The following is a 72,089-nucleotide window of genomic DNA, read 5'->3' on the forward strand; positions in this document are numbered from 1 at the left end:
TAACTTTCCCCTTGGCCTGGCCTTGACCTCTCCAACCTTTTTGCCGACCGCTCTCCTCACTGATCACTCTGCTCCAGTCACAACTGTGTGTCTCTTCCTCCACCTTCCCTCATGAAGGCTTTTGTCCTTTTTGTCCCCATCCCAGAAATGAACTCCCCCCAGATGGTTAACTTCCCCATCTCATTCAAGCCTTTGTCCATCTTTCACATTTTCCATAACCTGTCCTAATCATCTTATTTGGAATTAGAACCCACACTTCCGACTTCCTATGCTCTCATGCCTTCACCCTTCTCTGCTTTTCCCCCTACAGGATTTGCTGTAATATAACACACTCTATAATTTACTTTTTATTGCTTGTATTTTTTTATGACTGTCCTCCACCATTACATTTTAAGCTTCGGGAGAACAAGAATCTTCTCTTTTGTTCACTGATGAATCACAACGAAAACCTTAGCAATACCAGCCACATAGTTGGCATCAATTAATATTTGCTAATTGAATCTATGTATTTAAGCAAAAGATACTTACCTAAGGATGTCTGGCACATCTTTGTTTTAATAGGAAAAAAAAAATGGACAATATCCATACTGTGATGGTTAAAGAAGGTTTTATTCATTATTTTGTTATATGTTTGTTAGAAGATAGCATGAAAAAGCGCCCCAGATGGACAAATACACTTTAAAAATAAAACTTAATATAGAATCCCATTAACACATTAAAATTATATATGTAACAGATGTCAAATACGTGTATGAAAATATTGTCCTCTACATCATATGTCAACAGGGAAATGCAAATTAAAACAACAATGAGATATCACTACCAACCAAGTAGAATGGGTGAGGATGGAGAGCAACGGGAATTTTCACACATTGCCAGTGGGAATGCAAAATGATACACCGACTTACACAACTAAACATACTCTTACCATATGATCCAGCAATCACACTTCTTGGTATTTACCCAAAGGAGTTGAAAATGTATGTCTATACAAAAACTGGCACAGAAACATCTATAGCCGCTTTATTCATAATTGTCAAAAATTTGGAAACAAACAAAAAGTCCTTCAGTAGGTAGATGGGTAAATCAACTGTGGTACATCCAGACAATGGAATATTATTTAGTGCTAAAATGGCGATGTGCCACCAAGCCATGAAACATCAGAGAGGAAACTTGAATTCATGCTACTAAGTGAAAGAAGCCAGTCTGAAAGGCTATGTACCCTATGATTCCAACTCTATGACATTCTGGAAAAGGCCAAACTATGGAGACAGTAAAATGATTAATGGTTGGCAGGCGTTAGTAAGAGAGGAGAGTGAACAGAGCAAAGAGGATGTTGACAGTAGTGAAATTATTCTGTGTAATAAAAACATCTGTGGGAGATTTCATTATATATTTGTCCAAACCCATAGAATGTGCAATGCCAAGAGGGAACCCTAGTGTAAACCCTAATGTAAACTATGAAGCTTGGGTTATAATGATGTTTCAATATAGGTTTATCAACTGAAATAATTGTAGCATGGTGGAGAAGGTTGACAATGTTGATAACGAAGGGACTGTATGTGTGGGAGTAGGAAGTATTATACAGGAACTCTTGATTCTTTCTGCTCAATCTTGCTGTGAAACTAAAACTGCTCAAAAATACGGTCTATTAAAATTATCTATGTATATATCTATTATATATATATTTGGAAAGAAACATCAAAACTATTTGTAGTAATGAGTACATTTAGGCGGAACAGGAAGTTTGATGAGATAGATAAGGGTAAATGTGGAATTTTTAATTGATTTTTAAATTGTTTGAATTCTTAAGACGATATTCATTTATAGTGTTCATAAATTTTTAAAAAACATACAATGAGGGAAAAGGAAAAATAACGTAGGAAAAGCACAATGAAATCAAGAGTAAAATTAATATACAAAACACATGTATCCTATTCTCTACATTTTCTGTGAGTCATAAATTGGACTCTGATCTTTTCTACCAACAATGACCAATGAAATCATGGTATCAACATGATGAACAACAAACAAATTATTCAAGAGATACACACCATTTCTGGCATCAGTACCTGAAGGAAAAAAAAATCTAATCTGAGTCTCTACTGAATGATGTGTGAGTAGCAACTTCAATACTGTCTTTATAGCAACTTCAATGCATGTCATTGAGCTTTTTCTTTTTAAATGTCTCGTGTAGACTGCCAAAGTGCAGCTTGATAATACCAATCTTGGTCTTGAGGGCTTGTGAGAAACTGGCAATGGGCCACAAAACAATGTGAAACACGGCTGTGCTATATAGACTTGCTTATTCTAGAAGCTCTATTTAGCATGTCCTAAGCTAAAACATTGTTTGTTTGTTTTATTCTGCAAAGTCGATTCCTTGGTCAAATATTTCCAAATATTTATATCAAACCAAGTCAGATATATTTCTTTGCCTGTGGGACTTCTTATAGCCTTTAATATGCAAATATGCATGGTAAATCTTTAAGAGTGAGATAGAAAACATTGTGTTTGTCAAGCAAAATTAAGGCTGGGACCCTATTCTGGAATGAATGTCTCCAGGGCTTTGAAGCCATAGAGAGCACGGTCTGGTAAGTAACAGGAATAGATGGCCCCTGCTTTCAGGTGAGTCTCTACAAATAGGTTTTGTTGTCAATTCTTGGTTTTCTTTCAAGGGTGATATTGATAGGCTTTCTCTTGATCCCATATTTGATTTGTGGCTGTAGGATTATATTTTTTAATTTTTACTGAATCTGACTCTCTTTTTTTTGCAAGTTTTTCCACCACTGTGGAAATCTGTCAATAACAGTTTTCATTCCTTCTTACTTAATAATGACAGTGCCCAGCACAGTGTTTACTAAATATTTGTTAAAAGAAAAAAAACTAAAAAATGAAATATGTTCCCAGGAAGCTACAACTTCATGGAACAGTATAGATAGTTCTAAGGTATTTTCCAGATTCCAAGGTTGCATTAAAAAATCAAATGACACTTTTGTTACTATAATTATATAACTCCAATGTGTCAGTGATCATGCTTCTCAGAAACTATAATTTCATAGCTATAACTATCTTTAATAAGGGTTGGAAAACAAATTAATAGAGGTAGTTTATTTAATAAAAGTTTTTTTAACGTGAGACCTGAAAAAATTAAAATATTTCTTCACAAGGAAAAATGTTGAAAAAGGAGTTCAATTCTTACTTTACAAAGGAGAAAACTAAAAGCCAGTGGGGTGAATGAGATTTGTCTAATATCACACACACCCTTTAGAGCAGAGTGAGTAGCAAAACTCACTTGGTTTTTTCTTTTCTAGACTCCCTCCTTTGCAAGTTTCACTGCAACATTTCTCTTTCTCCTTGTCTTATCATCTTTCTTTCATTTACATAGCATATGACATTCTCTTGTGTGTATCCAGCACTCTTGCCATCTCAGGACCGAGAGGCACCAGTGAATGGCAGTTGGGTGAGACGCATTTCCCCTCGTTTGTTGAAGAGAAGCACTGCTTCCGACTGAGCTGATTCACAGTGACGGGGCGGACTGGCTCAAAACTGGTAGGAAAACTTTGCAACAGCTCTGGGCCAAACCGAGTCCACAGGCCATATGTCTGGCTCCTCTGTCATAAACAGACCAAGTGCGTCCACTCCCCGGTGTAATGTCACTGGGACCTTATTTGCAAACATATAAACGAATGACATTCAATTATGTTCAGAGGCAACGTTGTCAAAGCCACCAAGGAAACGATTGACTGCTCTGGCACAGTATGTGATTCAGAGTGCATTAACAAGTTTTCATTGCTTAGTTGTTCAATGTGCTTCTGAAGAGGTTCTTTTGCAGTCTGTTGCAGAAGCATGATACAGACATTCGTATAACGTACATAGACATGATTCAATTGAAGCCTACTACAGAATTAGTTCAGGTGAAAACAATTTATTTATGATAAAATCAGCCAATTTGTTTGTAATTACTGGCCAATTAAAAGGAGAAAGTCAAAGTTTCTACAACTAGAAGAATCAAGTTCTGTGTTATTATCAACAGATATTAGCAGAAAATTGATGAAAGGTTTTAAATGTGTGACTTCTTGAGATTACGTTTTTGCTAAGTAATGTTACATTTTTCATGGTAGGAAAGAAAGCTCTCTGATTTAAATAAAATATGGGTACAAAGCAAGCAAAAGATGGTGCTTTAACTTTATAAGAACCCACATCATAACACCCTTATAATGTTCTTGAAATAAATGTAAAAGCTAAGAGGGTTCATTCCCAGGTTTTCTCATGGACACTGTTACCAGTGCTAATAGACAGTACCCCCAAAAATTGAATCAGGGAGATAAACGATAACTTCACATAATACATAACAACAACAGCAGCAGCAATAATAATAACAATAATAGTTCTTTGCGTTGCATTGTGTTTTGCAATATGCATAAATGTTAATTATGCTCTTTAATTTGAGCATATTAAATGAAATATGAATGGAGTGAACAGCTTCAAAGGGATTATCATCATTATTATGAGCATTTATGTCATTCTCACTTCGAAGATTACAAAACTGAGATTCAAACATGTTAAATGACTTATCCAGGGTTACAGCTGAAAAGTATAAGAATCAAAAGTAGATATGGGTGTGTCTTCTGAATTCTAGGGGAGAATGTTTTTTCACATATGATTCTGTCTCACCTGTGTAGATTACATGGAATTATTTTATAGTTGCAACTACTGTTGATGTCAGAAAAGAGAAGAGATCAGGAGGACAGGTGAAGGAGATTAATCAAAGAAGTCTTGAGGTCAGGAACAGGGCTCATGCCTATAATCCCAGAACTTTGGGAAGCCAAGGTGAGAGGATTGCCTGAGCGCACGGGTTCGAGACCAGCCTGGGCAACTTGGCGAGACCTCATCTCTACAATAAATGAAGAAAAATTAGCTGGACTTGGTGGCGTGCTCCTGTAGTTCCAGCTACTTGGAAGGCTGAGTCAGAAGGATCACCTGAGCCCAGCAGGTTGAGGCTGCGGTGGCCGTGAGTGTGCCACTGCACTCCAGTGTGGGTGACAGAGAGACTCCAACTCAAAAAAAAAAAAAAAAAAAAGAAAAGAAAAGAAAAAAGAAACAAACAAACAAAACAAAACAAAGAAGTCTTAAACCTTAAAAGATGGGTAATGTTTGATCCAGGCATGTCCAACCCGTGGCCCACAGGCTGCATGAAGCCCAGGACAGCTAGTAATATGGCCCCACAAAATCTATTAACAACATGTGTTTTTTTTAGTGTTTATTTTCTTTGTGACCCCACACGAAGTGCTGTTTTTGAAGTTCACCATCATGCCTTATTCACATCACTTTTTGGCAGCACATACATTTGTGAGCAGCTGTTTTTAATTGTGAATCATGTGAAGAGCAAAATTCGAACAAACATTTCTGGCGAGCACCTTGAGAACTCACTAAGAATTGTGACCACTTCCATTGAACCAGACATTGATAGATTACAAAAAGGTCAAATTTCCCCCTAGTTTTATATTGTTCTCATTTTTCTAAACATTGTAATAAAAAATACTTTCAAAAGAGAAGTCTTATCATATATATACTCTAACTATATTATATAATTTATGTGCAGGCCAAGACAATTCTTCTTTATTTGATGCAGTTCAGGGAAGCCAAAAGGTTACTTGGTGTAGCCCAGGGGAGCCAAATGTTTGGACATCCCTGGATTAACTGTTCGAAATAAAATGAAAGAAATTCTAAGCAAAGCAGCAGTGCGGATAGTGTTTAAATAATTAAATCCTTGTTGATTGATTTAAAAAATATTTAGCACTATTAGGCACCAACTAATGTTCTAGGTACTTTGATTTGGCATTTAGCCAAAGAGACAAGATCTTCAAGACTTTTAGAACCTATGTTATATGTGAAGTATGACAGACTATAAGTGAATAACAAATTTTAAAAGTTGTGTTAGCTTAAATGAAAATTTTAAAAATAGAGTAAACGGATAGAAGTGGTGAAGGGAAGGAGTATTTTAGATCAAGTGGTCAGGAAAAGCCTTTCTTGGACATGGTCTGTAATCAGTCACCTGAATAATGAGGCGTATTCAGTCAGGTAAATGTCCATGGAAAATATTTTCCAGTGAAGCAAACTGGGGCGAGCCTTGTAGGCCACAATTATAAATATATTTCTAAGTGTGATAAGAAGCCAGTAAGAGGCTCTAATTTACTTTTTGAAGTGATCATTCCTTCCTTCTCTTCACAAGTCCAAGAGGCATCAAGAATGGAATCAGGGAGAGCCGGCAGGATGTTTTGGTGGTTCAGAAGAAGTAGAAGAGGATTATTTTGAGGGGGCAAGGCTGAAGTGAGATATCAAAGCTACATCCTAAATTTTTGTCTAGAGTCCTTGCACAGATTAGACAAAGAAGACCGTGACAGGTCAATGGAGTCACGTCAATGACGTTAGAGATGTTGTGAGGCTGTGCCTGATTGGTAAATCAGCCTGTATGTTTATGAAGTAGGAAACACGAGCTGGATCCCCCAGGCTTGTGTATCTAATGCAACTGGACTCACTTAGAGGGGGCTGTGATGATGGTGTGGAAATGAGAGGAGAAAGATCTGCAACTTGGAACGATGTCCTATCTCTTTGGTGCTCATTTTATTGTCTGTCAAGGAAAAGTTGGGTCAGGTTGATGGAATTGAACTCAGTTTATTCTGAACTCCTTGTAGGGATATGATGATTACTAATGATTCTCCAGAAAATAAATTGCACATATAATCAAAATTTCCATGCAATACTGAGTCTTCCAGAACCCCTTGACCACTAAATACTAGTAAGGATTCCTCCAGTTTGAAATGTAAGGCCTATAATATCGAACTAAACCCCCCATGGTAATGTTCTAACAGAACAATATGTGCCTGTTGCAGTGTGGCAGAGAGTTTTGCTGCAAAATGTGCCAGGGTATGTGGACTGACAAAGACCTCTGGCTAGTAACTGCAACATCAAGAATGTCCATCCTGTTTGTTCACTGCCTAGTGAGAGATTTGAGAATCAGGCACGAGGTTTTCACTGCCTCTGACTGGCCTCTGACTGGAAATGACATGCAAACCTTACTATTTGGATATTATTGACCAGGTTGAATCACCTAGCATGTGGTCCCTAACTGCAAATGGGATAGAAAACAGAGGAGAAGGCTGGACATGGCGACTCACACCTGTAATCTCATTAATTTAGGAGGCTGAGGCGGACAGATAACCTGAGCTCAAGGGTTCAAGACCAGACTAGGATGCATAGCAAAACCTCATTGCTACAAAAAATAAAAAAATTAGCTGGCATGTAGGCACATGCCTGTAGTTCCAGCTACTTGGGATGTTGAGGTGGAAGAATTGCCTGAGTCCAGGAGGTCGAGGCTGGTGTGAACCGTGATCATCATGATCTGCCATTATATCAATGTAATCCAGACTGGGCAACAGAGTGAGACCCCAATACAAAAAAAAAAAGAAAAAGGAAAAGAAAACAGAGGAGATCATATTGATAGGCATTCCCTTATGCTTTCTCCTTATATAGCTATTTCCCTAGCTCAAGCAGAAACTTTGGATAAATAAAAGTAGACTTGTCTAAATAGTGGACTACTGCCTGGTGCAGTGGCTCACGCTTATACTCCCAGCACTTTGTGAGGCCGAGGTGAGGGGATCGCCTGAGTTCACGGGTTCGAGCCCAGCCTGGGCAACTTGGCGAGACTTCAGCTCTACAATTAAAAAAAATAAATAACTGGGCATGGTGGCACGTGCCTATGGTTCCAGCTACTTGGAAGGCTGAGGCGGAAGGATAGCCAAAGCCCAGCAAGTCGAGGCTGCGGTGGTCGTCAATGTGCCACTGCACTCCAACCTGGATGATAGAGTGAGACTCCAACTCAAAAAAAATAAAAAACAAAAAATTAATAGTGAAATACTATGCAGTTGTCAAAGGTCTATAAAGATTTCCAAGACAGTGAAAAAAACAAAGTACAAAATAGTGTGGATAGCCTGCTGCCACTTGTGTGAAAAAAAGGGAAAATGAGAATTTATGCTTGCATCTGGATAGACAATCTCCAAAGAATAAATTTTAAAAAGCTAGTAGTAAATTAAAAAAAAAAAAAAAAAAAAGCTAGTAGTGATGGTGATGGGGCTTTTGGATGGGAATAATGAGAGAATGAGAGCAAGGCATTTTACTGCATATCTTCTTAGATTATTTTGATTTTTGAATGATAGGAACATATTGTCAATTCAAAACATTTAAAAATTGATTTTTTATTATTTTATTTTATTTTTTCTTTAAGTTGGGGTCTCACTGCATTGCCCAGGCTGGAATGCAGTGGCACACTCACGACCACCCCAGCGTTGACCTGCTGGGGCCAGCGATCCTTCCACCTCAGCCTTCCAAGGAGCTGGAACTACAGGCATACGCTACTGTGCCCGGCTAATTTTTTTGATTTATTGTAGAGATGAGGTTTCACCAAGTTGCCCGGGCTGGTCTCAAACCCGGGGGCTCAGGCAACCCACTTGCCTCAGCCTTCCAAAGTGCTGGGACTATACAGGTTGAGCCACCGAGCCTGACCAAAAATTTGATTCTAAAAAAGCACGGAAGAATCAAAACACGTTTTCACTCCATGTCTGATCTTCTTTATTCTCAGTAACGGATGGCATCAAGACATCGGTGGCTAATTCCAGAGATCCCACTATCAAAGAATGACAGAATCCAATGCGATAGGATGGTCATGCATCACCAAACAGCTCAAGCATGACTTCATTATAGTAGAACATGCATTATGTCATGTGTTATTGCTTACTCAACAAACCTAACTCTATCTTATGCATTAACCAAGATAAAGTAGCTAAATATTGCCTGAGATTTTTCTGTCTATAGAGAAAGTTTCTATTCGTCAAGATGGGAAGTAAGAGTAAGTGAGAGATTGGTAGATATTTCTGCTTATCTAATCCCAATGCCAATATAGAAATTATAGTGCATCTTTGCCCATTGTTTGATATGACTTTAATGTTACCAAATGTCTGACCTGGGTGAACAAAAAGTTATCCAAGGGAAAGAAAATCCTCTTGTTAATGTCATTTTATACACCATTCCAACTCAAAATGCGTTAAACTTTATTATGGTAATATCTTTTGTTATTAGTGGTTTATAATTTTCAAAGCAAAAACAATAAAAAATCATCATTCCAAATTAGGAACTAGATAGCTATGGATTCAAATCCTACTTCTACTAGCTATATTTCCATGGGCTTTTTGTTTAATCTTTTGGAGTTCTTCTCCATCTGTAAAGAGACAATAATGAAATACTTTATGTGGTTGTGAAAACTGAGATTAGATGTTCAACACACCTAACCTGACTAACATAATAATAAAGCATGCTCTATAAATGGTTGCTGCTATTAATATTACATATTGGCCAATTAATCACAACAATTGAGTGTAATTTATTTGGATATAGGAGTACAACAGCATTTAGGAATCAGTTAGTATTATTTCTCTTTACCAAAGATATGATGAGATTTGAAGGGCAGATAAGAGGTTCCTTTCATGATTTACCATGCTCTCTGGGATTCTAGGAGGTGTTTCAAGATGTGCAAAGACAGGCTGAAACAGCATGGACGAGAGTCAAAATAAACTCTGACATCTGGATCTACTACTTTCAAAACATAAGTTATTCAGAGTAATTAAGATGTTATTTGGAAATACACCTATTATATAACAAGCACTTGCTAAATGAAAGTTCTTATTAGCATTTCACAGCAAAGTGAGAAGACATATCTCTGAGACCACTAAGTCAAACCATAATTCTAAAAAAAATCATTTAAGAAATGGCTCACATTTGGAGGAAGTTAGTGGGGAATAAAAATGTTTGGATAATTTGCCATTAAAGGTCAATTTTTACCATATTATTAATGTTTAATATTTTGTTTTGTGAAATGTTGCCTCAAAGTTGTAGACTCTATATAATCTTAAACATATTTTTTCTTTATTTTTAAGGCCAGTGTATCTCAAGGAAAACTTAATTTGTATGTTTCCGATTCTTGTATACTTAACTCATCCAAAAGTTATTTTGTAGGAATTCCTTGATGTCCAGAAAAGTTTATCATTTTCTTATAATATATTCAAGATTTTTTCTTTTTGGAAAATGGAAATCATCTTACTTTAAGTAAATAAATTCATACGCCCAATTTGGGGGGGTATAGGAAATCATTCTCTCTCTCTCTCTTTCTCAATTTCTATCAGTATCTTGACTTATAGCAATGACTATTCTTGTTCAGTAAGTGGACAGTTTAGCCTTTCTAAAGTCAGTTCAATTCAGTAAACCTTTTCTGTCACCTCTGATGCATGGCGAATTACGCAAGTTTCTATGGGTGATAGCAGTGAAAACAATATGGAAAAATAATATACAATGCATATCCTCAAGGTGTTTATATTCTACTAGTAGAGATAGATATGTATGAAAGACATTATAATATTTGACTGAATGAAATACTCCGAAAGTGGTAAAAGCAACATTTTATATGAATTGTACAAGAAGAATTATGAATTGAATCTGAGGAACTAAGGAAGGATTTTCACAAAATAGGTGGAATTCAAGCCAGCCTTATTAGAATTTCAAGGACTATTAGAATTTCAATGAGTGAAGAGGTATCCCTGTCTCAACAAAGCCACTTGGGCATTACAAAGTAACTTCATAGCTTCATTGTTTGTGAAACCACAAGTTATGTACTTTGAATGTCAAGCTAGAGGTTGAATTTTATTCTGCAAGTAATAGTCAGGCCATTTGAATGTCCTTGAGGAGAGCAAGTAATGCAAATGCAACTAGGGCTTTAGAAAGATAATACTGGTGGAAGTGTGAAGAATGAACAAGAAAGGAGGGAATCAGAGGGGTTGGAAACCCAGTCTGTGACTACTTCAGTGTAGATAATGATTAATGAAGACATAAACTATGGTAGGAGAAAAGAAAAATTAAAGTTAAGGAACAAAGAAAGGGAGTCAATTATGATTTCTGGATTTTTAGTTAAGTTGTATATTAGAATATAGACCGAGCTGGCTGTAATGAAGAGAGCTAATACTAGAACAGTTCAAACAAGAGAGAGAACTTTTTATTTTTATGTAATGGAGGTGGGGGCATGGCCCAAAGTGAAGTGATTCTACTTCCCAAGGTCATGCATGGTATTGTTGAAGTAATCAAAGCTGTCTTGTAACCACTTTTCATTCCAGGATTTGGAAAGGGGAATGAGAAAGTCAAAAACAAGAAGCTACTTTTCATTTTTTTTTCTTTTAAAGATGTGGGGCACAATTCAGAATTAGGTATATAAGTGGCCACCATACAGGGAAAGTTTGGGCCTCCCTTTGATCCCCACTTCACCTGGTTTGAGGTCAGTTACCCTTATTGATGTTATGTGACCCTTCCCTTCCCCTGGCGATGTCCCTGCTACTGCCAGTCCCTTTCTTATAGTATTATGGTAAATGTTCAGAGTCCACTTATGAGTGAAGAAAGCTTTCTTTTAGAGACGTGACCCTAGAGTTGTGAGCATTGCATCTACTCAGGTTCCAAGAATTGTATAAATCCAAGAGAATTTTTAATTCAGAGACTAAAAACTTGGTCACTCAGAGCATGGAGGCTGTTCCTCGACATTTTGGACTCACACTATTAGTGGTTATTGAAATTAATTTGGGTAATATGAAGAAGTAGGTTAAGATCCCACAGATGGGAGGACGATTTCTGACCAAAGGAATGAGAGGAAAACAGAGGAAGACTCAATGGAGGCAGTTTCTTTTTCTTGTCTTAAAGCTAGTGGACAGGCCTTGGCTTGGAAATTCTGAAGCTGAACACTCTGTCACAAGTTTTTCAGTGCTGACCTGGACCAGCAGAAGCGGGATCCACATGAGTCCTATATATATGTCAGACTAATGTATCACACTTCCCAACACTGATTTTAAAAATTGTGTAAGTATCAGCTTAATGCCTGTTACCTACATGTCTTAAACTCCATGAGGGCAGGGACTTCATCTTTTTTGTTTAACACTAAATTCCCTTTGTCTAGCAAAGTACCTGATAGATTTTAGGAGCTAGATAGACATGCATATTTTAAATTCACATTTTGAAAATTTTCAAACCTACAGAAAATCAGAAACAGTAGTATAATGATTATACATGCTCACTAATTTTTAACTTTTGTGATATCTGCAAATTTTTCTCTCTCTTCATCTTGAACATCCTAAAAATAAGTTGCAATTGTCAGAACACTGCTCTTAAATGATCCAGGAAAGAAGGAAGGAAGAAGAAAAGACAAACTTGTCTGCTATTCTTTTCATTTCTTTACTTTTTAGTTTACCGCATCTTTGTGCTTTGTTATCATTCCCAGAATAACTTAGCCAAAATCATGTGGGAAAGTGTTTCACAAATACCTTTAACAAAATATGTTGAAACTGTTTATGTGATTGTTATTTCTGAACATTCTACAAAAATAAATTCTGTTTCAGAATCATTGAAAAGCTATTTTAAACCAAATGAGTCTTTTTTTAATCAATATTTTTTATTTTGATATTGTGGGGTACAGTTTAGGGTTAGGTATACAAATACGCTTCGTCAGGCACCCTTGTTGATAACACGTGTCTCCCCGTCCCCAGACAGATATTGACTACCATTATTCCCACCTCCTTTCCCCTCCCCCCCCATAGTTTCCCACCACTGTCAGTCCTTTTTTTAAACAGTATTACCGTGGATGTTCAAGGTCCGCTATATGAGTGAGAACTTGTGATACTCAGATCTTTGTTTCTGTAAGAGGTCACTCAGTATTATGGACTCTAGTTCCATCCAGGTTGCTGCAAAGTTCATGATTTTGTTTCTTTTTTATGGCTGCGTAGTATTCCATTGTGTATATGTACCACATTTGTTAAATCCAGTCCTCTTTTGATGGACAGTATGGTTGATTCCAGGTTCTTGCTATTGTGAACAGTGTTGCGATAAACATACGTGTGCAGGTGTCTTTTTTATGGAGTGATTTGAGTTCTTCAGGGTATATTCCCAGTAGGGGGATTGCAGGGTCATATGGGAGGTCAATATTTAGAGTTTTTAGAAATCGCCATACTGTTTTCCACAGAGGTTACACTAGTTTGCACTCCCACCAACAGTGTAGAAGTGTTCCCTTTTCGCCACACCCTCTCCAGCAACTGTTATTTTTTGAGTTATTGATAATTGCCATTCTGACTGGAGTTAGGTGGTATCTCAGTGTGGTTTTGATTTGCATCTCCTTGATGATTAGTGAGGTTGAACATTTCTTCAGGTGTCTGTTGGCTGCTTGGATGTCTTCCTTTAAGAAGTGTCTGTTTATATGTTTTGCCCACTTGATAATGGGGTTGTTTGCTTTTTTGTTTCAGCACGTTTGAGTTCCTTGTAGATCCAAGATGTTAAGCCTTTGTTGGACCTGGAGTTGGCAGGACTTTTTCCCAGTCTGTGGGCTGTCTCCCTGCTCTCTTGATGGTTTCTTTGGGTTTGCAGAAGCTTGTCAGTTTAATGAGGTCCCACTTGTCTATCTTATCTCTTATGGCCTGTGGGTTTTGGGTTTTGTTTAGGAATTGGATGCCAGTTCCAATTTCCATAAGGGTGTGTCCTGCATTTTCTAAGGTTCTTATGGTTTGAGGTTTTACATTTAGGTCTCTGATCCATTTAGAGTTAATTTTTGTGTATGGGGACATATAGGGGTCTTGTTTGGGTCTTCTGCGTGTGGTCAGCCAGTTTTCCCAGCACCATTTACTGAATAGGTTCTCCTCTCCCCTGTGGTAGGTGGTGGAGGCTTTGTCGAAAATGAGTTGGTTGAGAAATTGAGGTTTAGCTTCTGGAATCTCAATTTTATTCCATTGGTCTATATGTCTGTTTTTGTACCAATTCCAAGCTGTTTTGATTATCATAGCTTTATAGTAAAGTTTGAAGTCTGGTAATGTGATACCGCCTGCTTTGTTTTTTTTGCTGAGGATTGTTCTGGCTATTCTTGGTTGTTTGTGTTTCCATATGATTTCCTGTATTGTTTTTTCTAGGTGTGAGAAGAATGTTGCTGGTAATTTGAAGGGTATTGCATTAAATCTGTAGATTGCCTTAGGTAGGATGGACATCTTCACAATGTTGATTCTTCCAATCCATGAGCATGAGTTATTTTTCCACTTGTTTGTGTCATCTGATTTCTTTGAGCAGTGTTTTGTAGTTTTCATTGTAAAGGTTTTTCATATCTCTGGTTAGGAAGATGCCAAGGTATTTCATTTTTTTTTGTGGCTATTGTGAATGGAATTGTGCTTTTTATTTGGGTTTCTGTTTGTTTATTATTGATGTAAAGAAATGCGATTGTCACCCGGGCTCGGTGGCTCAGTCTGTAATCCCGTGCCTTTGGGAGGTTGAAGTGAGTGGATTGCCTGAGCCCGCGGGTTCGAGACCCGCCTGGGCAGCGAGACTTCATCTCTACAATAAATCAAAAAATCAACCGGGCATGGTAGTACGCGCCTGTATTTCCAGCTACTTGGAAGGCTGAGGCGGAAGTATCGCTGGAGCCCAGGAGGTCAAGGCTGCGGTGGCCAGGAGCAGTCACTGCACTCCAGTCTGGGTGACAGAGTGAGACTCCAACTCAAAAAAAAAAAAAAAAAGAAATGCGATTGTCTTTTGTACATTTATTTTATATCCTGAGACTTTGCCAAAGTCCTTTATCAGTGTAAGGAGGTTTTTGACAGATTCTCTTGGGTTTTCAAGGTACACGATCATGTCATCTGTAAAGAGAGATAACTTGACTTCCTCTTTTCCTATTTGGATACCCCTGATTACCTTCTCTTGTCTGATTGCTCTAGCCAGGACTTCCAATACTATATTGAACAGGAGAGTTGAGAGTGGGCATCCTTGTCTGGCTCCAGTTTTCAGGGAAATGGTTCCAATTTTTGTCCATTTAGGAGTATGCTGGCTGTGGGTTTCTCGTAGATGGCTTTTACTATTTTGAGGTATGTTCCCCGTTTGCCTAGATGTTTGAGGGTTTTTATCAAGAAGGGGCCAAATGAGTCTTAAAATTAAATTTTATGTGTTTAAAGGACGCATTTCCCCCAAAAAGTAGTTACTAGCCAAATAAGAAGAGAAAAACAGAAAGTGCCAAAACTTGAATGAAGAAAATTGTGATACAGTAGTTTTTAGTTCGTTTAAGCTTTAGAAATACTCTTACTGGCTATTTTTGTTTTACCACGAGAAAAGTGATTTAAAAATCGAGATACTTGTAAATAAAGGTAAGAAAAAATTCATTTTCAGAAAGTTCGGCATATCCTAGAGGATGTTTTTTTCTGCTAGAGGAATAAGTTGTTGACATTTTGATGACATTCATAGATGGCCCTAGAAGAAGTTGAGCATCAATAAACTCAAGACAATACTATAATTAGACTTTAAGAAGTTGGAAATGGGATTTTTAAAAAATCAAACAATGGGCTTGAAAAAGCAAAAAACTGATTATAGGAAAATCTTTAATTGGCTTCACCAAAATTACAAAGAACAATGTCATTCACAAAGGACCTATGAACTTCCCAGGGAACCAAATCTATTAAATGGCAGAATAGACATAAAAGCTTATGCCTGACTACAAAACAAATATCTTTTTTTACTACCTTAATATACATCCTCTCATACACTAAAGAGGATTCTTAACAAAAGAGGAAACCCTGTGTTGGGGAGACTTATATAGTCTCTCCTCAAATTAGATAGAAACCTTGTATTGTATATGAATATTAAGCATCATAATGTTGGCCAACATATTTGTTCAGATAATTCTATGGTATATGTTTGCCTTACTCCTATACAAGGCTTAAATTTCCATACATGTCTATAGACATATGAATTTCAGATATGTTTTAGCTTTTTAGTTGATCCTTTTATTCTCATAGAAACCTTGCAAAGGAAGTCGTGAAACTCCTGGTATTTCCATTTCAAGGCAAGGTAACTAAGGGATATCAAGATTAAATTATTTATCCAGTGTCATGCAGTTTGTTAGCACTGCTGAGTAGTTATGTACCCTGTCCACTCCCTTATTAAGCATTTTATTACCTAGGGATGCAGAATTTTCAAGATCTTTCTTGCTATTATTAATGCAAAGTTGAAGCTCAGTTGAAACTACAAGTAATTAAGCAGCTCTATTGTCATTAGAGAGTTAATCTAATTTTTAATGTTATAGATCTTGTTGACCTTTTCTATATAAGATCACCTTCACCTAAGATTATTCTTGTCAGACTAGCCCTTGATAGAATTGGGCAGAACCAGGAGTTCTCACTAATCCTAATATGTGAAGAAGATATCGGAAGAGAGTAGAGGTGTGCCCACAATCACTTTGGGTTGTTACAAAGATTCTAACTGTTATCTAGGATGACCCTTTTAACATTTGAAGGTCTCTTTAAAAATCTTATGAAACAAAGGGCCTTGTTCTCATAGAATGAAATAAATTATTCTCATAGAATAAAATAAAACAAAAACAAAGCAAAACTGATACAACCAGTAAATAAAAAGTTAGGACAGGTACAGATGGGATTGCTCATTCACTGTAGGTTAAGAAACCCTGGTCTGGGAATATGGGATTGAATAAATGTACTGACTTTGGAACGTAGTAAGAACTGAAAGACTAATAGATGACAGAGCGTTACAGATGAATTCACAATGAGTCACAAAGGAACAGGAGACCCATGGCAAGGATGCAGAGAGCCTGGGCCAGAAATATGCTATTCCTTCAGTAGCATGGCTTAGATAACAATCTGTATCCCGGGGCTCCCCGTTATCTTTATGGAGACTATGTCTGGACTATTTAATTTACCCAAACATCTGAAGTAATAAGTCAAGAGAAAAGCAATAAAAGAGCATAACACAATACAGAAGTAAATGAAGAAAAATTAAAAGTACTTTAGATTTTTCCAGAATGAAAAAGAAAAATGTTTATAGAGCTCTCTAAATTGTAAAGAAAAGAAAGGTATGCTTTTATCATGGCTAATAGAGCTATTAGAAATAGAGGCTGCTGTATAACTATATTCATTTTTTTAGAATGAGCGTATGTACACACACACACACACACACACACACACACACACACACAAACACACACATGTTTACCATTTATCTATCTTCCTAACTCAATATAAGTTATTTGACAATATCATTGCTGATAGATACAGGTACTGTCTCTCAAGGGAAGTAGTAGAAAATACAGCTCTTTCTGTAGAATAAAAAAATAGATTAGAATTCAGTTAGCAGATTGGTGCATAAAATTTCTGAGTAAATTCCAAGGCAGAAAAACGTGAAGATTGAAAAAAAAGCAAAACAAAACAAGTTACCAAAAAGGTCATGAAATTTCTGATACATGGCTATATAATAGAATATATTTGAATAGAACCAATTGTAAAACCATGCCTAAAATGTTAGCTATTAATTAAATTGGAGTCATAAAATAAAATACTGTTCATTTCAGAGTTTGACCATGGTATCTCTGTAAACATGATTAAAGTTCTAGCCTACTATGAGATGAGAAACAGCCTGCCTAGCGACTATTTTAACTAGTTCCCCTGAGGTACTCAAGCAAAAACTGGATGTATAGAGGTAAGTACTTATTTTTGTTTGTGTTATCATATCAAAGTTTCAGGGTAATTTCTAGCTATTCTCTCCTATCCTTTTGCTTCTTGTTATCATCATCTGAAAGAAATAATGAAATAGGAAGGAAGCAGGGAGGGAGGAAAGAAGGGAAGAAAAAAATAAGGGAAAAAATAAGAAAGAGAGATGAGGATCAAATTGGGCCATTTCAGGCATTCACTGAGGAACTCAAATATGACAATGTGAATCAAAGTCAGATGTTTTTGTTCATCATATATGGGCATATATACTTTATTCTGTAATGCTCACAAATCAAATTCAAAGCAATGATATTGCCTCAACAAACTACCAGTTCATTGAAATGGATGACAGGAAAGAATATTATGCAGGTAGTATTTCTTGACCCAGGATTCAAGGGCAACTTTGAAACTCTATGGCTACTTCATGAAACCATAGATCACCAAGAAGATGTTCTCATAAAGAAAATGTGGCAGGCTAGGTCATTCTCCTCCTTCTTGACTTCCCAGTTAAATAAAATCACACTCATAAAACACAGCACATTTTCATAGGCTGTCCTAGCATGTCCTAGGTTTGAGTTTGAGAAAGAAGAATAAGAATGAATTTCAGGCTAAACTCCAGAGTTAATTATGTATTGATAAAGATGTAGGAGGCAAAAATGATTTGTTTAAAAGATCAGAAACACAAGTAAAGCAGAAGAGGTGGTCGATCTGGAGGATAATGGACACATGACATGAATGAGATGTTTATGTACATAAATTACCTATTTATGCAATTATTTTTACAGATTTTGACTCCATTCTAAGACTCTATTGCCAACTGGTTTTAACATAGTTTTGCAAACCTACAATATCAAGGTGTTTCAACTATACAAATTAACCATTGCAATTACTATGTATAATCTGGAAATACTCTTCCCTCTATCATTTATTCTGAGTCCTGGGTCATTTACAGAGATATTAGTGACACGCTATGAAATATGACATTTATTTTTTGTTTAGTGCTTTCCTGAATTAGAGAGGAGAAAGTCATTGCATTGCTTTGAATTACCTGAGAAATTGCCATAATCTGCCATTTTGCAACGCAAGCCTGAATTTCCCAAGGTACTTCTGATCCCAATGATGAGTTTAAGTGCCAGGATGATATTTTAACCATGTTGAGTCATAGATGTGCATGAAACTCTATTTGTTCAGATTCTAATAGATTTACTTTGAAATATCATTCTATATATTTCAGCATCTAATCATCTACTAAGACATTATAAGAGCAAAACTGAAAAAACATTCTATCCTTTTCGAGATTGAGAGCCTTTTCCCATTTTTTTTTGTATTGTGTTCTTCATGCCTCCTCAAGGTAAATAATGCATGAGAAATCCTGCAGTATCTTGACTAGCATTGTGAAAATACATTAAACATTATTTTTGAAAATGTTTAAACTATGTATAGTTGTGTACAATAATCTTCTTTTTGGAAATAAAGCCTGATATTTATTCATTTTTCCCTGTGATGCCCTAACATACTAATGCTACATAGAGGAATTGACTACTGAATTCCTCCCAAAAGTTACGAAATTCACAATTTTATGAAAAATCAAGAAGCAGACACTCTTTGATTTATATATTTTGCAAATGGTTATTATTTTTTATAAGGGTTTTGGAGTCTTGTGGGTATAGGTTTCACAAATAAGAATAAGTTAGATTTTATTTTTTCATACATTTCATGACAACCCTAAATTAATTCCATCAATGTATAAATAAAATGATTGCATGGATAATACAGTTCCAAAACTTCCAGGGAGCACTTTACTTAAATGTTGCAAGCCTTTTGAAGACAGTTAAAATTGCCTCTACATCAGGTAAGTTTCTTATTTGAAAGAATCCTATAGTCATGGCTTTATTCATCTTAATTTTCTACACAAATCCAGAAAAAATCTCCAATTATATAAATATATTCAATTTATATAATTAGTGATTCTATAATGTGGAAAAAAATTACAATAGTTTACAAGTAAGCTAAAACAGGTCCAATAACAGATGTTATTGAAAAAGACATGAATTGTTTTCTAAAAATGCACCAGATCATCAAGAATACCCAGAACAACTTCCTTTTCACATTTTTTTCCCTTGGGGTAAAGATCCTGTTATGGTTTCACTGCTGTGGACACTCTAATATTATTTCACAGAAATCTTGTAAACAGCACAAAAGAGTAGAGGCAAGGTCATGGTGAAATATATCATGATGGAGCCAAACCAGTAAACTTACCAGCCTCCTGGACTGGGAAAAGTCGATGGATCTTTCTGTGCTTTTGATTCCTCATCTTTCCATGCAGGTAATAGTGCCCACCCCAAGAACTGCTGTATTAATCTACACAAAAGATCCATAGTGTCTGTCCAAAAAAATAAATTGCATAGATTATAACATGACATTATGGCAAACGTAATAGTATATTAGCAAAGCACTGCATCAGTCTTATACTTTATTGCCTTGGGATCTACCAAATAGAGTTTTTAACTTATTGAAGATGCATGTTTGAGTTCTGATGTAGTTAGGATCAACCCACTGAAACTATCGATATTATTTAGGAGTCCGGGGTAAAATAAATTGCCACCGCTGCCAATGTCCCAACCAATTTCTTAGGATGTGTGCAGTTCTGCTGGACAGAATTGAAATTTTTTTTGTGGGGGAACTATCATTTTTGGGGAAACAGACTCATCTTTGAATACACCATATAATCAAAGTCAGATCATAGCCAGGGTCCCATTTTCATAATTTGGCCAATTAGATTAGTAAGAAGTTAACCGATCTCAGTCTCTTTAAATATGAAATGTGAAAGAAATATTTTGATTCACAAGAAATGCACCTATTAGATTTGCTGAATATTCTGGCTTATGCGATTCTTTATAAATAGCTTCACTGACAGTCCCAACAAGAGTCCATTCTGTGTTGACTGCTGTCCTCGTGGCTACTCACGCAGAGATGTACTAGGGACTATTCATCTAAGACCAGTTCCTCCTGGCAGGACACTCAGTCTCACAGGGGGAGGTGAATGAGCATAACATCAACATTAATATAAAATTCAGGGCTATACTTTTATAGGGCAGTGTTTAGATTACACAAGCAGTCATAAAACTCCACTTGGCTTAAGCAGAAGGTTAGTGCACATAAACTTGAAAGGTTTTCTGTGTGCTGTGGGCAGATAAACATCCTAACAGAATATTCCAGAACTTCCTTGGCTGCCCCAGAATGTTTGTGCCCTGTAAGATATGCCCTGTCATTCTTTAATTTGTCAAAGACCGGTGAACTTCAAGGGCAGAAGTTGAATTTGGTAAGTTAAATTTCCACCCTGCACAAATTTCAGTGCTGACTGGGGATGTCGCAGAGATGCCAGACTGGATGGAAAGTCGTGAGTGTCCCTGAGAGAGATCAACACAGAAGAAGGCAAAATTCAGTCTAATGGCTCAGACTAAACAGCTAAACAATGGGCCTGCCAGGAAGAAGCAGCAATGCTTCCAGAAAAAATATGTAGCAGCCCTGGGCTTTCCTGCTGCATGCCACCCTTCTCCACACCCTGGATTCCCTGTCAAGGTGGAGAAGACTGAGCAAGAGAGAAATATTTGAGTCACTAGCACCTCAAAAGTGCTGATGCAGAGGCCTGCCAGAAAGAGCCTGGAGATGGGTGGAGCCTGCGACCTGAAAGGACAGAAAACTACATAAGTAGACATGTCTAAAAGAGGACAGCAGAAGCATAGGCAAGCTCCTGGAACAAGGGAGGCAGACAGGGAACCCCCAGGGCAGGAGCACTGTGCTTCTGTGCTTCTCATGTAACAGCCACCATCCTTCTCTCCCAGCTAATGTTGTGCTCCTGTCAACCTCGGCTCCCACGACGTCTTGGAAATCCACAGTGGGGGAAGAATTGAAGTATGCTCAGGTCTACCAATAACCTATCTACAGGAAAGAAAAATATATATCTAGGGTCACTGAGCCTGTGGCAGCAAGGAAAACAATGGAAGAGTCACGCAGGGCATCTCGGTGATAGGTATGGTAGGGGTTTTGAACAGGACTTCGACTTGTGCTGAATTATTGAAGGAGAAATTAAGGATGTGGAAATAGCTCCAGATATACTGTCCAGAGGAGGAGATGGTTCAATAACCAGGCATCTCAGTCATCTTTGCTCAAGAGGTGAGATCAACGAAGCCAGCTGGGGGTATTAAGAGAGAAAGCAGCCGTCACTCAGAAGCAGCATCAATGTGATTTGGGGTGTGTCCTGTTAGAAACATGTTCTGTTTTCTGTTGGCCTTGTCACCATCCTGTTGGAAATATTGTGGATGCTTGAGCATCGACATCAGAGTCCTGTTATTAAAAGTGCTACTCTTCATGTCTCAAGTGGGAGGTCCTTAGAAAGGACAGGACTCCCTGATACGAAAATGAAAAAAGGGACAGAGGGGAGAAGGAGGTCAGAGTTTCCATATTTTGCTTATTTTTTAAGTGTGTCACACGAATCTGGTTACTGAGGCTAAAAGACACACAGTTTTTGTGTCACCAGTGTCAAAAGGAGAGTTTGGTAGGTGGTAAAGCTAGGGGACACGGTGTCTTTTGGGGAAATATTTCATCAAAGAGGAAACACTTGGAAGAATTAGTAGAAGTTTGATGGGCACCATAAAAGTGAGTTGATTGTTGGCCATGGGTGGGGACAGCATGGAAGAAGAGGAAGAAGTGAGGAGAAAAGAGCTTGTCTGAGGAGAAATGAACGGCTATGATCTTTCAAAGCAACTGAGACCTGAGCACGTTTGGGTTTGGGAGACATTGAATCACAGTGAGGAACAACCTACATGGGTGAAATAAAACATGGCTAGAGTGAGGAGACAGAACCTTAGATGGAGTTAATAAATTATTCTACATGTTTTTTGAGGAGTCACAAATTATTGTTTTGTTCTCAAACTTTCCCCAAAATAGTATTGTAAAAATATGTTCTAAGACAATTGATTTGTATGCAGTTAGCAAAGTATAACAGATTTGAAAAATAAAATCACAAAATCGGTGAGCTTTTAGACTGTGTTTACATAAGACAAGCTCCCTAAGTCACTGCAGAGAATATCTATTTCATTGCTACATAGCCCAGAGAAAGCAAAAGCAAAAAGTTAATTATAGTTTTGTTTGTTTGTTTGTTTTTGAGTTGGAGTCTCTCTCCGTCGCTCAGGCTGGAGTGCAGTGACACACTCACAGCAACCCCAGCATCAACCTGCTGGGCTCTGGCAATCCTTCTGCCTCAGTCTTCCAAGTAGCCGGAACTACAGGTGCATGCTACCAAGCCTGGCTAATTTTTAATTTTATTTTATTGTAGAGACGAGGTCTCACCAAGTTGCCTGGGCTGGTCTTGAACATGCAGGCTCAGGCAATCCACTTGCCTCAGCCTCCCAAATTGCTGGGATGACAGGCTGAGCCACCAGCCTGGCCTATGTTTTATGCCTCGATAGGGCTTGCTGGCTGTCTCTATTACGTATTTATGATTTTCAAAATTCTAAATACAATGCAAAGTAGGTATTGCTGTTATCTTCATTTTACAAATGAAGAAATTGAGGATTATTAGGTATAAGTAGTTTACACATATAGTTGTTTACAGTATAGTTGACCTATAGTAGACTGCATCTTTAATGCACAGTTTGATGTAATTTGACCTATGTTTGTATCTAAGCCATCACTACAGTTATGGTAATAAACATGTCAGTCACTCGCAATAGTTTTCTCATGGCTTCTTGCTATCCTTCTCTCCACTCCTTATTATCGATTGTATATGTCTGCTTTTTTGCATGGGTCTGGTAATTTGGGGGAGGGTGAAAAATATTTGTGAATTTTACCTTGTTGGGGCATGATTTCTTTTTTAGTTCCATAAATATTATTGAGTGCTGGAGTCCAGCTCCAGGAGAGAGTCAGGGCCTGAATGGGGAGAATCAGGAACAGCAAAGAAGAACAACAGGAGTCAACTTCTTGGGTAGAGTTCAGGACTCTGCCAATTTTTATTCAATTCTTGCATGCTTATATAAATTTTTTACTGACCCCTGTACCCACAAAAATGCAACACATGTTACACATTGAATGTTTACATCATGTTTTTTCCTTTTGTTTATGGAGAAGTTGACCTTTACAAATTTCTTTTTGTTCCTGTTACGGGTGCTGTGGCGTTATTTATGTAACAAAACACCAGCTGCCAAGAATTTATCAGCCACAATCTGTGACATCTAGGCCAACTGAATCTCTTCCCTTCGCTATTCTATTTCTTTTCCTTTACTAATCTATTTTCTTAATACACTTTTAGCAGCAATATATTGACTTGTTTTCTCTTTTATATAATCACCCTCATCTTACTATGAATTCTTAATACTCTATATTAATTAATTTTACTATTAATTTAAAAATTTAACTTTCTTAATTTTAATTGCCTTATCTATATTACTTGCTATTTTCTTATCACCTATTTTACATTTTATATTTCTAAACAAAACTTACATCTAAATCTACACTTATATATGAAATTAATCTTACTTCTAACCCTAAATGTATTTAATTTTAAACCTACATTAAGTGTGTATAATTTTAAGTTTACCTTAAAACTTAATTATTTACTCTTCCTTCTATTACTTATATTTAACTAATACCTACATCTATAATAAACATTTATCTTTTAATTATTACTGTTATTTATTTAATTCTAATCCTTACTTTAATTTCAACCCTCTTTCTAATTGTTTTTTAAATCAAAAGGCATGTCTGTGACTTGTTTTTCTCGAAAACACCTGTTTTTGGAGATACTCTGTCTCAGTTTCTCATTTCCTCATCAATCACAACTGTCATTGTTGTTGCTTATAAAGGGTATGAGGAAGTACTTGTTTTTCCTTTTTAGCTAAAGGTTTCAAATTTTCATGGGAAAGGGGGTAGTAAAACATTCCCTTGTCCCTTCGGGGGGAATTTTTGCTGTTGAGCCCTTTTTACATTTCTATACACAGGTTTACTGCGAATTCCACATCCTTGCACATTCTAGCTAATTGTTTTGTTTATCAAGGGAAGTGTTTTTCAAGCCTAAGCACGCATTCCTCTAAGACCAAAAGGAGTCCTTCAATAGGATCCACGGGGCTCTGCCTTCATCTTGGCCGCTTCCCACTGGGACTCTGCTCCCAGTCAGCGTTTTTCCCATTTTCGGGAAAGCTCCATTTTGCCTCTTTAGGGGTTGTGGCTTCCGGCAATTGAGTTTCCTTGTGGGATAGAGTTAAGTTATATGGGTCTTACTTTTAAGCTTTGTTATAGGAGAACAATGTGGCATTTAGTTTAGAATTAATTTTACCCTCTATTTAGAAAAAAGTCTACTGAGCAGTCGACTTGATGTCCTGTGAATCACGAATTTTCCAATCCAGCTGATAGGAACAGCATTAATCCTGTCCTATGAGTGCTAAAGATATTCCCCTTGTCCATTCAAGTCGTTCTTTCTTCAGAATCAGGTAGTTTCTTCATGGGTGCTGAAGGGGAACACTGTCTTTTGGGAAATATTTCATTATGCCAAGATATTCCTATAATGTCCATTACAAATAGTATTTTCTAACGTATTTTGCACCCTTAAAATATTTGTTTGAACTCTGTCTTAGCAGAGCACAAATGAAGAATGGGAGGGGAAACCACATTGTTTCTCGTTACGATCACACTGCCTTCTGCAGTAGAAATCAAATAGTCCATTCTAAACAGCCATCAAAACCCCTGGTGGGTAAGCAACACTTATCGACTGAAGTTAGAGGGTGCCAGTCTAGGTAGAGTAACATTAAGGATAAAGAATCACATCTTGAGCCAGGCTCAGTGGCTCAGCCTGTAATCCTGTGCCTTTGGGAGACTGAGGTGAGTGGATTGCCTGAGCCCGCAGGTTCGAGACCCACCTGGGCAACTTGGTGAGACCTCATCTCTACAATAAATAAACAAAAAAAATTAGCCGGGTGTGGTAGCGTGCGCCTGTAGTTCCAGCTTCTTGGAAGGCTGAGGCGGAAGGATCACTGGAGCCCAGCAGGTCGAGGCTGTGGTGGCCGGGAGTGGCCACTACACTCCAGTCTGGGTGACAGAGTGAGACTCCAACTCAAAAAAAAAAAAATCACATCTTAATATATGATAATTATCCATCCCATGTATGTGGAGAAGGTACAGCCATGTGATTCATTTATTTAGGCCATGTATCAGACGAGAGACATGGGTGTCGATATAGACTACAAACAACTTGTATCTGTAGATTATCTGTAGAAAGGTCTATTAAACAGAAAGTATGTCTTGGGCACACATTCATCTAACTTTCCATTCTATTCAGAAAGCTAGATTTGTCAAAGGTCTGAATGGTAGTGTTGAATTATTGGTATTTTTGGTAAACACCACCATAGCAGGAGAAGGGGGTAACAACAGCTCAGTAATTTTTTTCGAATTTATGGAAAAAAAATATAGAAAAGATATCCATTTTTCTTTTACAAACCTAAAAGCCAGGAAAATGAAACTGTGGGGCCAAGAAAAAATTGCAAACTGCTGCTGAATTACCAAACACCGAATAGCAAATGTTCCAGCCAGGCAATGGACGTACATGAAAATTCAAGTAAAACACTGACGGAACTCATCTAGTTAGTGTTGTAGACTCACAACACTGGCTGGGTTTCAGACAAACATTTACAACACAATGGATAGTCAAGCCTAGATAACACCTCAGTGCAAATAAGTCAGATCCAAATATGCCAGGGAAGGAACTTTTGGTGTTGAGTAGACGGCTCCATTGGACGAGTCCCAACTTGAAATTCCGAGTAAGCTCATGCATTAAGGCTGGGAGGAGGGGTGCACTGAATGTCATGAAGGGGCGGGCTGCGAGGTATCTACCAAGGGCATCATGAGCTGCATGGTTGGTGGTGGCAGAGGCGACTGGACAGAGGTGGGAGACAAGGCAGAGTGGGTCGTTTGAACTTGTCAGGACTGATGCTTCTCCGTGGTGAAGACTTGTGATACTATGAGATGTACCCATGTGCTGCACATGAAGACCCAGGGAATCGTAGTAAGACATTCTGGCTCTAGTCAGTGAAGTTGGTGGTGTGAAGCCAACTGTTTAACTTGCATGTGATAAACCAGGTGATACAGGCCTGCTTGAACTTGGAGAAGGTGTATAAGGGATGGGTCAGGTCACAGGGCAGGGTCTTAATCCTCATGCACATATCTCGTTTAAATACCTTTTGTCATCCATTTCTAAGCTGGACTTGCTCTTGGAGAGCGGGGGCTTCTCTTCTCTCCATCTCCTTCTGCGGCTTCCTCTGCAGCCTCAAGTTCTCTTCCCTCTTGTGACGTTCCTCCTCCAAATATGTGCCACTTTCTCTGAATACTGTAACTGAGCAGCTCTCAGTTGCTTCTGCAACCGCTTCACTTCGTTCTTTAAAAACCTGACATGACGCATCATGTTTTCTGGAGAATCAATCTCCATGGAGATATCTCTCTGTGATGGGGAAGCAGAGTCAGGCTGGTCTAATTTCTCCTGCAGTATCAGCTTTTCAGCTTCAAGCTTATCCATTCTTTTCCAGAGACGATTAACTTGTGCTTCTTGCTCTTGTTTCAATGTATTTTCAAGGTTGGTCTTCTCCCATCACAACCGTTCTAATGTAAGTTGCTTAGAAAGTGCATCGTTCTCCAGTTCTTTCATTTTCTTCATCCGTTTGTTGACCTGAAATTCCTGCTCCTGGGCGAGATGCCATTCTAGCTCAGCTTTCTCATGCTGCAACTGCATCGATTTTCTGGAGAGCTCATTAGTGAGGAACTCTTCTTCCTTCTCGTAATTTACAGCAAGGGTTTCTTTCTCTTTCTGCAAAGTCTGAGTTTTCTTGAACCAAGTGTTACTGATAAATTCTTCTTCCTGCTCAGCCCTGGCTTGGATGGTCACGCTGGCTTTGCGCAGGTCACAGTTCTTCTCCCGCAGCGCCTTGCCCTTGAGTTTATAGGTCTCCAGCTCCTACTTGAGCCCCTTGTTCTCCTGTGGCCTGCATGTGCTCTGAGGGAGGCCTCCAAGTCCCCTGACCTAAGCCCACGGCTGCCGAGCCTCCAAATTTTATATTTTTAAACTCTAAATAATATTGTTCTATGTAATCTAACGTGTATACCTTCAATCTCACTTCCATTCTTCCCCTTACTCACTTCACTAACTTTCTAGCTTCTCCTTAAATAAATCAAGCGTTGTCTTCCTCAAAGCCTTTGCACTTGTCTCTTCCTGCCAGGTACAACTTTCTCAGTCTTCCCACAGATATTCCATAATTCAGTCTCTCCCTTTGTTCAAACCTCTGTCCCCATAATTGTCACCACAGAGAAGACTTATTTTGACCAATATGAGATCAGTGGCACACCCAGGATTCTTCCATCTCTCCTCTCTGGTTTATGTTTCCTTATAATTCGCATCCTCTGTTGACATTATTTTAGAGATATATTTATTCGTTATTATTGTTTCCTCTCTCCTTCATCAGATCGCCCTTCCTGAGGACCAGGACTTTTGTCCATTTATAGTAGGTTAAAAAAAAATCTGCTTAGTACACAGGAGATGTTTGAAAATATTTCTGAAAATCGAATGATTTTTATTTATTAATGTATATCTAGTACTTATCAGAGTGCCCTGCATAATAAGTGTTTGTTCAATGAATGAGAAGTTTCTTAATGTTAACTGGATAAACAGAAACAATTCATTAGGAAATGTAATTTAGCTTTAAAAGACTGCTATTGTTTACAAATGAATTCTAATCAGGTAGGTACTAACAGCTCCTCAGGGAGATAAAAGCTGTCATTTGGAATATTGCTGCTCTTTCTGGGTAAGTTTTTTGTTTTTTCTGATTCTGATAGTCGTGGCTGACAAAAGATACCAATGCCAATCCTAAGACTAGCACTAATAGAGAATATTACTCTTTAGCAATTGTTCAATGTTATCAATACTGGTTTTAATTATTAATGTGGGATTTATAGCTCTCAATTCAGGGCTGTAAGGAAATCTTTCGTTTTGAAATACGTGTGGGAATTTGTAACTCTTGAGTTCCTAGTGTTTCACTGTTTTCCCACATTTAAAAGTTGGCGTCTTGACCAGGCTTTGTGGCTCACTCCTGTAACCCCAGCACTTTAGGGGGCTGAGGTGAGAGGATTGCCTGAGCCCACGAGTTCAAGATCAACCTGGGCAACTTGGCGAGACCTCGTCTCTACAATTAATCAAAAAATTAGCCGGGCTTGGTGACACGCGCCTCTACTTCCAACTACTTGGAAGACTGAGGCAGAAGGATTCTCTGAGCCAGCAGGTCGAGGCTGTGGTGGCTGTGAATGTGCCACTGCACTCCAGCCCGGGCAACACAGTGAGACTCTGATTCAAAAAAAAAAAAAAAGTTGGAGTCTCTTTTCTTTTATCCACAACATAGTCTTTGAGTGCTTGAATTTGATTATGATCGCATATATCACTTTAAAACAAAACAACTACTGTAATTTCTGACTTCATAATTTTCTTTCCAATTCTTCTGTTATCAACTTCGTTTCCATTTTCACCTATCACTCAGACTGGTGGGGTAATCCTCAAGCTATATTTTATGCATTCTGCTTTTCCCCATGCTGTTTATTTTCCACATTGCATGCTAGATTTTCTAGGAAGTAAGTGACTTACTTCCTTCAAAATCCTTAGCAGCTGACTTTCCATTGATTTTAAGATCATCTCCAAATTCTTTGTTGTATTACTATAGCTGCATAACAATATTGTCACAAAGTTGTTGTCTTACAATAACACATATTTCTTATGTCAGTTTCTGTGGGTCAAGAGTTCAGGGGATGGCTTGGCTGTGTATTCTGATTCAGAGTCTCCCAAGGCTGTAGTCAAGGTGTCAGCTGGGGTTTCAAGATCTGCAGCGTGACTGGAAAAGGATCCACTTCCAAGCTCACATGGCTGTCGGCAGCATTCAACTCCTGTGAGCTATTGACTAGAAGCTGTTGTGAGCTCCTGGCTGGTTGTTGATCAAAGGCTTCCTCAATTCCCCATGGACCTTCCCAACATGGCCACTTGCTTCTTCAAAGCCAGCGAGGGAAGACGTCTCCTTGAAAAATGAACTTTCCATCTTGTATAACACAATCACATCAACTGTGCCTCATTCTATTGGTTAGAAGCAAGTTAGACCCAAACTCAAGGGGAGGATATTGCACAAGCACATTAATATCACAAGGCTGTCATAGAGTCTGTCTGCCATACTCATCAAGTCATACAATGCCCTCAAAATATGGTCTCAAACTTCCCTTTTTTTTTCTACCCCAGGATCATATATTTTAGTCACACTAAACTATTTATTTTCCAAAGAATTATACTGAATCACACAAGCATCTGTTTGTTTTTTAATTGCCTCCATTTCTTCTTTCTGTTGCATTTTGGTGGTGCTTGAATTACAATTCCGCACCTTGCCTGGCAAACTTTCACCAAAGCCTTTATGCAAATTTCAACTCTTCTTAGAATTCTTTTGGCCTATCAAGAGGAATTAATAGCTCCTTTTGCATTGTATTCCTAAGCCTTCCACCTTCCTCCTACACCACTGATTTTATTACAGCATTTTATTATGGTGCCTGCCATCTAAGTTTAAGTCCATTAAAAGTAGGTGGTATTCTATCATTCTTGAAACCCCAGCACCTAGCACAAGATCTGACACTAGTAAGGATTTATATATTTGCTAATAAAGCAAACCATTATTACATTAATTTTAAATGTTTGTTGTAGGTGAATTTTTGAACACTGTTGATCAAACTACTAGCAGAACATAATGGTTCATTCTTGAAGAATTATACTTTTGCATTTCAAACACAACATTACCCCTTTCCCAAATTCCAGCAAATTAAATAAAACATTCATACAAATAAATCAAAAGTAGATAAGTACTCAAATAAAGCATAACTTATTTTCCTATCTGACATATTTTTTCTATTTTATTTTATTTTAGATTCAGGGAGTACAAGTGCATGTTTGTTACATGGACATATTGAGTATCGGTGGGGATTGGGCTTAGGTGACCCATTCTTCAGATAGTGAACATTATACTCAATAGTAACTTCTGAATCCTACCCCCTCTCCCTTTCTCCCTTTCTTTAGTGTTCCTGGTGTTTACTGGTTCCATCTTTGTGGCCATTTGCCTCTCCTATATAAGTGAGAAAATGCAGTGTTTGGTCTTATGTTCCTGAGCTAGTTCACTTAGGAAGATGTTCTCCAGTTCCATCCATGTTGCTACAAAGGACTTGATTTCAATCTTTTTTAAGGCTTCAAATCACTCCATATTGTATACATACCACATTTTCTTTATCCAGTCTATCATTGATGACACTTAGGTTGGTTCCATGATTTTGCTATTGTGAATAGGGCTGCAATGAACATACAAGTACAGGTATCTTTTTAATACAATGATATCTTTATTGTTGTTGAGGAGGGTTGGATACTTAGCATTGGGATTGCTGGAGTGAATGGCTATTCTATTTTAAGTTATTTGAGAAATCTCCATATTGTTTTCCAGAGAGGTTGAACTAGAATTCCCTTTTCTCTTCATCTGTGCCAACATCTGCTGCTTTTGACTTTTTAATAATAACCATTCTGCTTGGCATAAGATGGTAGCTCACTGTGGTTTTAATTTGCATTTTTCTGATGATTAGTGATGCCGAGCTTATAAAAACATGCTTGTTGACCACTTGTATGTCTTTTTCTCAGAAGTGTCTATTCATGTTCTTTGCCCACTTTTTGATGGAATTATTTATTTTCTATTTTTCATGTGGGTTTTTTTTTTTCATGTTGACTATTTTCGCGTGTTACTTAGATTCTGGATATTAGTCCTTTGAGGAATAATTCGCAAATATTTTCTCATATTTCATAGGTTTTCTTTTCACTGAGTTGATTATTTCTTTTGCTAAGTAAAAGTTTTTTAGTTTGATTAAGTTGTACTCATCTATTTTTGTTTTTGTCTCATTTGTTTTTGCGGTCTTCATCATAAATTATTTGTATAAGTCAGTGTGCAGAAGAGTTATTCCTAGGTATTTTTCTAGGATTTTTTGAGATCTTACGCTTGTCTTTAATCCAGATTGAGTTAATGTTTGTATATGATGAGAAGAATGAGTCCAACTTCATTCTTTTGCACATGGCACCCAATTTTACCAGCATCATTCATTGAATAGGATGTCCTTTCTCTGCTGCTTGTTCTGGTTAACTTTGTCAAAGATCAGTTGGTTGAAGGTACGTGGTTTTATTTCTGAGTTCTCTATTCTGTTCCACAGATTTATCTGTCTATTCTTATACCAGTACCATGCTATTTTAGTTACCATAGGCTTTCAGTATAATTTGAAGTCAGGCGATGCGATGCCTCCACATAGATCCTAACAACTATGATTTTCATATATATTCTTGTTTTGCAAGTTTCTTTTTACTTAGGATTTCACTGGCTATTTGGGTTCTCTTTTGGTTCCATGAAAACTTTAAGATTATTTTTTCTAGTTCTGTGAAAAATGATGTTGGTATTTTGATAGGATTTGCACTAAATCTGTAGATTGCTTTGGGCAATATGGCTATTTTAATGGTATTGATTCTTCTGATCTATGAGCATGGGATGGTCTTTCATTTGTGTCATCTACAATTTCTTTTATCAGTGTTTTGTAGCTCTCCTTGTACAGACCTTTTGCTTCCTAAGTCAAATGTATTCCTAGGTTTTTGTTTTTGGGGTTTTTTTTAGGCCATTGTAAATGGGATTGAGCTCTTGATTTGGTTCCGGACTTAAGCATTTTTGGTGTATAGAAATGTTACTGATTTTTATTAATTGATTTTGAACCTTAAAACTTAACTAACGTCATTTAGTGGGTCTGAGAATCTCTTGGAGGAGTCTTTAGGCTGTTCTAGATATATAGCAAGTCATCAGCAAAAAGAGGTAGTCTGACTTACTCCTTGTCAATTTGAATGCCTTTTATTTATTTCTCTGCTTGGTTGCTCTTGCTAGGACTTCCAGTACAATGTTGAATAGGAGTGGAGTGGTCTGATCTGACATATTTTTTACATTTCATGTCTACTGAAACATAGCAAGTATGTTTACACTTAAGAAGTTGTGTAGCAATGTTTTCATTTCTATCTGCTAAAAAAATTATAAAAAATAATTTCAATATCATACTACTATTTTTAATATCAAATCAAGTTATCATTTTCCATTTTACTTATTTTAATTATATATAATATATAATAAATATATACTTTATGTATTTGATTTATATATATATAAAATTTCAGAGTTTGGAAAACTTAGGTAGCAGGTCATATCCTTTTAAATTTAATCTCTTCAACTGATGCCTTTATGGACTTGGAGTAGACGAAGCTTTAGGTTTTGTATTTGTCAATGAGTTAGACAATAAGGATTGGTAATATATTTTTCTATTTTTAGAAGAATTAAGAAAGACATCAGGACACTTTTACAGGTAATTGAAATTATTGTTTATTTTTGCTAAAATGTTTCTATTTTCATCTTTGGGAAGGAAGCATTTCGTAATTGGGTTATCCATATTCTGACCTCCTGATCCAGAGGTTCAGGCAATTTGAATTTCTTTCTTTTTTTTTTTTTTTTGAGTTGGAGTCTCACTCCGTTGCTAAGGCTGGATTGCAGTGGCATGCTCATGGCCACCCTAGTGTCGACCTGCTGAGCTTAGGTGATCCTTCCGCCTCAGCCTTCCAAATAGCTGAAACAACAGACGCACACCATCACACCTGGTTAATTTTTGTGATTTCTTGTAGAGACGAGGTCTCACCAAGTTGCCCAGACTGGTCTCGAATACTCGGGCTCAGGCAGTTCTCTTGCCTTGGCCTCCCAAAGTGCTGGAATTATAGGCTGAGCCACCGTGCCCAGCCAGGCAATTTGAATTTCTAACATAAATATCAGTCATAGACTATGGTGTGATATAACCATGCCTTTAACGCCGGTTACAGGGAGTTGATGCTACAGATTCTAACAATTATGATTTTCTTGCCTATACTTGTTTTATAAGTTTCTTTCAAAGTGTTACTTTTCTTTTTTTTTTTTAATCAATGTGCCTACCTACAGCATTGTTCTCCCCGACGCTTCTTAGGTATTTCAAAATATATGCACACAGAGTAAATAGACTTGGCCATTGAAATAAATTTAGCACAATTTTATTAGTAGTAGTAGCAGTAGTGATATGAACATTGAATGAGCTCTTCCTATGTGCCAAACATTGTCTTAAGTTTACTAGGTGTATGAACTCATCCATCCTCAGAAAGAGGATAACATAAATTATAGAGGAGTAATAATCTACCTGACAGATGATATACCTTGTGTGAAGGAAGCCCTGGGGTAGAGAGAGAGTTAGTAATGTCAAACATGGAAACAAGCCCAAAAACACTGGAGTGAAAAGTGTCTTGGGAGAAGTAGATAAAAGTGAAATTAAAAGATAGGTGGAGTTCAGATCTTTTAAAAATCCTGATCCAACTCCTTAACATCTGTAAACATTCTGTGATACTCACTGAGCACGGACAAAGCATTCTTTCATTTTTGTTTCTTACAAATATTGTTTTCACTTTGAATTGTTTGGTTGTTTTTGTAAATTTCCCTCACTAGTTTGACAATTCCTTGAGGATTGGACAACACCTTTCTTTCTTTCTTTTTTTTTAATTCTCCAATATAGGACTTAAAGTCTTTTATCTTATAAGTGTGCAATTAGTGTGAAGGGATTTATATCCACATTACCAAGGATTTAATTTTCTAGATGTATGGTCTTCAGCATAAACAGACTTCCATATTTCCTTCCATGTTTCATTTGACTGTGACTTTCTTACCTCTTTCTTGTATACCTGTTTACTTTTCTCTTCACTATCTGTATCAGCCCACTTCTTGACTTCCCACTTGCATATTAAATCACTTTTTGTACCAAAAATTCTTATAATTTTCCTTAATTTAATAATAAAATTAAGCTTATGAAAATTATTCAGTTCTAGAATGCATTGACATTCGATTCTCCCCCAAAGCAAATCTTGTTGGTTTTCTTCTTAAAATAGCAATGTGTATTTTTCCTTTAAACACGAGAGCACGCTGCAATTCCGTTTGATTTGGTTGCATATTTGCAAAATTAAATGAAAAGCAAATGTAGCTTTGTAAAAATCACCTCGCCCATAAAACAAGATAACGTGAGAAAGGAGGAAACAACAATTTCCTTTACAATTAGAAGCAAACCATCTTAGTAAGGTGAGGAATTCTTTGTACAGCAGAAATGTAGAATCATCAAAGAGTTTTATCTCCCTCTGAATGCTACATCACATCGGCATGTGTAAATGCCAACACACCCGCCTGAACACTGAGAAAAACACAAAGGCTCCATCATTCATGCTTACGCTGGGCTCAATTTTTACCCTGAGGTGCTGTAGGCACTCATGTAGCACTGCATATTTTAAGACATTCAACACCTTGCATGAGTGTTCCTTTGCCAGAGCAGATTATTCAAAATAATAGCCTGGAGTGGTGCCTGTATACTTCAGAGTACTGCCTAACCCATTGTTTATTTCTAAAGGAGAGGCAGGTCCCCAAGAATAGATATCGCCAATCACATTTCAATGTTGTACCAAATCCTCGAAGGAAACCAGAAGGTTGAGAGAAAGTTAAGCATTTTTCTGCGAGAACTGCATTAAGTGTTTTAACCTAGAAAAGAGAAAAAACATAAACAGACAATCTGGGAGTTAGAAAAAGAGCATATTGATACTCCAAGAAATTAGAGGTGGAAAAATATTTCTTCAAACCTAATTTTAGGGTGAGAGAAAATAGCAATGAGAGAGAGAGAGAGAGAGAGGAAGAGAGACTACTTTCCTCCACCAGATTGTTTTGCTTCCGCTTCCACTAAAAGCCATTGTTTACTATTCATAGTTCTTTTCGAAGATCAAGTTTGAGGAACACAGGAGATGATATTTTGGGGGGAGGTGGTGCAGGAATCTGATAGTAATGTTGTGACTGAGCCTGTGTAACTTAGAGAAGAGGCCCGTCCGGCCTCTGAAAATATTAGTCAACTTTAGTAGACTGCAACTTTCTAGTGTCACTGTAAGCCCTGTTTCTCCTTTTCTCCTGGAAATTATCTGAGATCAACAATGAAAAAGAATATGTAGAATTCATTTTTAGAGAGACTGAGAAGTATTGATTTGTTAACTTCAAACTATACGTAGGGGTTCCTAAAAGCAACTGAACAGCTAAAAGTATGAGGGAATATAGGAAGGGGAGAAGTAGTGGCAGAGAGCAGAAGAGCTCGGTGATGACACCTCCCAGAATGTACTGTCAAACGCTGCTTCAAGAGGTCAAGGACTCACCCTGAAAGTCAAGCCGTACACCCTGTTTGCAATAAAGAGTCAGGAAACTAGCGTGAGCAGAGTTTCTAACAAAAGCCTTTCTGGAATTGGTTTAGATCAAAGAAAGAAAAGAAGCAGGAGGCACATAGCAGAGATATATTTGAAGGTAGCCGTCTGTCTCTGTGAGAGTGGTGAAGGAGAGAACCTCTAAGTAAAAAACCCCAGAAGGCTACTGGCCTCCTTTCGTTTCACAAAAATAAACTCCAAATAACCAGTCTAGGAAAATTTAAATCATCTAATAAGAATTAACAAAAACGAATTAAACTGGCTCAAATAGACACAAAGATATGTAAGAAAAATTGTAGAAAACACATCCCAACAAATGGCAGCCATCAGAAATCATACAAAACTACAGACAACCAAGTTTAATAGGGAAGACATCAGAGCATGCTGTCTCAGTAGCCCATTCTTGAGATAACGACAAATTTTCGGTCAATCAAGAGAGTCTATAATTGCAGACACTATGGCAAAGGAGTGGGGAGAACGTGAATATATTTAACTGGAGAAGTAACACCAAAGCAAATTTGGAGATTAAAGTGACAGAATTAATGTAAGTGGGATATGTTCAAAAATAATTATACAGGTTGGGAGAACAATAAAGAAAAATTTGTGGAACGAGAGTGACTTCCCTGATTGTGTCTTGTTTAATAACTGAAATATTAATTCCTTTCATTTTTTTATTCAGATAGAATTTGTATATAGGAAACATACCTTTTTAATGTCCATTTTTGCAAGTTTTGACAAATGTGTGCTGTTGTATAAAGACTGCTACATCAAATTATGGAATAATTCTATTGTTTCTCTCGTACATACACTCAAATACACACACACACACACACACACACACACACACATACACACACACACACCCTTCTTTTCAGTTCATCACTCCCCTCAACTCTAGCCTTGGAAATCACTGATATTTTCTGTCCCCATAGCTCTACCTTTTCTAGAATATCATTAAATATAATCTTGTAGTATTTAGCCATTTGAATCTGATCTACTTCATTGAGCATAATGCATGAGATCCATCCATTTGTTTTGTGTATCAACAACTCATTCTTTTTATTGCTGAATAATATTCTGCTGTGTGATTGTACTTCAATTTGTTTATCCATTCCCCTAATCAAGGGACACTTGAGTTACTTGAGTTGTTTCTAATTTTTAGCAATTAAAGAAAAAGCCAGTAAAAGACATTCATGTACAGGTTTGCCTGTGAACATACATTTTTATTTCACTTAAGTAAATAACAAAAAGTGGAACTGCTGGGTCATATGTCAGTACATTTATATCTTTATTTTTAAAATGCCCTTTTCCCCCCCCCAGAGAGTCAAACTCATTTTGAGTTGCCGCCAGAATATATGAAAGTTCCAAGAACTCTACAGTCTCATGAACTTGGTTTTGTCAGACTTATTGTTTATTCATTTTATTTTAAGTCACTCTAGTAGGTATGTAGAAATCTTCCTTTTTGGTTTTTGTTTGCATTTCTTTATTTTCTAATCGTAGTGAGCATCTTTTTGGGTGTATACCAACCATCTTGGCGACGTGTTTGTTCAAATCTTTGGTTTATTTTTTAATTGAGTCATTTGTTTTCTTACTGAGATTTTAGAGTACTGAATCGAGTTTGGATGCAAAATCTTTTATCAGAGATATGAAATGCAAATATTTTCTTCCAGTCTGTGCCTTGACTTCCCAGGTTCTTAACAGTGTATCTTAAAAAGCAGAAGTTATTAATTTTAGTAAACTAAATTGAGCTTTCTAAACTCAATCTACTACATGTAGTTTTAGAAAAGTCCATTTTTCCCCCTTTTTGAATTGTAGTTTTGTGTGATAAAAGAAAAAAACTTTGTTTAATTCAAGGTCACATAGGCTTTTCCCCATGTTATCTTCTACAATTTTTACAGTTTTCAGTTCCAGATTCAGGTGTACAATCTCTTTTGAGTTTATCATGTAAGGAATGAGGTGTGGATTGAAGTTTATTTTGTGCATGAGGATAGCCAGGTTTTTACAGCACTAGTGTTGAAAAGGTTTTACCATTCTTCACTGAACTACCTCTGCCCCTTTGTTAAAAAGCAATAGTCTTTACTAGTCTATTTTTGTACTTGCTACTAGTCTCTTTCATTTGTCTACAGCTATATCCTCTTCAGGACCACACTGTCTTGATTAATGTAGCTTAGTAGTAAATTCTGAAATCGGGGCACATGAGCTCTTCAACTTTATTCTTCTACTTCAAAATTGTTTTGACTAGTCTAGTTCCTCTGTTACATACATTTTAGAATCAGCTTGTCTAATTCTTAAAAATACCTACTTGGATTTTTATTGGTATTTTGGTGAATTTGGAAATTAGCTTGGGGGCAACTAATTAGCACATTTGTAGTTGTAATTTTAGAGGATTTGTTGAGGGTTTTTAATTTTTATTTCATTTTATTTTAAAGATGTGGGGTACGATTCAGGGTTAGGTATACAAATGTTCATTACACAGGGACCCTTGTCGATGAGCTATACCCTTCCCTCCCCTGGCAGTTTCCCTTAACTGTCAACCCCACCCCCACCTCCCCTGGCAGTTTCCCACCATTGCCAATCCCTTTCTTATAGTATTATGATCATTGTTCAAGGTCCGCTTATGGATACTCTGTTCTTTGTTTCTGTGATAGATCACTGGGTATGATAGACTCTAAATCCACTCAAGTTGCTGTGAAAGTTCATATGTTTGTCTTTCTTTATGGCTACATAATGTTCCATTGTGTATATGCACCACATTTTTTTATCTGGTCCAGCTTTGATGGGCAGCATGTTGAGGGTTACTTTATGGCCCAGAGTATCTTGGTGACTATTCCATTTGTAATGAAAATAACAGGCATTCTAGGGGTGTATTCTGGTCTACACATGTTAACCAGGAAAACTGGTTGGTAGTATTTCTCTGATCCTCCATATTCTTACTACTTTTGTGTCTTTTTGCTGTATAAATTACTGAGATAATAGGGTTGATGTTTTCAACTATAAGTCCAAATTTTGCTTATTCCTATCAGCTTTTGCTCCATGTATGGTATTTTGAAGATTTACTATGAGGTGGATATATGTTTAGGATTGCTATGTCATTGTGATGAATCATTATGTGATAATGAAATTGTCTGATGGTAATATAGCCACTGTAGCTTGGCTAATGTATGTGTTATCAAAACACAAGCGGTTTAGTTGAGGTCCTGTTGCTCACTGCACAGAAAGCCAACCACTAAGACAATTATTTCCAAGGAAAAAAGTTTTTTGTTGTTGTTGTCTGAGTGATAACAACCAAAGAACTTGAGAGATTCTCTCAAATCCATCATTCCATCTTACTGAAGTCTAGAGTTTTATATAGTGGAGCAGGAATGTAAAAAACAGGTATTTAGGAGGAATAAGGAAGAGGAATTGGTAAACAGGGATTGGTGTCTGGCATCTTATTGTCTAGATGCAGAAATCTGGTAAATTTCAGTTTCTTGAAACTATAGACCTGAGGGGTCAGTTTCCTGAGACAGGAACTCAGATAAGATAAATTCAAATTTCAAGCTCTAAAATCATGTTTGTAAATTATGGAGGATCAATTTCTATGTTTATTCAAAAACAACACAACCATCAGGTCTATGGGGAAGTTAGATCAACTTCATATACAGGATATAACTTTTTCCATCCTCTCTATCTTAACCTATCTAGGTCTAATGTTTAAAGTGAGTTATTTTGGCCAGCTTCAAGAGTCTTACTTCTTAATTTAATCATTGTCTTTTAGTAGGTTTGTTTAGATCATTTATATTTAATAAAATTACTGGTATAATTAACATCCAGCATTTTGCTGTTTTCTGTTGTTTTTCACTTATTATATATGCCCCCTGTTTCTGCCATATTCTTTTCTTTTAGATTTTTTAAAAATTTTATTCTAAGTGTGATATTGTTTTATTATTTATGCCTCTTTTTTAAAAAATAGAACTTCCTCTAGAATTTAAAATATACATTTAGCTAATCTGTGTGTCTTTAAAGAATATTATACTGCTTTTGTGTATTTTAAAAGGTTACAAATATGACCTTTCAGTCTATTCCCTTCATCTTTTTCCTTTTTTTTCTAATATTGTCATGCAATTTATTTTTATGTTTGCTCTGAAAGTCAGTATCTTGCTACTCTTTTGCTTTAGGCAGTCAGATATCTTTTAGAGTAGTTAGAAATAAGAAAAAAAAAGAACTTTATGTGTTTGCTTTCATTTATATCTTCATTTATCCATTGCTCTTTTTTTGTGTGTTTGCCTAGATCTAAATTTCTTTATGACTAATGTATTTTTTACTGCCTAAAAAATTATTCTTAAATATTTCTTAAGCTGGCAATAAATTCTCTCTTTTGTGTTTATGAAAATTTTTAAATTTTCCTTTCCTTTTGAAAAATAATTTTTAGGTATTTAATTCTAGGTTGACAGTTGTATTCTTGCAGACTGTAAGAGTATAACTCCATTTTCTTTCAGGTTGCATGTTTTTTGTAGGGAGGTATGCTGTCATTCTCTGTTCCTTTGTATGAGACGTTTCATTTCCTAAATCTAGCTACCTTTAGAAATATCTATTTTTTTTCATAGCTTTAATATTATATGTCTAGTTACTTCTGTTTTTGTGGATGTTTTGTGTTGTTATCTACCTCGATTGTTGTTCTTTCAGTGTCTTGGATCACTCATATATTTCATTTAATTGGAAAATTCTTGGACTATCCCTTCTTCACCACTCTTCCTCTCTGTTTTTGTTCTTCTGAGGGACTTCCCATTACACTTATGTTTAGGTCATTTCATATTATCCCACAGCTCTTGCATGCTCTGTTCCTTTTTCAAAAAACTTTCTATTTGTCATAGCTTTTTAGCATAGCTTCATGTTCACCGATTCTTTCTTTACCTGTTTCAAGTCTACCTGTAAGTCTTTTGAAGACAATCTTCTTCTCTATTATTGTGTTTTTCCTGCCTAACATTTCTATTAAATTTCCTCTTAAAGTTTCATCTCTCTCTGTTGAAGATATCTATCTAATAATGCATTTAATCCACCTTTTTCACTCAAGACTTAAGAATATTAATCAGTTATTTAAAATTCTTTTTGTTAGTTTAAATATCTTTGTCATATATGAGTCTGGTTCTGTACATTGCTTCTGGTCTTCTGTAGAAGACCAGAAGCCTGAATGATATAAGACAGGAAATAATATTGAGGCAGGCAGAATTCTAAAATGGCCTCCTAAGATTTTCTGCTTTAAACTCAGAGACTGTGATGACGATCAACTCTCGTGCCCTGATTATGTCATGTCACATATCAAAAGGATTTTTTTTTTAAGTTGTACTGCAGAGATTAATCAGTTGACTTTAGATAAACAAAGGGGAGTTTATCTGGGTGCATCTATCCTAATCACAGGAAACCTTCAAAAGCAGAGTATCTTCATCTAATAGCAAAAGGGAAAGGAAAATGCAAAGAGAGTCAAGGCACAAGAAGAAATCCATGTGCTGTTGCTGTCTTTGAAGGTGGAGAAAGTCACTTGGAATGGACTTTAGAGGTTCCTCTATGAACTGAAAATGACACGTAGCTAATAGAAAATAGGTAAACAGGGACATCTATCCTACAAATCCAAGGAACTGAATTCTGCTAACAACCTGAATAATCCCAGAAAGTAATTCTCTCCTAAAGCTTCCAGGGCAGACCCCAACCCGGTTCACTCCTTTGTTTTCGCCTGTGAGACCATAAGTAGAGAACTGGGCTGAGTCTATCTGAATTTCTGACCTATAGAACTATGAGATAATAAATGAGTTTTATTTTAGGTTTCTAAGTTGTAATGATTTGTTATGTGGCGATAGAAAACAAATACAAAGATATAACAAGAATAAATGAGTTAGGCGACAGAACAGCAGTAGAATAAATAAGCTTGTTCTTGAAAAAGTTTACAATATAGATAAATCACTTATAAACTATGCAACAAAAAAGATAAATAAGAGACACAATTTTGCTTGGGAAAAAATAATAACAAACAAGGCAGAAGTCAAAAGAAACAAAAGGTATTACTTTGCAGAAAAGAGAGAAGATAACATATTTATATTTTTTGTATCTGCCTAAAGAAACTAAAATAATATATACAAAACTATTAAGAATAATAACTAATACTTGAAGGCAGAATGGGAGAGAAGCCTTCAAACTGAGTCAATAGTAGAAAGTTGTGGGAGGGAGGATTTACATATTTTTATGTATCTGTGTATTTTGTTCTTGAACTGTGTAATTGTAATTCCTTTACAAAAAAATCCATTTAAAATAATGATTGCACAAATAATTTCTAAAATATTACCAGGTTACTTTCCTGACCTATACCTCTGTTGGTGTGATTTAACTATATCTATTTCAATGAGTCCTATTTTAAAGCAAATATAATTCTTTTTATGTCATTTTTAGTACATTAAAGTAAACACATGGCAGACAGGTAATCACCAAAGCTTGCACACCTTCAAACACCTAGGGAGTGTTTTTTTGACAATACTTTTTTTTTAATTAAACAAGGTGTCCTTTGGAACAGCCAAGATGGAAACATTTAGAAATCTCTTTTCACTCCTCTGTGCAAAGTGTGGGAAATGAATAATGGACATAGGTAATTAAAATGAGAGTTTTTGAATTACCTAAGATGACATTCAGCAATACCAAGAGGACATCCTCGGGAACATGCAGAAAAATCAAAAGTCTTCTTAATAGGATGAGAAACAGAAAAAGAAACAAGAATGAATCTTTTACTTAGACGTGAGATAATGCTATTCCTTCTAGATTTGGATCCATGGTTAGAAAGAAATCTCTTTTTATGGGAAAGAGGAAATTATTCTAATATGATTAATATGGCAGGTTGATAAAAATAAGAAAGGGATGTGATTGACATTGTTTTTGTAACTTTTTATCCTAAAATATATCATGGAGAGAAAATAAAGGAGGATGTAAATGTCTTTATAATGAATATATGCAGAGACCATATGGTAAAATTATAGCTCCCAAATGGCATCAATTTCTAGATAGCGCTCTAATTTGGAATATTACTGATAACCTAATTTTGGATCTGTTTCAAGCCCATCATTGTGTTTATCTCCAAAAGAACCAAGGGAATGCACTTTGGAAGAAAAAAAAAGACAATCAAACTTCAGTCTGGTGGTTATTGAATGCATTAAAAAATAAACAAATAATAAAAGCTATATGGAGTGTAGTGATACGTGGCATGCAGAAGAAATAATGGAGGAGATAAAATACTGATAAATGTTATTTTTCAATCCTGCCCTTCTTTCAAAATAGAGAATCTCTTTGGGAAAATGATTAGATGGAAGGGTAAGCAGAAGTAGGTAGTGAGTTCTTACAGAGTACATGCACACATTGTATGCATGTGTGCGTACTCGCGTACACACACACACACACACACACACACACACACACACACCATAAGCTTTTTATTATATCCAGAGATGGACGCAGGTAATAAAAAACCAACTCATCTCTAGTTACAATAAAGCCCTAAAATAAAAAACAAACCTTATTATACGGACATGAAATTTCAAATGAAAGTATAATTGGCTTGCTGCATTTTAAGAGTGCATTACTAAGCTACAACATTATTGTTGTAACTTTATTACATACATTTAAAATTGAGAGTATTTTAATGCAGTTTGGATTTTCTGTCTCTTTCTGTCCTGTTCATGATTCAGCCTCCCTATTTGCCTCAATTCCTCCCTGATGAAGAAGCACACTCTCTTCCAGCTTCCTGGGTAAGATGGGTCAGGGTTTATTCTCAATTCTTCACAAAAGGTATCCCATGGGCTCTACAAGATTTTCAGTCATATTCATTGCAATGTGTCATATTCAGATTCTTAAATTTTTGAAGCTTTTCTAACTGTGTAAGCACCAATTCTCAGCTAACAGTATAATGAAGAAATAGCTTCTGGCTTTGTTTTTAAGTGGCCAAAATCAGTAAGAAAAAAAGCTTCACCAAACTTCTTAATTAATATTTTTAGAGTTAAAAATTTGTAGTGATCTTAGAACAGTTTAATCATTTTATGTTTAGTTCTATCCTGATGAAAGATAGCCAAAACAAAAGTGTAATATTCTGTTTAAGCAAGAAATGTTTTTCATTCTAAGTGTAAAAACTATCCTTAAACAAAAATCAAACCTGATGCAAACATAGTATTTAGTAATTAACAATTCACATTTCTACCATGTACGTTTAAAGTAATTCAGGTTTTGGATTCAGATTACCTGGGCTCAATTTTTTTTTTTTTTTTTTTAGAAAGCAGGATTTATTGAGAGGATAGAAAAGCTCCCACCATGGGAGGGGACCCGAAGGGGCTACCCTGGGCTCAAATTTTGATCCACCATTTACTTAGCCGTCTGACTCTCAGCAATTTTTAACTGAAAGATGAAATAAAATCAATCAATCAAAAAAATTTCATAGCATTGTTATGAAGATTAAAGGGGGTAATATTTATAAAATTATTTGTATAGTGCCTGAAAAATTAATTAGCACTTAATGCTACTACTAATATTTTATTTTTTTAAAGAAAGAAAAGACTGATCAAAGAGGACATAAGCCACCATGTCTCCTTTGAGAATACTTTATCTTCCATTTTTTGTGAAATGGGACAGGCAGAGAGTGGAAATAAAAGGAAATATATATATATATATATATATATATATATATAGTGTGTGTGTGTGTGTGTGTGTGTGTGTGTGTGTGTGTGTGTGTACGTGTGTGTGTGTGTGTATAAATATCTGAATTGATGTCTCACTCTTGTCTCCCAGGCTGGAGTGCAGTGGCATGCTCATGGCCACTGCAACCTTGACCTGCTGGACTCAGGCAATCCTTCCGCCTCAGCCCTCCAAGTAGCTGAAACTACAGATGCATGCCACTATGGAGTTCTTGACAAGCCTAGCAAAAAGACTTCGGAAATAGCTGTTTAAATGTGTCCAAGTTCCTTAGAGTCAATGATTTCAAACTGAATTCTTCTTCCACCATCCTTTGCCTTTAAAGTTACTCCTCTTCTCAAGTCCTCCCAGCTCCCCAAATGGTCACCACTACAAGACTGCTTAGCAAGAGACTCAGCAGTTACCCTTGAATCCTTCCTATCCCTTAGAACCAACATCAACCATCATTAAGCCCTAAGCCCTTTGCCTTAGACTTGCTACTGCCTAGGACCAATGCTCCGTTTCCAGGATGAACACCATCGCCTAGACACAGACATTCTACTTGGATTACTACAAAGCCACTCAACTGTCTTCCCTAGCTCCGTCCAGACTTTCCCCACCCATTTTCCATCCTTATTCAAAGATCAAACCTTGAGCCTGAAAATCTCACAAACATTTTCAACATTACACATTCTTCAATGCCTTCCCGCAGTTCCTAGGAGAAAGACCAAAATCGTTTCACAACTTGACCCTTGTTTACATTTTCGGGGTCATCCTCTGCCTTTCCTTCACCAATCTTAATTTTTTTTTTTTCCTGTTCCTTAGTTGCCCAGTATGTCTATTGTTTCAAGGTTTTTCCATAGGGGTGTCCCCTGCTTGGAATACTCAAACGCCTCCAGTTTCTAGCTATTAGGCACTGTTGTTGTCTTTCTTAGGCTTTGTATTATTCTGGAGACTATTTTGAGGATATTTCTTCTCCCTAAGGTATTTCATAGCCCCTACACCAAACACCTACTGAGTGGTTCACATCATACCTCCCATTATACTTCAGAGCAAGGACTACTATTTTTCCACTAATATTCATTATTAATGGATTTAATTTTATCAGCAGAGCTCTCATGTTTTAGCTATCAACGTGGCAATCCAGTGAAAGACTGCCTTCCTATCCTCTCTTTCAGTTCACTGTAACAGGTCATTAATTTCTCCCTGCGAGTTGTGAATAGAACTGATGCATGTCACTTCCCAGTTGTGCCCCTAAAATGAAATATGGATATATACTTCTTCCACTTTCCCCCTTTCCTGTGGTGGGAATACATTGGGAACTAAAGCAGCCACCAAGGACCCAGAGATGGAATCCACACATCTCTCCTCAAGCCCAGACTTCTCAACTCCAGACTCTCGTGTGTGATTCTCATCACTATGTTTTCAGATCTCATCTTAGCATCTTAGTTGGCACTTAATTCACTCTATTGGCTTTATTGTATACTTCATTCTTCAGTGTTGCAATGTCTATTTAATCTGTCATATTCCATGTCTGAATCACATCTATGCTCTTAGCACCTAACACAGAATCTAGATAAAGAGGAATGAATGAATGAGTGAATCAATGTCTACAGAATAAAATTGGAGTAGGGTAGGGCTAGACCTTTAGAAGTCTCATTATTCAACAAACATGCATGTGCAGGTATCTTTTTGGTAGAATGACTTGAGCTCTTCTGGGTATATCCCCAATAGGGAGATGGCTGGGTCATATGGAAAATCAATTTCTAGTTCTTTCAGAAATCGCCACACTGCTTTCCGAAGAGGCTGTACTAGTTTGCATTTGTACCAGAAGGGTAGAAGTGTTCCATTTTCTCCATATTCTCACCAGCATCTGTTGTTGTTTGTTTTATTAATGATGGCCATTCTTACTGGGGTTAGGTAGTATCTCAATTCACAATTGCAAAAACATAGAACCAACCATGCTTCCCATCGAAGCTGGACTGAATTTTTTTTAAATGTGGTACATACACACAATGGAATATTATGCAGACATAAAGAAAAATAAGCTTATGGACTTCTCAGCAACTTTGATGGATTTAGAGTCTATCATACTTAGTGATCTATCACAGAAACAAAGAACAGAGTACCATATGTTCTCACTTATAAGTGGACCTTGAACAATTATCATAATACTATGAGAAGGAGATTGGCAGTAGTGGGAAACTGCCAGGGGAGGGAGGGGCACCTCTCATCAGCAAGGGTACCTGCATAATGAACATTTGTATACCTAACCCTGAATTGTATCCCACATCTTTAAAATTAAAAAGAAGTCTCCTGATTTTTAGTCTGCTGTATTTTACATTTCCCAGCATTATTCCACATAAATATATGCCCCAGCTATAGCCTGACTCCTGACATCACCAACTCTATGACTCGTGGTGATGTCTAAGCACCTTGTGCCGGATAAAATTCCCAATATTTCCTTACAGAGACTGGATGATCCGAGCAGCAGAGCCCCTTAAATCAAGGTTCAAAATGGCCCATTTCTTGCTGACATGCTACATTTCCTTTCTGCTTTGAGTGAGATTATACAGCACGCTGAAATGATACCTTCATTTCTGAATGGCTTGGCATTCAAGAGAATTAAAATAAGGCTCTCCTTTATGGTTAAAAGTGAATTACAAAAAAAAGGGATACTGGCAGGCAATTACTCTATAAGCTATAGGAATGAAAGGGATTTCACAATGTGAGTAGTTCAGATTCATATAATGTGAAGAGCTGTTGGCAAGTGGGAAATCACTCAGTAATCTAAAAAGGAGAACTATGGCTATAAGTGCAAACACTTTCTCTCTCTCTCTCTCTCACTCTCTGTCTCTCATGCGTGCATACACACACACACACACACACACACACACACACACACACACACACACACACACACAGACACACACACTTATACCCCATAAGCATACTAAATGTAGAAGTTCCAAGGTAAGGATGAAAAGATTTAGCTCAAAGTGTGTTACATTTTTATTTAAACAAAAACAACCAAGAATGCACAAATTTAGGATATTTGGCATAGAAGATAATAAATATAGAGCTAGAGATAAAATAAGGGTATCTGTACTTTGTTGACATTATGTGATCTCATTTGAAATCTAGAATTTATAAATAAACATGCTGACATTTGAAATACCTTGTTACAGATTGAATTGCACTGCCGCAAAATTCATATGTTGAAATCTCTACTCTAAGTACCTCAAAATGTGACCCTCTCTGGAAATGGAGTCTTTGCAAACAACTAAGTTAAAATAAGGTCACTAGAGTGGGCCTTAATTCAATATGATGTCCATAAAAGTCTCTATTTTTCTCTAGCGTAGTACAACACACAAATTTTATCTTGTGACTTATAAAAAGTTTAATAAAATTTTGAAGAAATCACTGGCTCAGAATTTTCAGTTCTGTCTGATAAATTGAGATTTTGAGGTAACTAGAGCCTAGAAATAAGCATTTAGGCCTCTTCTCAGAAGTTGTATACAGAAATTAGAGGTGTCTCCATAGACGTATCCTGTGTGTGTGTGTGTGTGTGTGTGTGTGTGTGTGTGTGTGTATTATATAGATAATTATTTCTGTTTTGTCTGGAGACTCCTGGATGTTACACTACCTAACTTTAAAATGTAATCTGTGTTTTTATAAAATTACTAGGCTAAACAAATCATTAAGCATTTATTTAAATCATATTCAGCAGTGAGTGTATAAAGAAGTATATTCTTATGGACCAAACATCCTGATTGCATTATTTTGTTTTATTGTAAGCATTTGTATTTTTCGTTACAGACACTGGAAGCTTATGCTCTCCATAGCATGATATTGTCAATACTTCTCCAAACCACTGTCTGGGCATTCAAAGTGGTAACACACATCTGTTAACAGAACCATTTCTGGTATCCTTGCAAATGTCTAATTATGTTTTTATAAGAACAATAGTCTCTCATGAGGTTTTTAAAGTGCACATAAGTAGACAATGACTGAGAAATGAACATAAATATACAAACACCACTGTGAGTCCATTTTAAAAGGATTAAGAAGTCATTCATACAAAGGTTGTAGGAGAGCTGCTAAATACTCTAACATTTTCATGTAATTAAATTAATTTTAGTTTTTAATAACTTAGTAAATAAAATAACATAAGAGTGAGTCAGCTTTTCATCAAATATCAAAACCCCTCTAAGGGAAGATTGGACTAGTCAGATAAGATTTTACGTTCAGTGAAGATGGCAATTTTTTTCCCCCATGTACTCAAAAAGGCCTTAAGCATATAGACCATTATAAATAGTGAATCAGAAAGATTGTTTGACATAGGGTTATCTCCTTTTCATTTATCTCCCTGGACCCATCTTCTCATGCAAATGCCCTCTGGCCTTATTTCCATTGGTAATAATCTGTAATTTTTACTATTTTCTCTTTTCAATACCACTAAAGACTCAGATTTTCCTTAGGACATATTACCTATTTATAGCCATTTAGAACATTTTATACCAATCAGCACTTTGGAGCTGTATCTGGCAGTGTAAGTAGCATTTACAGAGTTTCTGTAGACTTTTATTACATGGTATGACATTAGATTGATGGACTGTCTCAATCTTATTCCCTGTCAATTGTACACTGATCCGTGACAGCCTAATGGATGTGTGACAGTGTTTGGAAGGGTGAGAGCGACTACGATAACATTTTGGGGAGGATGGATATCAGAGTTCCTTTTAATACTCATCTTAATTTTTCTCTCACATTAAAATTTTTAAAAGCTGCCAACATAGGATATGCCAATTTTCTTCATCAGAAAAAAAAAAATGGTACCTGTTTTAAACAAATGGTATTAAGTTTGATGGCAAAATAGCTGTCAATCAAGTGCACCAGGCTATTAGGCATTCCCTGTAGCAAGTAGACTTCCAAGGACCCTCTCAGAAGCGAATCATGTTATGCTCCAGTCTGGGCCAAAAGGTTATTACAGCTAGGAAGACATTCTCTGTTGAGGGAGGAGAAGAAGAAGGGTTGACTGCTCTCAAGGTAGGGAATTACTCAGGACTTGCCTGAGGAGACAGTTGAACCTTCCAGGCTGTTCCAGGGAGCATGTTTCTCTGACTAGCCAGAGAGCCTTTGAACACAGGAAGATTTCAAATGTATTTACAGTTTCAAAAGTTCCACCGGTGTCCTCTCTTGAGGGGCAGGGAAAAGAGAGCAAAAACCTTTGCAACTCTTTTCTCTCTTCTGAAATGTCATGAATAATACCCTGAAGCCTGTGTCTCTTGCTTCCCTTAGTGAGAGAGGTTCCAGGAAGCTTAGGGGAAATGGCAGAGAAAAGGAGGAGTCTGCTGAGGGACTCTGTAGTAAAATGAAAGGCACTGAAGGGAGACAGCCATGACCCACCCTTGGCACTGCTTCAGCATGAGTAAGAGGCAAGGTCAACAGAGCTCAGACAGCGGGTGGCAGCCTATGATACATGACATGGTAATGGACATGAGACCCGGAGTCTGGACTCAGCAAAAAATAACCAGGCAAGGGTGTATGCATGCTATTTTCTGTCCAAATGAAGAGGCTCAGTTGAGAGTCTGGAAGCTTTGTGAGTCAATCTGATTTATTTAAACTCTACTAAGAGCCATATGATGTTTTCATTTTTGGAGGGGATGGATATTCTGAACATTTTATGCATGGGAAATGCACAAAATATCTCTGTTCATTGCAGTGCGTCAATGCTAAACACACACACACACAACACACACACACACACACACACACACACACACACACACACACATCCAAGGTGTTCCCAGACTTTTTTTTAAGTTAGAATAATATATATAATAAAAAGATAAAGACTCCGACTGTGCCAGTGGAGTAGGCCAGAGGATCAACAGGGTTGAGACTCAAAAATCCTTGTCAACACAGGCAGGAAAAGGCATAAATTTAACCCCACACTGCTGAATATTGTGTGTCCAGCTGCAGAAGCTCAAAAGACTATTGCAATTATTTTCATAGCATTCTACTGCACACTAGGATTTATTTTCACCCAGTCAAATGTATTACTTAATCCTCATCTGCAGAACTGAGGGACTCTTCATCTCCAAACCCAGTAGAGATGACCAACATCACTCTAATTCAAGTAGGATACTTGGACCATAGATATTATAGCACCCAACACCATATGCCTTAAGCCGTTAAGAATTAACTCATGTGCCAGTCAGGATGGCTATCATTAAAAAGTCAAAAAAACAAGTGTTGGCAAAGCTGTGGAGAAAAGGGAATACTTCTACACTGTTGGTGGGCATGGAAGCTACTCCAACCTTTGTGGAAAGCAGTGTGGCATTCTCTCAAAGAACTAAAAATTGAGCTACCATACAATCCAGCAATCCCATTTCTGGGAATATATCCAGAGGAGCATAAATTGCTCTACCAAAAAGACACTTGCACGCATATGTTCACTGCAGCTTTATTTATAATAGTAAAAACAGAGAGCCAACCCAGATGCCTATAGAAATGGACTGGATACAAAAATTGTGGTACCTACAAAATGGAATACTATACAGTCATTTAAAAGAACAAAATCATTCCTTTGCAGCAACATGGATGCAGTTGGAGACCATCATTCTAAGTGAACTATCACAGAAACAAACAAAAAACTGAATACCACATGTTCTCATTTATAATTGGACCATAAACATTGGGCACATGAACACAAAGGTGGGAATGACAAATACTGGGAACCGTTTAAGGTTGGGGGGGGAGATAAAGAGTGCACAACCACTCACTGGGTACTATATTTACTACCAGGGGGAGAGAGGGCACCCCATAACCTCAAACCTCACCTACACACAATTTACTTATGTAGAAAATCCTCATGTGTACCCCACAACCCAAATAAGATAAAATAAGATACAAGTGGTGTAGATGATTTAAAAGTTCAGAAGAAATGCTGGCTTCAGAGAGGCTTGCTCTGCTATTATTACCATGTGAGAGATCCTTCTTCATATTGCTTGGCGCTATTGCCCCAAGATTTCTCTCCAAGATGTCAGTCAGTGACTGGCTGGACATCAGGCTTTCTCTTTCGAATCCAGTGAAGTTGGAGATGACCTTGGCAATACGTGAAAACAGTGGGAAAAGGCAGATAGTGTTTTAAAAATGCTTCTGCCAGTAAGGGCAAGAATAAATAGATACTGAGTGGCAATAAAATAGCAAATGTCAACTGCTGACCCTGTGTCACTCTGGTTCCTCTATAACATTTCATCATCTGAGTTCCAGATGATGGCCAGTCTTCATTTAGCTAATTAGTTAGTCAGTCCACAAACATTATGGAGAACCTACTTTTTGACCTGTATTATATATTAGAATGACAATAATGCATTTCCACTCTTAAGGAACTCTTACTGTAGTGGGAAGAAGAAATATAATTTGTAATTACAATGTTATGTATAAGTTCTAAAAGAAGCTGTCGGAGAAGGCTTCACAAAAGCTGGATTTGAACTTTGAGCTCCATAAAGAATTCTTCAAGCTAGGAAGTAATTGCATGCAGAAGAAATAGCATGTGCAAAGGAGGAAGTGAGGATGATAAGTGTCTGAGAAATAGTGAGTGGTACATAGTCTCTGGGGAGGAGATTGTAGAGAGAGTTGTCACAGGATTGGAACCTACACTTTTTGACCAAGCTAATTGGCAGCCCCAGATTCCTGCTCACACCAGTCCTCTCTAGTTGAGTAGTCACAGGGAACTGTTTGATGGTGATCAAGAATGGGGCCAACCCCATCCCAGATTTGTTCAACAAATTGTTGCTGGATGTCCATTATGTGCAAAGCACTGGACTACTACAAATTCATACCATCTGGCCTCACACAGACCCATCGAAGGGACGTGCTCATCAGCATCCCTCTAGAATGTGTTTTCTCTCTTTAAGTCCTTGTTTACTTCTGCTGCTCATTTTTTCTCATGATGACCTTACCTCTTAAATGGCTGAATGTATACGGGTCACGTGGCCTGAACGCCTGTCTTCATCTCTTAGTTTTCAGGATCTATCTTCCTTTACGTTCTTTTCCAGGCTTGACACCCATTTCCTGCAGATGAGGCTTTTCTCTTCCTGCTCCCTGGTTCTACTTGGTCAATTGCCCCCAGGGGAAGGTTTAGCCCTTCCTGAAGAAAGAGGTTCAACCAATCTATTCACTGCTTGCTTAATTCAGTGTTAAAAAATGCTCCTGATTCTGCCTGCAGGAATCTGATATGGTGAGACCCTTCTGTCTTCTCTTGTCTCCCCGGTGCTTTGTTCTATCATTCATTGCTTCCCTCTTATTATTTCCCTCTCCACTGACTCCTGCCCACTGACATTCAAAAATGCTCAGATTGATCCATCCTCCTCCAACAAAGAAACATTTAAAAGTATACATTGATTCCAGTCTCCCTTCAAAATCCTCCTTTACATGAGAGAACAGCTTATTCTTGCCTTTTTTATATCCTAACTAGACGCTGATTCCTTCAACTATTGAAATGAACTTTTTTATATAGGGCCGACCAGATAATTTGTGGAGCTTTTTGTTCACAAAGCAGGAAAAAGATGTCTCCTTTTCTAATCCTAGGTGTCTCTCTCAGCCTGTCATAAAGCTTTTTATTTGCCATTTAATATCACCTGCCTAGGGCACAGGAATACTCACAGACAAGTGCAGACACTTACATATGCCCAGAGCTCCACCCTGAGAGTCAGAACACAGGGTATGTGCCTGATTTCCACCTTCCCCATACCTGCAAGAGGAGCCCGGGGGTGCAATAGAAGTGGCAGTCTTTGATTGGGGACAGGAGAGCAGCAGCTGAGTACTTCTCACAAGCTGAGGGCAGCAAACCATATGTACAAGGCTCCACCCTGCCAAAGTGGAATTATCAATTGGAGGTCAGGTCCCTTGTAGTACAGGCTTCCCCTGCTAGGGAAGTGTTCTAGGAACCCATCAGCATCCGTGTACCAGCTCGCGTTGCTGTCAGAGGCTGCATCCTGCTTCAATGAATTTTTTGTTTGAGATTCTTTCAACATGCTTGACCATTTCACGATGGGTAATTTACACAAACAACCTGCCCACACCGCAGTGAGTGTTCAGTAGTTTTTGACTAAAAACATTAGGCACCCCCTCCCATGCCCCACCCTCCCTATTAACCCAATTTTGCCCCGAGTGACTTTCTTTTGTTTGCTTCCTCACATGAAAAGATTTCTCAAAGTGAAACATTTTACTGATGTGGAAGAGGTGAAACAAAAAACGTCAGAAGCACCAAAAGACGCCCAAATGGATGAGTTCAAAAGCTGTTTTGAGCAGTGGAAAAGCTTCTCGATAGGTGCATTGCGTCCAGTGGAGAGTACTTTGAAGGCGACTGAAGATTGAACAGTTAAGAATAAATACACAATTTTGTTATAAATAAATTGTGGGGTTGGGCTTGGTGGCTCAGCCTGTAATCCCAGCACTTTGGGAGGCCGAGGCAAGTGGATTGCCTGAGCCCACAGATTCAAGACCAGCCGGGGCAACTTGGTGAGACCTCATCTCTACAATTGAAAAAAATAAATAAATAACCAGGCATGGTAGCACTCGCCTGTAGTTCCAGTTACTTGGAAGGCTGAGGCAGAAGGATCGCTGGAGCCCAACAGGGTAACACTGGAGTGGCTGTGAGCGTGCATGCCACTGCACTCCAGCTTGGGTGAAGGAGTGAGACTCCAACTAAAAAATACATAAATAAATAAATTTTGGGGTCATTTTGAGGGTCACTCCTCATAAGCTATGACTCCTAGCCCCAAGTACACACTCCAGTGCTCCCTTGAACTTCACTTACAAAACATCAATTCAAAGATAAGATTATTAGGCATTTCTAGGTGATTTTTGTTTGTACTCCTCTGATGACTGGTGGCACTGAGTATCACAGCCTTAAAAAGAAAAAGTCTGAAGTATACAACAATATGGATGAACTTTCATGATATTATGCTAACTGAAATAAGCCAAGGACAGAAAAACAGATAATGTATCATTTCACTTATATTAGATATCTAAAGCAGTCAAATTCGTAGAATCCAAGGATGGAATGACAGTTGCCAAGAGCTTAAAGGAAGGAGAAATGAGGAGATGCTAATCTATAGGCATAAAGTTTCAGTCAAGCGAGATCAATACCAGTTCCAGAGATCTATTTGTACAACTTTGTGCTCAGCACTGTTTCCCACTTAAAACTTTAAGAGGTCAGATCTCATGTTGTGTTTCTATGGCAATAAGATAATTTTTCTTTTTTTTTGAGTGGGAGTCTTACCCCATCACCCAGGCTGGAGCGCCGTGGCCCTCTCACGGCCACCCCAGCATTGATCTGCTGGGCTCCGGCAATCCTTCCACCTCAGTCTTCCAAGTAGCCGGAACGACAGACGCAAGCTACCACGCCCGGTTAATTTTTGATTTATTGTAGAGACCAGCTCCAGCAAAGTTGCAAAGGCTGGTCTCGAACCAGCAGGCAATCCACTTGCCTTGGCCTCCCAAAATGCTGGGATTACAGGCTGAGCCATCGAGTCTGGCCAAGATAAAAATTTTAAAAATCAACATAGCCACCACAGAGCATGGGACCCAGTGAGACTATACCAGTCATATCCCCATGTAGCTGGTCCTGTTTCTGTAATTAGCAGGCTCATTTTTGCTCTTTCTCATTGTCCTTTTTCAATACCAGTTGCCGTTGTCACAGTTGATCACTCCTTCCTTCTTGGGAAATTTTCTCTCCTGATACTTAGTTACCTGGGGCTGCTAAAATTGAATACCATAACCTGGGTGGCTTACACATAAATTTATTGCTCACAGTTCTGGGACTGCGAAGTTCAAGATTAAGGAGGCAGCAGATCCAGTGTCTGATGAGGGCTTCCGGCCTGGTTTGCAGGAGGTCACTTTTTCTTGTGCCCTTAATCAGGAGAGAGCAGGCAGCAAGGTCGTGAATCTCCTCTTTTTTGTAGAGGCATTAATTCCAACTTGAAGCCATCACCCTCAAGACCTAATCTAATTACCTTCCTAAAATCCCGCCTCCAAATACCACCACCTTGGGATTACAGTTTCAACATTTGTTGAATGGAGTTGGGGGTAAACACACAGTCCTCCACAAGTAGTCGATTCACTGCTTTCTCTCAATTCTCTTTCTTACTTGACTGTTTCTTCTCAATCTTGTTTTCTGGTTCTGCCTCCTCTGTCCAAACTCTTATTGCTGGAATGACTCAAGTCATCAGTCTGGGAATCTTTTATTTGTTTCATGCACTAGTCTCAGGTATTTAAATAACATTTCTATATTGACATTTCCCAACTTCACAGCCTTAACCTGGATTTCCGCTTTGAAATCTAGACCTGCGTATTCACTGGGACATCTAACAGAGATCTCAGTTTCTCCAACTCAAACATGTTAAGGGAATCTCAAACTTAACAAGAGCAAAACAGAACTGTTTGGTTTTTCTGTTTCCTTGAAATCTGTTTCTCCTACAGTATTTCCCATTTCCCTATCTCAGGCAGATGACAATTCCAGTCTTCAACCGGTAATGGCAAAAACCTTGAAGTTTTCTTTGACTCCTGTCTTTTTTTCTCATACCAACCACATTTTAACGCTCAGAAAATTCTATTGGTTTTTTTCTTTAAAATGTATCTAGGATCTGACCACGTTACATTGCAACCAGGCTACCACCCTGATAAAAAAGATTGTAATTGTCTTTCTTCTGGTTATTGCAATAGCTTTTTATTCATCTCTCTGCATTGTCTCCCCAAAATATTCCAACAAAATGCCCAGCATCATCTTTTTAAACATGTGCCAAGTTATGGAATTTCTCTGCACAGAACCCTCCAATGCTGCTTTCCCTCTTAGTCGGCACAAAGGCCAAATTTCTTACAAAAATTTTAAGGTCTGTGTAACTTGCTCCTGTGCTCTCTCTCTCTTTCTCTCTCTCTTTCTCTCTTTGCTTGTCTCCTGCCATCATTCTCCTTATTTCACACGCCATACTAGCATCTCAACCATTCAAGCATGCTCCTATGAACTTTGCTTGCTGTTTATACAAAAAAGGGACATTTATGGTTTCACATATGTTAAAGTTCCATGTTAATTCTACCATCAGGCAAGACACGATCTAGATATCGAGGAACACCACGAGTAATCTAGCTCTCTGGACTTCGATCAGCTCTCCTCAGCAATCGCTCTCTTTCGAGGAAACCTCTCACAAGAAACTCTAGACTTTTCAACTTAGGAACAGCAAGAACCTCTTTCCAATAGATCTGGCAAAAGTTGTTAAGAGTTCACATTGAGACACTTTGAGTTATATGCCCATCTCAAAAAAAAAAAAAAAAAAAGCGGCTAAAGTATGTGTCACTTTGATTGACCAGGCCTGAGTTATGTGCTCACACCTGGACTAGAGTCTGTGGGAAAGGAAAGAGAATAAGAAATGTGTGCTTCCCAGAAGGAAAAGATCTTGTTTCTTAACATAAAATATATGTCAAATATGGCTATTTAATAGAATATTGTGTTACCATGAAGATCGATTTTTTAAATAATATTTTACTTAATGATAGAATAGCCTCATGATATAATGTTAAATTTAAAAGTAGGATATATTAAATGACACAGTGAATGAGTGAGAGAAAGAAAATTTGAATTCTGGAAGAGAGTAAATGAGATGTTACGTGATAGCAAGAGAATTTCCTCTCTTTGAAGGAATTATGCAAGCTTTCATTTTAATTTCCTTATGCTCCTGATATTTTTAGTGTAATCATGAATTTCATGGAAACATACATAGATTGTTAGATCAATAGATGAGGATAAGTATAAAATGCAGTGGGGCAAAGTATTCGGGAAAATAGATTTTGTAGTCTTGACTTCCTGGGTTCTAATCGGGGTCTACCAACTACTACGTGTGTAAGTTTCATGCAAGTCACTTAACTTCTCAGGCCTCAATATCTTTACTGTAAGGTAGGAGTGACAGTGTCTATATCATAGAGTCATGACAAGGAATCATATCCCTAGTAAAGTATAGTGCATGGCCCATGATAAGGGCTTAAAAATGATAGCATCACAAGGTTTAGGCCTTGGTAGAAGTGGACTACAAGGCAGAGACATACATTTGATGTAAGACTATCCATTCTCATAGGATTTCATCTGGAAACTTTTTAAACTTTGGATTGGCTTTGATAACCAGTGCCAGTCTGAGGTTGAATGAGTGCGAACAACAAGAGAAAAGAAAACCCCATGGCTTATTTGTGCTTTTTGCCAAGAAGTAATTGGGAGTCTTTATTCAAACAGTAGAAACATCAGGTTGCTATCAGTTTATTGATCTTTAGCTTATTGAGAGAGAGAGGTTAGTGGATTCAAACCATGGCTGTGAGTACCCTTCAGGTAATTATGCAGAATTCTTCATTTCAGAGAGGTGTTTTGTTTGTTCGTTTGTTTTTTAATTTGCTTTACAGTGAAATCTTTGTGACTCTCATGTAAACTTTCCTAATCACTAAGCAGGTGCCTAATTTTCAAATGAAAATAATTTTTAACTTGTGCCTATTAGATGAGAAAACAAGAGAGAAAAATGTCACCGGCTACTGCCTATCAAATAATTGAAGTCCTTGTGAACAGCCCTAGATGACACAGCAGTGTTAAATAAAAGATAAAATGGAAACAAGACTCTTTGAATAATACTGGCTGAAAGCAATTTTCTTCTTGAACTAGGGCACTGCTGATCTGAAAGCCACAAATTTTGGGGAATCATGCAGGGCCTGAGACTTTGATTGTATAGTTAATAAAGGATAAAAAAAAATCTTCATTTCGTACAGTTGATGATATGCAAAATAAACTCAAGATGTTCAGTGACAAGAGTTGCAAGAATTCCAAATAAAAAATGAAACGGGAGCTACGGCTGTTCTTTTAACTATTCACAAACCTACACCTATAGGATTGGGTGGTTTTTTTGTTGTTGTTTTTTTAACCACTGCACTGAGGTTTGGGACTAGAAATCTCCTTTAGATATTAATTCTCAAGACGCTGGTGTCATCTTCATATTGCCAGAGATTTATTTGACAACAAAAGTTAAATGCTTAAGGACGTTTTCACGCATCACAAAACCCCTCTCTGTAGCTGAGAGTGTGTTTTAGGAAGATCTCCTCCCTTTTCTGTTCCCCAACTTTTCTTTCTCATCATTGACTCTATGTAAAGGAAGCCAGTATGTCTGACTCCTTGCAAGCCACTTGGTTCAAATTCCCCTGACAGATCAAGCTCTTTCCCAGAATTGTGAAGTTTGAATTTGAGAGAAAATAAATATATTTTACATTTTTAAATGTGTTCATTCTAAGTACATTCTTCTTCCAATATTGATGATGGTAAAAGGTTAATGAAAAAAAATGTATGCAAGGAATGAGCCAGCCACTAAGACTCCAGGCAGAAAGAGAATTGTCTGGCCAGATGAAATAATTCCAACAAGATAAAAGGGGTTAAGACTCCATTTAGTCAAGTACAGCAACAGGATAGAAAAGTTCTGAAAATTAAGTTTGATAGATGTAAGCAAGAGAGACACATACCATTACTTTTAAGAAATGAAAGAAGAAATTTCAGAGACGGGGCACAGAGGTGCCCAATGGGAAATGGTGTTTCCTGCCAGATTGTGCCTGTAATTGCCATTATCATTTTAGAAAGAAATCTTGAAAACATTCTCTTAATGTATATATTTTTGCCACTTTTTGCTAAATTCTGGGAATATCCTTGGATGTGGTAAGGGTCACTGAACTTTTTCATTTCCATTTAATGAAACTCTTGTATTTATGCTAAGGTTCTGTCAATGTGAATATTACTCCATGCTTTTAGCGATCACAGTGTTTATTACATCTTTTTAATGAAGAGAATTTTGTTATGGTCTTGACCTCTTTTTTTCTCCCCAGATTATTTTCAGCTGGCCTAGGCCAATTGAACTTGAATCTGTTTCTCCTTTGTGCTTGGTCAGATCAGTACTGGTGCTAGGGGCTGGGTGTGAGCAGGGGAAAAAACAGACCATGCTGTGAAAAGCAGTGGATAAGTGTAAAGGTGGTTTCTCCCACAACCCTTTAATCTTACCAGGTTATTGCCTTTTCTTCCTTAGAAATTATTTATAAGTAGAAATGGGGATTATATTCCCTAACATAATTAGGTCATTATGAGATAAGAATGCAAGTTTTTTGGCCTTTGGGTAATGATCTTCTTTGACCGATATTATTAGCTGATTTGCCCTGTGGAGGTCAGTATATGAGGAAATCCAAAATCTTTTTGCTTTTTTTTTTTGGTGAAAAGAAATATAGCAAAAGTTCTACCTACGGATATGAACTATTTACTGCCATAGGGAAAGTTGATGGCTGGTATGTCTTTGTTTTGTTATAAAATTACTTAGATTTTTAATATAAATTCAGGTACACATCTGATATATATCCATATATGTGTCCATATAATTTTTATTTGATAAAAATTTTATATAGCTTTGGATAATTTTAGTGTTTTTTAAAAGTTTTATAAAGAAATGATTTTGTGAGGCAGAATATGGGGATGTATCCTTTCTTTGAATTTCACAGGTGAGAAGTAGACTTTCAGAAACTGTATTTGTATCAAATCTACAGTTAATAGATAATTTCTTCTTGTAATTATAAAGTGATTCAATATCAAAGATCTATAGGGGATGGACATATCTAGGTTTATTTATACACATGTGGTTGCAAGGATGGTTGTCTTCCTGATTGAGAAATTTTATTAGAACTGTAAAGAAATTGAACCATTCAAAAGAGATGTGTTCATCACTCTTGTTGCCCAGGCTGCAGTGCAGTGGCATGTTCACGACCGCTGCAGCCTCGACCTGCCAGGCTTAGGCGATCTTTCTGCCTCAACCTTCCAAGCAGTTAGAACTATAGACACACGCCACCATGCCCAGCTGGCTTTTGTGATTTCTTGTGGAGACGAGGTCTTACCAAGTTGTCCAGGCTGATCTTGAACCCCCGGGCTCAGGCGTTCCTTTTGCCTTTGCCTTCCAAAGTGCTGGGATGACAGGCTGAGCTACCGCGCCGGGCCGAGTCATACTTTAATTATGTTGTATTCTCTAGTTGAAGGATCACCATTTGATTTTTTTTCATCAAAACATTAGCACTTTTCTTATCCCAGGCCCGATTTATTGTCACCTTTTTTCTATCCATAGACACCAAGATGACATTGACAGTTTCTAGACTGAAGGAAACTGGTTATATATGACACAAACTGGTTATATATGACACAAACTGGAAATGTGGCCCAAATCCATGCCACTCAGAACCATGATGTCAGGACAAGGATAGTTTTTAGGATACAAGAAAAAAGTTAACTAGCAGATTTCTTAGAGCTTTCTGGAAAGTATTTTATTCAAAGTTTCTGATCAAATTCAAGAGTTAGGCCAGCACTCATGAGAAAAACAATCTGCAAGAAGCTAGATGTTAATGATAGCCAGTGGGGAGGTGCAAAAGAGGAACCAGGATTTCATGAGCAGAGATCGGAGTTTAGGAGAGAAAACATTTATTCCTGGCATGTATTAGGCTACATAATTGGAATTTACTCTCAAGAAAACAAAAGCTGAATCAGCAAGAAATTAGTGCATGTAAGACCCAAATATAACCACACGTAAGGCTGACCATGCTTAGTCAGTGGTTTGGAGTCTCTTAAATCATCTATTTTAGAGACCAGGATTGACCCTAGAGCTTGCAATGAAGAAATACAGGGAACATATCTACAGGCAAGGATGAATAAACTGAGCACCCCAAAATTGCCAAGCAAAACCAGCATGTATACATGTTAATTCTTATAACAATGATTATCCTTACAAAATCTTATTTGACTTAGTTGAATTCCATAGACAGGTCCCACATTTTCTAATCCCAGAACGATAGCAGGTTGCTGAGATTGAGAAATAAGAAAATCAAGGTTAGGACTTCTCGTGTGGCAGCCCTAAGCCTAAATGATCTGTCCTTCATGTAGAGGAACAGTTGTTTACTGCCTAACTCATTGACTGAGGAATTCTTCCAGCAAATGGTACTCTTCATTTGGAGTACAAGTTTGCAGAAGTCTCTTTCTCCTCTGAAGCGGGAGCTAATGTCCTGACAGAAGTGGTACCATGTGTCGAGGTTGAGGTCTCTGGGAAGGAGCTTTGAGATGGACTCTGAGATGAATCAACAACTATGGAAAGGAGAGGAAAGAAGCAGTATCTGGCAGAAGGAGTAATGGAGTCGTGATGCTGGTCAGATGGCAACCTCAGCCAATGACCAGCTCCATGGAGAAACACCAGAGCTAAAGGTACCTCTTAAAGTTGCCCTGCCTTGGGCTGAAAGAACTTAGCGCTTACAAAAATACTTCATCAGTCATTTGATGCAAGCTGTTCTCTTAAGGGCATGACCTTGGGCAAAGGTGTTCTTTTCTGCTGAAGCCATCTCTGAAGGGGCTGCCAGTTGAAGCTCTTTTGCCAAAAGCACACCCTTAGCAGGTGGAAGAAGTCTTTCTTTGGAGGATAATTAGAGCAGCAAGTGCTTCCTCAAAGAGGGATCTGGAGAAGGCATCGCCATGGCCACCACAGCGTCAATCTCTGCTGTGCTAATAATGCCATGCTGGATAGGAAAAAGGTGCATGTAATGATGGGTCTTTTGTTGCAGAGAAGAATTCATTAAGTACAATTTATCATAATTTCCCTGGAAACCTTAGATTTGATGTTAATTCCTACATAGAGTTTCCTCTTTAAAAAAGAAGATTTTCTAGTCATTTTTCCCCAAGTAGTAGTAGAAAAGTGCCTTGATCATAGAATATATAAGCTCATGGTTGTAGAGCTTATTTTTTCCAAACTGGGAGCCATCAGTTGAGAAAACTTCCAATCAAGAGAAGCCCAGGGCAGCTTCAAGTGTGGATGCACAGCAGTCTAGTGAACTTTGGGGTTCAAAATCAAGGTTTTAACAGTCTCAAGGAAAGCAGTTTCAAGACCCAGGATCTAGGACAAAAGAATCTCTAATATTCTTTAATTATAACTCATCTGGTATAAGTTTACTCCTAAAAGACCATTCATTTGAAATAGATTTTTTTCTCAGCATTCTTCTGGTTGCAACCAAAAATCACACTTGGAGAACAAAAGAAGAACCGTTGTCTCCCTGACCAGCGGTACAGAATGTTTGCCAAAGCATAGAAAGGCAGGTTTTTAAAAAAAATCTCTTGAAAGACCTTTCCTGGGCTGAGATCCTTAACAGAGCTCTCCTGCACTCTTTGGGGATAGGTGATTCTACGTTGCCTAATCTTAAAATCAACATCTGGGAGAGCATACCAAGTTGAGCTCACCCCGGACAACCCAGTTTTTTCTTTATTAATTCCTTATTTAGCTGAACTATAAATATTATTAAACATTTGCTTATGCACTGCCAAAGCACCATGCTGTTCAACAGATGAGGCTGGTGTGTTTTAATTTTATGCACTCTGAACGTACTCAGCTTAGCTTCCTCTCTGCACTCCACATTTTCTTGAGTTCCAGTTATTGGAAAAATTTTCTCCTTACAACCCAAGGCACAGATTTTCTTAATTTTCTTTTCTTTTTTTTTTTTTTTTTGCTGGTGCTGGGGGGTAGGGGGGTCAGTTTGGGGACATGTGTGAGAGCAGGAGGATTATAGGGGTGGAATAGGTTATGACACATTTTCATTTGCAGCTGCTATGACTCCCTAGTCTTAATCCAGCCCAGATCTCAGCGGAAACTTAACACCATTCTGGTGACCCTGGAATTGCACCAGAGCCTCAAATCACCAAATAAGGTAAGTCGTTTGTCATCTGAGCCATAAATATTTACATCCACCAGTGACAAATGTATAAAGAGTGTGGAGTGACTGTGTAATTTCAGCTGCTCTGCTCAAGCCTGTCAATAGCTTCCCTTATCTCTTGAAAGCCCCAGTGACTGATTTCAGCCAGTTGAATCAGAATGCACTCTGTAGCTTGTTAACCTGCTCTAATTGTTCATTATGACCACATTAGTCACCTAGGAAGTTTTTATTTTACTTTTAAATTTAAAGCCCATTAAACACATTTGTTGAGGCTGGCAAACGTTCAGCACCCCTAGGTCCTCTCGTTCCACCATGCGGTCTAATCCATTGTGACTCCAAACCCAAGAGATCATCATCGTTTCTTTTTTGTCAGTTGAATACACTAATAACAACAAAACAATACGATCTTTTGTTCTCACCATCCCCCACTCCCATTCCTGCATATAGGTGACTTGAGAAGCTAAGTCTCAACAATGTCTCTAAAGTAATTCTTAGATATCGACAGTTTGTAAACCTAATAAGGTGACCACACCCCAAAGTGCTTATAATGTAAAAGCATTTTCAAGCAAGCTCACTGAAAAATCTTTCAGATATTAACTGGCCTGTAACTGAGCCTGTAAAGCCTTCTGTTAAGATCTGGACTAGTAAGAAAAATGGAAAACCAGGAAGGTCCTCCTGTCGTGGATCTTTCATTCACTAAATCATTATGCAGAAATTGTATTTTTATATACGTAGCTAGATAAAGCTTGAGTATATACTTAGCTAGATAAACTACAAGGGTCGGATAGAGTGATAAGTGCGTCTTTAAATGCAGTCGAAACTCGAGAACTAGTACCATAAAAATTTACATAATTCCACTTTAGAAGACCTATATATATATATGTTGACTAATTTTCTGCTATAGGGATGTGCTGACCGGTATTGACTGACCATATATATATATGTCTTTTTCATAGACATAACCCTTGAGAAAAATGGTTGTAGAATTCCCTAAAATGTTATAGCATTGATGGCTCAAGTTCAATGGTTCAATGGCTAAACGATACATTATCAGTCACTGTAGAATTTTTCCTGTAGGGAGAATTTGGACTTGGCAAGAACTTAACGGGACCTCAGAAACAACTGAATTGTTAACTTGTAGAAATTTGAACCACCCTTAAAAAGAAAGACACCACTAACATGACCTCCTGAAAGTTTCTTAACACTCCAGATCCAATAAAGGCTACATTTTCCTTGCTTCCCTACTGTCCTGTCTATATTCCCATTATAGCATAACCCTGGAATTTGATACAAGAGTCTATGGGTTCATTTCAAAAGCTAAAATTCAATACAATACTTTGCAGATAATGTGTGCATAGAAAATATTAGTTGACTGGATGAATGAGAAGGGAAGCTGAGAAAACCAAAAAGGAAAGATATTAAGAGAGAGAGTGTTAGATCTTTTAAATAATTGGCAAATGTCAGGAACTCAGTTTTTTTCTTCTCATCTTTCTCATTAGGGCATGTGTGTGCGTGTGTGTGTGCGTGTGTGTGTGTGTGTGTGTACATGGTACCGACCGATTAGTACCACTGGTTTTAATGTAGCAGGGGCTTATAGAAGATTGGGTTACATTGGACTGCAAAGACAGCTGATTTAAGAAGGCATACTTTAGTCTTAAAAATTATTTGTAGGGCAACCCCCTTGGGTCCCCGTCTACTGTGGGAGCTTTTCTGTATTCTCAATAAATCCTGCTTTCAAAAAAAAATTATCTGTAACTCAGATACTCAAATTAACAGCCATGTACACAAAATAATTTTCAGTAACACATAGCTAGCCAGCTCCCAGGGGTATAACTTGCCACTAGTATACAACTACCTGTTGACCTCTTGCTTTGCCTTCTACTTTTCAAATATCCTCCAATGCTTTCTAGCTGTGCAAAGTTCTTCCCTTCCCTCTGGGGATTAATATCCTTAATGCCCCCAGGTTGTCTCTTCTTCTTCTCCATCCAGCAAAACTTCCATTTTCTGAATTACTTCTTTTCAGCTTGATATTCGTGTGATTATTAAAAATAATTGTCATTATGACATAGATTGGATCCTCCCTGGATATTTGCTTTTAAAAGGAGGAGTTTGCTAATCCAAATTAATTTCTAAGTGCTCAAATATTTATATGAGAAGAGATATGTTAATTAGAAGGACTTCTAGAGGCTGTCTGCTCATCCATCTCCCATAATTAATCACGAACCCCTCCAAACAGGATGATACATACATCAATACTGTTCAGTTTCATGTGGTTATATTCTACATTCCCCTGTGTTTTTTGGAAAGTGTTTTTCGACCTCAAAATTCTCAGTAACAAAAATACAGTTAAACAAATGCAGCAAAGCTTGAAAGAATCGTTATTCAAAACGGGAGTTACAATGGATAAGAGTGTCCAGTGTCAGCATTCCCTGGAGACAGACAACCTGAGATTAAGACATAAAACCTGAGATTAAGACATAAAACCTTAGGGCAGTCATTTAGCCTCTTCTTCACCATATTCTTTTCTGTAAAATGGGAATAAATGCTGTTGTGTGAATTTAGAAAGTTGTGTATGTGAAAGTGCTGAGTAAAATGAGCATTGTATAAATATAAAACATTTTTATTAGCAATCAGTAGACAGTTTAAGAAGAATACGTTAGATGTAATCTTTCTTGTGCCAATGTTTTCACCTGTGAAGAATGAATCCTCTAAAATAAAAGGACTTTATTATTTTAATAGTTTCCTTGACTTTAAAATACAATTCAGAGCTGAGACTTCAATAAAGAAGAAACATTGTTTTTTCATCTTTATTCTTTTTTGTAGGCTTTTATTTTCCTTAATTTTTTTTTTAATGTCTGGGAATGAATATTGGGAGGTAGTATCTTTAGGATGTAGAAAGATCTAATACGTTAGTTGGTGTACAGAACCTAGAGGTAATAATCAAAATCCTTTAAAGCCAGCCTTGATGGTAGTTTTCAACAGCTAAACCTTGGGAAACTTACTGTATCTCACTGAACCTTGGCTTTCTTATTGTGTGACAGGGGATACTGTAACTACTTATTCAAGAAATACCATTAAGTACCTTCTATATGTTTAGCATCAGTGATGCAAAATAAAAACACTGCCTTTGCTCCTGAGGTTTTCTTTGCCCCTTCTACCACACAAGAATTTTGTGAAGATGAAATTAGATGCATAAAAATATGATTTAGGAACTTGAACACTGTCTATAAATTAATAAAATGAAGTCTTCCTCATGTAGACAGCTACGATTAAAGATGGTAAACAGTGATGTTTATTATTTAGTGAACATATGACCAAAGGATCAGGTTTTCAGATAGGTCTGTTTTATTTTATTTTTTAGATAATCGAAGACTCACATGCAAAAAATGTGAACAGAATGGACACTCAAACTACTTAATTTTCTATGATCTGTGAAAGACAAATGCCAATAACAAAAGCTGGAGATTAGGTTTAAATGATCAGGGTGCACTGTTCTTTATTTTATTTGAACGCACTCTAAGCAGAGTCAACCTAAGTGGTCACCAGCAACTTAAAAAAATCCCTTTTCAGTTAGCTTCTCTGGAATTTAAAATCGCTGGGAAGACCCAACAACAAACTCTTCCTTATGAAACTTGATTTAAATGCTGATCCATTAGTAAACTAGGTCATGATGTACGATAATATATTTTAAAGTCTTAAATTTAAGTTTAAGAACTTGCAATTGAATATTAAAGCTCAGCAAAAAATTATAGTAGGAAAGATGAGTGAGCAAAAAATGACTGAATGCTTTTTGGTCTGAGTCATGTGTTAGTGTTGAAATTAAGTTCTGTGTGGGATTGTCTGCAATAGTTGCAGACTGCCCATTTGGAGGAAGGAGAAATTCTTTTTCAACTAATATCCCTTATATCATCATCGCCTTTGAAAGACCCCCAAAAGCTCTAGTTACACGTGCGTGTGGAATGTTTCCACATGAGCTGATTCATAAGATCATCTCATGCTTTTTTTTCAGACAAGACTTCTACCTGCTTTTGTACAGCGGAAACCTGTTCTATGTGATTTGAAGGAAAAAAAAAAAACTGTGGATTGACGTGTCATGAAGAAAACATATTGCATGTCCTGAAACACCTAATCAGGTTGCCGCTAGAAGGACTCTCGAAAATATTAGTGACACAAGAAACGTCTTTGGGAATATCTTCATCTTATATATATGATTTTTTTTCTGCAGTGCTTCATTATTCACATATTATGAACTGTTCATAAGACTTGGCTCACATTCTCTCCTTCAGACACTTTGGTCTCCAGTGACCTGTTAAAGTGGTCTTAGCACATTCGCAAGGCTTTTCATTGCAGTCCAGCCTGTTTGTAAAAACGATCCATCAATATCATGTTCAGATGACAGTCCATATAGAACCTGCCTTTACTTAACCAGTCTGTCTAATGCTGAGAACATAGAATTCTATCCAGGAATGACATCTTGAATAAGTTTGGGTTGGGGCATACTGCATTCTTCTTCAAGACTTTTTTTTTTTTTCCTCTTCAGACATTTCCTTGCTTTTACAAGGCTATAAAAATAGGAACACATTTTTCTTTCCTTTGAACGATGTTGGTCTCATCTTTGCTCTTCTCTGGGGTGCAAGATAATTAAATCTGCATGCAAAGAAGGAAATGTTTACAAAACCATGATTTTTATGTCATGTGCTATCTTCCACCCAAATAGCTATGACAGCCCATCCAACCTGTGTTTGTTGACATCAGCTGAATTATCTGGGATGACTTTTATGGTGACTATCATTTGTAGGACTTTATGGTTGTCTTTTGCAATGATATGCAAAGGAGTTCTCCAAAAGGTAGTTTCACAATTGTTACCCATATTCTGACTGATTCCTAGACTTGCAGGAGAAGACATGACTAATTAGGCTGAAGTGAAAATAGCCCAGAAAGCTGTCAGTGGCAGATATGTACTGCATGTAGTAGTTCTGGTCCAGATGCTGGAGATACAGTATACTGTCTTTCACAACCCTGAATTGAACTTCAACTTGGTTTTGTGTATTTTTGAAAAGTCTTAATGGTTCCGAGAAAAAAAAAAGTCACTCACTTTTTATTCTTTTAAATGTTGCTACTCTATTAGTAATCCTGTCCTCTCCCAGGGTGGGCTGAGCGGACACACACATGTGGCTTTTTCCAGTCAGATGCATGTAGACCACCCCCCCCAAAAGTATGATTTCATATTCTGGGGAAATGAGAGAAGGAGATAATCCAAGAAGAATATGAAATAGGGTTTGCCACACGTCTTTGTAGTCCACTTCCAACTTCCAACTGACCTAGAGTCCTCTGTTGGTCACATTTTAGCTCTCTTATCTTAGAAGAAAAAAAAAGTCACTTTAAGCCTTAGTTTCAATAACTGTAGAATGGGAATAATACTTCATCCCTCATAGGGTTGTTGAGAGGATTAACAGTAAGGTAAAATTCTAACTGTATAAAATGCAAGACTTGGCCACAGATTCAGAAAAGTCAGATGTAATTTGAAGCAGTTAAATAATGTACCCATAGGAATTCCACAAGGAGAGATCTAAGTGCAGTGTCATTCCTTCTAAATTCGACAAATGAGTAAGCTGTTTTGAAACCTTCTATGCTCTAGAATAAGAAGCTGGAGCTGGGCTCAGTGGCTCAGCCTGTAATCCCGCGCCTTGGGAGGCCGAGGTGAGTGGATGGCCTGAGCCCGCGGGTTCAAGACTAGCCTGGGCAACTTGGCGAGACCTCATCTCTACAATAAATCAAAAAATTAGCCAGGTGTGGTAGTGCATGCTTGTGGTTCCAGCTACTTGGAAGGCTGAGGTGGAAGGATCGCCGGAGCCCAGCAGGTCGAGCCTTCGGTGGCCGGGAGCAGCCACTGCACTCCAGTCTGGGCGACAGAGTGAGACTCCAACTCAAAAAAAAGAAAAAAAATACATTACACAAATCATAATCAAGCTGAACATCTGTTTACCATTTTATATCTAACCTAACAACTAATCAACATTGATCACTTCCCACAAATAACGATACGAAATTCTGAAATTCAAGACTGTAGAAGACTTGGTTCCACTTCACCTTGAAGCTTGTGTCTTGCTTCGTCTTTTCACAATACTCCTCTCTCTCATGTTCCTTTACACTTATCTTTCAGAATAGTCTATGTGCAATGTTATTGTACTATTAATCCTGTTCGTTCTCCTACTTTATTTTTCCCAATTTGATAAGTTCTTACAATCATTATGTCCCAAAAGAGGTAACTGAGGTTTATAGAGGGAGAGTAAATGGTTTGACTTATTTAAATTGTGATTTCCTTTAAAGAAGGCATTAGGGGCTGTAGAGAGACCATGAGTTTGGGCCTGAGAGAGAATTGACATCAAATTCACATTCTGAAAGGCATCATTTATGCAAATTTCTTCTACTTCTCCAAGCAACAGTTTTCTCATTTGAAAAATTGGGGAAATAATGCCCAACTCATTGAATTGCAAGGCTCACATGTAATCATGTTCTTTAAAAAGCACCCAACACAGTGGCCTAAAATATTTACCTTCCTTGTTCTTTATATTTCATAATATTGTTCAAGAAATTCTTGTGATCAGCCACAAGATTTTTTTTTTTTAGAAAGCAGAATTTATTGAGAGGACAGAAAAGCTCCCACAGTGGGAGGGGCCCTGAAGGGGTTGCCCCAGCCACAAGATTTTGAATTCAAGGATTTGTTAAGACAAAGAGCAGCCCAAGTAAACTGCTTTTTTGCCTGACACAAAAAAACGCTTACAGTCCAGTCAGTGATGTGGATTTGAAATAGAATGAAACAGTTCAGCAGGAAGATGTCTTTTTGCAGTGTCTCCACACTTACTGAGAAGTCAGGCACACTAAGCCATTGCCCTGTTTCTTCATGGAGGAATATAACCCTGGAATGTAGGGTAGTCAGGAAAGAGGAGAGAGGAAGATAAGGGAGATACCTGATGAAAGCTTGGATCTCTATTTTACTTGTGACCTTGGGAAATCTGGGTTGTGTCTTCAGGGTTCAGTCCCAAATGCTTTTTTAGGCACCATCTACAAATATAGCTCCCTTAAACACATGATTTTATTAGATGATAATAAGAACTGTATTTGGGTTATAATAGAAATGTTTGTAGTAGACTTCAATTTTTAACAATCGTCTAAGATAAACATTCAAAACTTCAGTGAATAGTATTTGTCCGAATGATAGGAGAAAGAATATCTGAATCACAAAGCTTTGAACTTCCATATTGTAAAGCTTTGACTAATGTATTTCCTTATACCTGCCTGTTAGCCAACAACAATAATAATGGCGATGAACTCTTACAGCGCTCTTATAGTGAGTACTATTGCCCCTTTCATAAAGAAGAAAATGAGGTTGAAAGGATGAACTGTGTTTCTCGGTCTCAGTGAATGGACTGAATTATGCTGAACGCTAGAAAACATGTCCTCTTTCTTTTCTGAATCAAAGCATCCTTCTGGCTATATGATGATAACGTCTTTATTTGTAATCCCTGACTCCCAGTCCTGATCACCACAGAAGAAACTGCCTTTTTTTTCTTTCTATATGAAATCAATGTATATCTCTCCTTATAATCCTTGTATACATTTTGTTAAGTAAACTTTCTCTGTGTAGGAGACATATGGATATTCAGAAATCACTTACTAAAAAATTATTTTGCTGCTAACTTGTAGAAGTTGCTGGATTGCTAAGCCATAGTTAGGACATTGTTGCCATAGTTAGGACATTACTAAAAGTTATGTTGTTTTGAAATGAAATTAGTAAAGTGGAAAATTACTCCCCATTCAGCTCCAGTTTGTCAGGTCACTAACTCTATGATTTCTTAAAGGCCATTTTTTTTGCCTCAACTTTAAGGTGTCCATTGAACTTCAAAAGTGACTGGAAAATTTATTTAACTTGAGAGGTTTAACTTGACTCTTTCCTAATAAGGGGTGGTTTTGTATACGTCATGATAGGCTGAGGTTTTGCTGTTGTAACAATTTCAGGAACCCAGTGATCTGACACAATAAATAGATTTTCCACTCAGACTACATGAACAAAGCAAGCAAATAGAAGTCACTGTTTATCATAGCAATCCAAGGGACTTCCATCTTGTAGACACCTCAGCTCAACACAATCACTGTGCTAAGAGGAAGTGAACATGGCACACCACACAGTAGCTCTTACAGCTTCCACCTGGGGAAGACAGTCATCACTTCTGCTCATATTTCACTGGTCAGAGCAAATCTCGTGGCCACGCCTAATTTCACAGAAGGTGAGAAAGTACAATCCTTTGTTTGCCTGGTAGAGGAGGCCTAGATTGTATATGAATAGCTCCAATGCCTACCTAGACAGTATTTCGTCTTCACTGCCTGATGACTTGGTGCTGAACACCCCTCTAATAAGGAGAGGTCAAGACATCTACTTGAAAAAGAATTCACACTCCTTTGTGCGCACGCCTTCAAGGTTTTGCAAAATGCCATGCCTTATTTGCCATGCTAACGATATGAACTTGTTTCAACTCTTTGACCAAGCCCTCTATGAGGAAAGCAACTAAGTTTTATGTACCGGGAGAGAGATTTTG

General features: G+C 37.5%; 1 pseudogene; it reads right to left on the minus strand.

The window, feature by feature from the left end:
* Positions 1–26,459: 26,459 nt before the first annotated feature.
* On the minus strand, positions 26,460–53,735 carry LOC103258788 (annotated as a pseudogene).
* Positions 53,736–72,089: the final 18,354 nt, after the last annotated feature.

This window comes from Carlito syrichta, unplaced genomic scaffold, assembly GCF_000164805.1.
Source record: "Carlito syrichta isolate Samal-C Ts95f unplaced genomic scaffold, Tarsius_syrichta-2.0.1 Scaffold302367, whole genome shotgun sequence".
NCBI classification, from domain to species: Eukaryota; Metazoa; Chordata; class Mammalia; order Primates; family Tarsiidae; genus Carlito; species Carlito syrichta.